At 38.1% G+C, this 53,147-nt stretch overlaps 4 protein-coding genes across 6 annotated transcripts; all 4 read right to left on the reverse strand.

The window, feature by feature from the left end:
• Window positions 1–4,531: 4,531 nt before the first annotated feature.
• On the reverse strand, window positions 4,532–25,153 carry oma1 (OMA1 zinc metallopeptidase). 2 transcript variants are annotated; one of them, XM_088928228.1, is made up of 9 exons: window positions 24,917–25,153; window positions 23,605–24,102; window positions 20,934–21,162; window positions 17,804–17,977; window positions 17,147–17,254; window positions 12,534–12,662; window positions 10,273–10,347; window positions 8,743–8,892; window positions 4,532–5,429 (listed from the first exon to the last, which is right to left on the reverse strand). In XM_088928228.1, the coding sequence occupies exons 2-9, from the start codon at window positions 24,066–24,068 to the stop codon at window positions 5,232–5,234; spliced, it is 1,527 nt and encodes a 508-aa protein (XP_088784354.1). In that variant the 5' UTR covers window positions 24,069–24,102; window positions 24,917–25,153; the 3' UTR covers window positions 4,532–5,231. The 2 variants fall into 2 exon arrangements, with proteins under 2 accessions (XP_088784354.1, XP_088784355.1); XM_088928229.1 differs by lacking the exons at window positions 20,934–21,162; window positions 23,605–24,102; window positions 24,917–25,153 and adding an exon at window positions 22,201–22,880.
• Window positions 25,154–28,053: 2,900 nt separating this feature from the next.
• Window positions 28,054–40,084, reverse strand: mysm1 (Myb-like, SWIRM and MPN domains 1). Of its 2 annotated transcripts, none has more exons than XM_088927752.1 (20): window positions 40,013–40,084; window positions 39,131–39,209; window positions 38,304–38,374; window positions 38,011–38,085; window positions 37,431–37,503; window positions 37,075–37,173; window positions 35,947–36,532; window positions 35,333–35,531; window positions 35,087–35,217; window positions 34,580–34,683; window positions 34,227–34,304; window positions 33,478–33,566; window positions 32,921–32,975; window positions 32,792–32,842; window positions 31,751–31,825; window positions 30,531–30,719; window positions 30,174–30,306; window positions 29,696–29,801; window positions 29,415–29,472; window positions 28,054–29,268 (listed from the first exon to the last, which is right to left on the reverse strand). In XM_088927752.1, exons 1-20 carry the CDS (start codon window positions 40,069–40,071, stop codon window positions 29,095–29,097), a joined length of 2,484 nt encoding a protein of 827 aa, XP_088783878.1. In that variant the 5' UTR covers window positions 40,072–40,084; the 3' UTR covers window positions 28,054–29,094. The 2 variants fall into 2 exon arrangements, 1 of the variants encoding a protein (XP_088783878.1); XR_016093760.1 differs by having other exon boundaries at window positions 29,238–29,268; window positions 29,671–29,801; window positions 40,013–40,079.
• A 471-nt stretch (window positions 40,085–40,555) lies between these two features.
• On the reverse strand, window positions 40,556–45,245 carry LOC148823657 (uncharacterized). The gene is made up of 5 exons (XM_088927036.1): window positions 45,157–45,245; window positions 44,662–44,702; window positions 44,494–44,568; window positions 43,160–43,358; window positions 40,556–42,364 (listed from the first exon to the last, which is right to left on the reverse strand). Exons 1-5 carry the CDS (start codon window positions 45,221–45,223, stop codon window positions 41,919–41,921), a joined length of 828 nt encoding a protein of 275 aa, XP_088783162.1. The 5' UTR covers window positions 45,224–45,245; the 3' UTR covers window positions 40,556–41,918.
• Window positions 45,246–46,064: 819 nt separating this feature from the next.
• Window positions 46,065–48,341, reverse strand: caiap (CARD- and ANK-containing Inflammasome Adaptor Protein). The gene has a single exon (XM_088928332.1). It carries the CDS (start codon window positions 48,339–48,341, stop codon window positions 46,065–46,067), a length of 2,277 nt encoding a protein of 758 aa, XP_088784458.1.
• Between the last annotated feature and the right edge of the window lie 4,806 nt (window positions 48,342–53,147).

Below are 53,147 nucleotides of genomic sequence, written 5' to 3' on the forward strand. Positions count from 1 at the left end.
CTTAGTGTCCATAGAGATTAGATTCCTCAACTAAACAAGAAGACAAATACATCAAATTAAATGAAGTCAAGAAGTTAACTAAGATCCTGTTGTTACAGAAGTTTCAAGTATAGTACCATATTCTATGACATGCTTTACCTTATTACATGTGAAAATTAAAAAACAACTCTATCCCCAATTTTTGTTATACACCAGTATTATGGTAGACCTATCTGCGACAATAAAATTTTGCCCTCTTGTGGATAGCGTGAGAACACATCTGTAAAACGTGAGAGGTGTATTATTTGGGAATGTACCTGCATTCACCTTTCTAAATCATTGTTTATATTAACGTGACCAGACATTAGCCCGATGGTCACATGCCAGCACAGCTACTGAAACAATTTCAAAAGGTGAACTTGTCATGTGTGACTTGGTATTTTAGTATTGTTACTCGACTGAGAGTGTTAGTTGTGTATTGCTAATATGAAACAATTAACTTTTGTCACTAAATTTGATGTTATGTATTTAACATTGCATTTAAAAATTCAAAAGACTTATCCCACACTTAACCAACAAACAGTTGAAGAAAAGAGTTTCAGGTAGGCGGATATTATTTTTTTGATGGCTACAGTATCTGTCCTATCCCTGTATATACTTCTATGGGTGCAGATATAGCTAGTTATCTCATTATGTCCATGAGGAATAGTCATGAACACAATGTTAGGCATTAAAACATTCACACTTAGACTCAGATGTGTCTTGTCTTATTAACAGCCATTTGTTTTGGTAAAAAAAATTATTGCATCTTGGTTTAAGCTTTTGCTTTGCTTTCCTTGGTAAGGCAAGGAATAAGAACCCTCCAACTCTGCAAATAAATTAAGATAATATGTCAACACTCATCAATTTCCCTACGGGATCAATAAAGTTTTTTCTATCTTATCTATCAAACATGAAATAGTAATACAATTATGCTGAAAAACTCCAAATATATTCATTACATGTATCAAAGGATTTGTAATGAATTACTGTTCTTAATTATACATCTTCTCCACATTTAATATCAAGCCATTTGATATTTGGCCAGATCGGAAAGAAAAAACAAATTATCTTGGAACTTAGGAGTGATTTAGATGGATTGGTCTAGCTCCATACATTAGATATACCTGATTTCATATGCCATGCTTCAAAGAGCAGAAGCTTGTCTATGACACCTTGAGCTATAAAAAAGAACCTTCTGTGCAAGAGGGACTAAGTGGACTATTTTTACTAACTGGGTCACCATGCTGCCCCGGGGGCTATAGGCAACATATTTAATTGCCCAGGTAACACAAACAGATGTTCAAAACAATTTCTCTTCTGTTGTCTTACAATACAGTCCTCAGGTTGATACAGTAGCAAATTGGATTAAAATAAATGAGAAATAATGCTTCTGCTGAAGATCTGTCTTACATTTCTTCAAATAATGGGACTTGTCATGACTAGAGTGGAGCTAAATCTCCCTTTTCTTGTTTCACAAGAGTGCCTAAAGTAGGTTTCTAGGTTTGGCTGGCAATGTTGAAACAGACAATAACTCTGCATTTGTCCCCTCTAAGGATGGTGGAGGGTGTTGGCATTTCTCTCCCTCTCCGCCTCCATCTTTCTCCATCATTAATTTCAGATTCCTTTCTCCCTTTTCACGATTGTCCTGTCAGGACCAAGCAGGGTTCAGCCCAGACCACGCTTGATTGCTGTTTTATTGTCTTTGTGTGTTACTGCTCTTCTTAATCAGATCAATAGCCACAAAACCTTTTTCCTCTTTACTCTTGAGGTGCATAGGAAAGCCTTTTGACAGCTTAACACATGTTCATACAGAACCAGCCACCAGCACAAATATATTTACTTATCTGTGGTGGAGTTTTTTAAAGCCCATTGTGTGTTCACACCATGAAGAGAAAGCAATGAAACTGCATCTACAGAATGTAATGAGCATTGATTACTAATCTACAGAGGCTAAAAGGCAGCAAAACAGAGCAGTTTTACAATTTCAATGTTTTAGCATCTTTGTATTTATTATACTGTTTTGCATAGCATTTCATTCTGTATGTAATATATATAAATTGACACAAGAACAAGATGTAGGGTTTTGTTAAATCTGTGTCCCAGATTTCATATTCCATGACCTTCCTATACAGTATTTCAAGAAGCAGAGACATATCTGCAGAGTTTTGCTGATGAGGTCTTGCTTTGCAGAGAAATAAGGGCTTGTTTTGAGAAAATCAGCTTGCTACTTACAGTACACACTGACTGACATATTTTGTATTGCAGCCAGGTTCTATTCACTATAACACGGTCTGTTAAATTAAACTGCATCTTATTTTCCAATAGAAATCCTGCTGTTTGTGATTCCACTAGCCACTGCACAGCTTGGTGCCTTGTATTTTGTCTACCTCTGGAGTTTGTGGGAGGGTGTTTTCTACAAATACAAATGCTGTCTGCTCTTCTGCTAGGAAAAACTCCAAATAACAGAACTGTGGGGGTAGCAAATCTGTCTTCCTTCTGCTCTTATCCTGATTTGGGTTGTAATTAAATGTTATGGAGACCATGGAATTATTTTGGCAAATTGTTTTAATTTCATTCACTGCCATCATACTGTATACAGGTCTAATAAAAGACCTCTATTACAAATGTATTGTAATTTGTTAGATAATAAAAAAAGATTCTTTCAAATAAAAATAAGATTCTTCAGGATCTTCTCAGATTTTCTAATGAATACCACACTTGATGGCGTTTTATGGGACGCTAGTAGGGTGATTCCATTTCTTCCAAAACATGTATCAATAACATTAAAGGTGACTCTCTGGCTGTTAGTAGGAATAATGGGGTAATGAAGGCAAGCTGTAAATAACTTTAAAGAAAAACAAACTGCAGTGGAAAAACGGGAAAAAAATGTGATCATGAACAGAGAATGTGGGGTTTACAGGATTTGATCAGCCCTGATGGAGACCATTGGATGAGACATCTCTGTGACTCACCCAGTAGCACCACATAAGCTTCTGTCAACATTCTGCCACACCTCTCCCCGGGCTGCCACAGACCCATGCCATGGAAAGAGGCCAATCTGTTTCTACTCATTGAACCGAGGAAGGATGCAGTGATTACATTCAACTGACCTGAAAAAAATCATTTTTAGTCCAGTTAGACTTTATTGGGGGAAATCAAATTTTTATGGCTCGAAATAAATGTCCTCTTCTTTTTCACGGTGACTGACTTTACTTGAAGGCAAATTCATCGTTTCTGTCCTGGGCCTGCCTTCTTCACTGCGGCATAAGGCCAATGGGTTAGGGAAAAGTATGCTATCCAGGCCAAGTGTCAGAGAAGCTGTTTGCATTTGTAAAGAAGTGCCTGTGAGTTAAAAGTATAAGACAGTTCAGTCCCGTTTTTTTTTTTTGTCAGTGCTCACGATTGAAGAAGCAAAAGTGTACATTCCAATATGGATCAAAGCAGATGGAGAAAGGTGGGAATTATTTTTCTCAAGATTCATCACACTAGGTGTAGCTGTACTAAATATGAGTCTGCTATGCTGCTAACATGTTTACTCTTGCTCTCCCTACTTAAAAGGCTTGAAATACTGTAATAGTTTTTACAAATTCAAAGACAATTTAAAATACACATAGAGACATGCAACTACATAGATTTTTTCTAAATGGGGGCCTCTGGAATCTTTAACACCAATGGAAGAAGTGCATTAATGTTGAACGGGGGACTGTGATGAGAGGAAACACATTATGCACATGAAATTTGAAGAAACCATTTCTCTTCTGTCAGGCTTAACATTTAATGAAAATTCCTTGCAAACCACAGTGCAGCTTCACTGGAAATGTCAAATGTAAAACATGATCTTCACAAGCTTTGTCATCATGCTTCCCCTCAGCAGAATGTGATCATTAACTAGAAACCATTATCATTTTCTTTACATAACACCTTTTTGCTTGAAGTCTGTTTGTGTTGTTTTGTTTGCTTTTGCACAGCTTCTTTAATTAGTCTTGAAAAAAGGAATTGCATTATAAATATTTTTATAGTCTTCTGGTTTGTATTTAGCTTCTTTATAGGTTTCCCCGGGTGTTGCACAGAGCAGAGATCAGCCAAATTTTAAAGCAATAAAAAACTGAATATTTTTAGCTCCAAGACTACTCCAACTACATAGGCAACAGAACGAACAACAAAATAATGACTCATAATAATAAAATGCAGGATTTATGGCAAGGTTAGGTAACATATTGCATAGCCAAGAGTGAAAATTTAGGGCTTTAAGTCTTGAATACCTAGGGATCATTGATTGCTTTTACTCAGAGCTCTCTTTATTGACAAGAAGAATCACTGTTAGCACTGCTACAAACTCTACTGCATATTCACAAGGCATTATTTTGCTTATTTTTTATTTAAGGAGGCATGATCCGTTGAGAGTTGGCTCTCTCGTAAAGTGGAAACCTGACAAAGATAGATTGAGGTGTTCTGGGTTTTGAAGTGCATGTGTATTCAATGGGGTCAACCACTAGTAAGAAACAGAACCTTTAGGTAAACCACACTTTATTGGTACTTTTGGACAAGGCCAAGACAGAGGGATAGCATCCTTGCTCTTAACAAAAATCCTGCTCAGATCTTTCAAAACATAGAACAAGATCCTGTCCTGTTATTTATCCAGTGTCTTCAGGGACAATGTGTGGATATGAGTCTTTGTTTTTTGTGAAGGAGAGAGGGGTACAGAAATTGATAAGAAACTTTGAAAAGATTTCGCAGAATTAATCTCAAATTATATAAACACCTCTATTCCACATTTTCTATAGTGGGTCATTTCTTGTTAATCCCACTATGGAATTTCTGAGACTTACAGTCCTTTGAAATCACACCAAAACAAACACAAAAAACAAACAAATGGCTTCCTAAAAAAACAAATCAATAAAGATCCTTTTTCTAAATAGGCCTCACGCTGCAGAGAGAGTAATAGTGCAGCGCTAAACACTAAAAGATATATATGGCCAACTGAACTAGCAGAGCCAAATGGCCTCATCTAGGCTGACAATCTAGTCTGAAACTTTTCTTGTGTTTTTTGAGTCGTTTATAGCCACGTGATTAGAGGACTGAGTTAACACAGAAATACAAGGTGTTATAACTGTACTTTTCACTGAGAAGAGGGAGCTGTTCATTTCTGGGTGGCATTCAGGGATTCTGTAAGCTGTGCTTTTGCTGCAAAGACCCTAGGGTGCTTCTGCTCATTCTCTGGGTGTGGTGGCATGGGCAGAGGCTGGGCTCTGGGTTGGCGCTGGCTCCAAGATGCTTCCACCGTGGGAGGGGCTGTCTGCTTTCTCTCTCACACTCTCCAGTAGCACCTGCATGCTCTTCCTGAACACAGTGCGGGGGTCTCTGGTGGGCAAAGTGGGGCAGTCACACCTCTCCCTTAGTTCCAGTGCCTGGAGATTAACAACACAAAACCCCTAGTCATCAAATGTTATCAACAGACTTACTTCACATCTTTTCTTACCATTAACAATATACAATATTTAGGATGTGTGGCATCTCAATAACCTTTTAGTATTGCTTGTTTTGCACTTTGTATGTTTCTTTTTGGGTATGTTAAGCCCTACAGTTCAGGTTATACAACTGGACCACTTCAACATTCCTTGATTTAAATTCTACACTTTTAATTCGATATTTCTGTTCACCATTTGTATTGCTTCCCTACACTTTCCATATAGCAAAAATATGTCCAAATAAGCAATTAAGTCTTTATCCCATCTTATATTTATACTGTATATTTGTGCTACAGTACCTACATGTTACACCCTGCACTTACCTGCATTAAACTGCCAGGTGTTGAATTTAGTCTTAAATCTTTCTGAACTTGCTCGACAGCTTCTACAGTCTTTGCTGATTCTACTACTTTGGTATCATCTGCAAACTTCACTTGTGTATTTGTTACCAGACTCTACTCCACTGATATAAATTAAGAGCAGTGGTCATAAGATGTGGTACTTCACTAATTACGCTATACTAATTTGGCTATTCATGCCTTATCTGTACTCTGTTTTCTATCCATTGACCAGTTCTCACAAGACATGTATTATCTTGAATGCCTACAACCTTGAATTTAAGAATTTATTTGTCATTATGAGATTTTATTAAAATGCTCTAAAAATGTGAATTTCACGGCATATGCTGTTTATAACAATCACTGTCGACTGGTCGTTCAATGTGCTCCTGTCACCCATTTCATGGATGGGTACTACATTAGCAATTTTCCAGTCAATGGGTATTATTTTGTCCTGAATAACTGTTGAAAGTGTTTTGTTAATGGTCTATGAATAACATCACTTGCTTCCTTAAGTATAATTGGTAGAAGACCATCGGGCCCTAGAGATTTGTCTTAACTGCTTCTTATATCTAAAATGCTTCTGCCTTATTTGGATAAGTATTGAATACAAAACTTTTCTTTGTTTTTCCTTAAGAATGCTTCTTCTTCTTCTTAAAACACCTGAGTGGATAATCATTTAGTATATTTGACATTTCGATTTCATTGTTTAAACATTTCCCATGACTATCACTGACATATTCTTAGAGGAATACTAATGTTTTTTAAATTAATGGCAGATTGTGAGAAAAATGGAGGTGGTACTGTACTGTGTCACATAACTAAAAAGAGAGCACAATGACCTCTTTGTGTGAATTGATGTTTTATATTGTAAATTTATTTTGAATTTTTTCTGCATTAAAAAGCAGCATAAACATACAGAAAAGAAGAGAGAGGGGTCAGAGCAAGAATATTTCTGTCTAGGAAAATATTATCAGTGTTTAATATACAAAATGCTTAAAACAGATAGAGTTAAATTCAAACATTTCAATGCGTTTATATAACGTAGTTTTATTTTATATAGTCCACGTATGTATGAATTAAAGAGAATATGTATGAGTTTATATTGAATAAAACTATGCTTAAAATACGTGTTTGTGTAGGCTTGGGAAAATGTGTTCACTTTCTTCTCCTCTATATGACTCATTAACTTGAATCCCTGTCTCTCTCCAACAATTTTCCAATACAACAAAGAATATTTTCTTAATCATATGTCAAAATAGAGGCTGTTTGATTTGCAAATGGGCCATTGCATTTGTTGTTTCTGTAGAATTCCTTTCAGCCTTGATCCCCCTTTCTGCTGCTTAAAAATGCAAAGTGTAAAAAAAAATCTATTCTTGAAGGTAAACTGTTGCTAATAGTAAGGCTGTGGTCATTAAACCCCTTATAACCTTCTAGTTTCTATTTAGAGAAAGCACATCACAATCATCGAGAAAACACACAGCTGGTAACTTGTCACGCAACATTCCCTTTTCCTGTCACTAATTGGTCCTCAGACACTGTTTACAACGGCTGTGGTACAGTTCATTTATCCTATAGCAGCAGTATAGACTTGAGTATGAACACTTCAGTTTCTTTGTACTTTGTGTGCCATGCAACAGAGGTGCACGTGACCTCCTCAAATGCTGGCAGCAGACATTCAGCATGTCAGGCTTATCCACATGCTGGACTAATCTAATTAAAAGAATGGACATTTACTTTAAATGTACAGAGCTGGGAAAAGATAAATGAGTTTAACCTTTGTCCAACTGAAGACATCAACAGTTATCAGACTTAAAAAAGTGCTGAGGTTTCCAAAGCCTTTCATTTTTTCCCTAACAGCAAGTAAGCTTTCAGTTGCAATAGACGAACATCTCAAATACACATCAAATGAGGATCTATAAATAATGTATGTCACACACAGTACTCAAACAAGGTAAATCGCACTTTGTTATTTTATTGTATTTATCTATTCTATGCAATAGGGAAATACAAACACAACATTCATTTTTTAAATATTTTTTCTCGGAATTTCACTCAGTCCCCAGTTTTATGAGCCTAATTACAGTACACTGCAAACAAACATCATGAAACTAGTTCAGGTGGGTAGCTGCGTCAGCATGCGTAGGCTGCAAAGGAAAAAGTAATAGGTTTATTCCATGCTGAAAAAAAAGAAGAAAGAAAACACAACGTTTCAGCCGTGGAGCCTTCTTCAGGTGTGATGTTGTACCACAATGCCTTAAGGAAACGTATGTTATTAAGTATAACACAGCTCTTTTAAAGCCAGAGACAGTATGATTTGCAATCATTTAGCATTTCTTTTATAGCAAGCTTTATTTCCATATTGTTGTTGTAAGTGCAAGACATTTGGCACATCTAATCAAAGTTACTCAGTCTTGTGTACTACATTATGTTATGTGTTCAGTAAAATGTTAAAATAAATGCAATTGAGGATTGTGAATTTCTCCATTTTCTTTCTGTCTTTGACACAACACTGCGAAAAATGCTCAGTTCTTTTTCTATGATTAATCAGCATTGCTGGAAGGTAAGTCCTAAATCTGTATCTGATTGTATCTAATCTGGGGGGGGGGGGGTGTCACCATGCTCACTATTCCATTTAACGCTACAGAAACTGGGATGAGCTCTGAACCAATGAGCCACTGTGGCCCTAGTTTGGACTTTACCTTTTTTTCTGTGATTAATGAAAATGTTAATACATTTAAACCAAAATGCGGCCAACAGTATTGTGTTGAAAGAAGAAAAGGAATATGTTGCTAAGTTAAATGACAGATTGATAGTGTTGCTGCTTTGCCTGGCATGCATTTCCAGTCCCACTGCTGACAGGAGCCAGCAGGACCCACTGATAGGTATCACACTTGGGACTGATTGCAGCCTACCTGTGGGACAAGGCGGTCAAGCTGGGTGGCACGGTTCCTGTGGGATGGGTGGGTGGAGAGCCATTCGGGCATGCTGGGCTCCCCCTCCAGCCGATCCAAGATCTCCATCTGCTGCCAGAACACTGGCCCAGCCCGAACATCTGCACATGCCTGAGAGAGAGGACAGCACTGTTTTAATGCACCTCCTCCAGTTAAGCATTGTTGTTAGTAACAACATAAGCTCTATTACAGATGTGGTTTTCTATTTATATAAGCTGAACCACAGAGATCAAGGTACTGCTGACTATTACTTTCAGTGCTCTTTCCTCCTACATTTTCCTATCATGCTGAAAATCAAAGGATACCAGTCCTCAGCACTATAAAAGCTCCCACTGGAAAAAAAATGCCTGCAAAAATATAATAGCGGCTAAGGAAATACAGAACAGTTTAAGAGCATGTGTTTGAGTATGTTTCAAAAACTGGATGCGTAATGCAGTGATATATTTTCTCACTCTTGAAATGGCTACAATGACACACACCATTCCCTTTACCTAACACGCCATCTAGTGTCTGTTGTGCACAAAATATTTCATAGAGAATATCCCAAACAATCTAGAAAAACACTTTGCATTTATGTCTCTCTGATTTTTTAAAATGTTTTCTCTATTAGTGTGCACTGTTTTACTATAGAGAGTGCAGGGTTAGCTCAGCTAACTAGATCATTAAATGTGTTTTCACACAAACTGCTATAATACTGTTATAATACTGCAATCCTACATTCTACATCTGGTTTTCTGGCTGTACTTAATTGGCACTCATGCATTAGTTCTTTTTTCTGGCACTGAGATCATCGTATATTGGGGGATGAACTAAGCAGTCTGAATTCACATTGGAATGACTCTCTACTTCAGGGCTGGCAGCCCTGCCTCTTCCACTCTGTTGGAGTGAACAGGGTTTCTTTAACTAGTTCTTAATTATGCAACATATCTTCAGAACAAAGTTCAATTATGTAATTAAAGTACTTGACTGAATCCCTGCAGTTTCAGCCTGGAAAAGCCAATGATGCCTATTCCAACACAAAATCAAGAGGCTTAGTTTGAACCAGAACAGAGGACCTCTGTGAAAGGGAACTGTGGCCTTTCTCTGTTCAGTGGAGCACAGAGCTTACTGTGCCCCTGTACAGTCTGTATAGTATGTTTGAGACTGACATTTGTTTCCATACAGGAATTATAAAAGAGCAACCAGACAAGCTCCTGGTCTAAAACAGGGACATCACAATATTAACACTGATACCAGAATCCAATAACATTAGTGGAAGTATTGGAATATTCAGTACAAAAAACAAAAAAAAGACACTCTCTTATAGACAGAATCCTGGAGGTCTGGAACAAGCCGGTGTCCCTAGCCATGACACTGAAACTGTTCCCATGGGATCTTTAAGAAATGGTTTGATGGATGTCTTTGATCATTCACCTACCAAAAATCCAAGACACAAAATGGCCTCTCATTTGTAACCTTTATTATGACATGTGCAAGAAAGGGATGATGTACCTTAGCAGCCAGCTGAAGTCCTACTTTGTCAGCCTCTGCCTCCAACTTCCTACTGTAGGGCCGCTCAAACATGAACTGCAGGGAGAGAGATAAGGGACAGAATGAGGGGGGGAGTACAGTAAATACTGCTAGCTACATGAATGACCCAGTGTCTATAACATTTATATTCTTATTCTACTCCTTGGAGACACTGGAAGCTTTCATTTGTTTGCAAGCTGTTTTTGCATATCAAAGATTTTCTTGGTTAGCGGAGGCAACACAGAATAATCAATAAACCAAAAACATACACATGATTACTGACATAGTTCAAGTAGGTAGCTGCGTCAGCATGCGTAGACTGCAAAGGAACAAGTAAAGGTTTATTCCATGCTGAAAAGAGAAGAAAAGAAACACAACATTTCGGCTGTGGAGCACAGCTGAAATGTTGTGTTTTTCTTCTCTTTTCAGCATGGAATAAACCTTTACTTGTTCCTTTGATGACTGACACGCTGCCTTCAATGTGAGACACCTGATCTTATCAATGGGATATAGGCGTTATTAAAAATAATCGGCAACAGCACACACTTCTTCTACAGCAGATTCAATATAACGTATATGAGCTGTTACATTTATATATCAGAAGTGTTAGTGTTTGGTAATGTTTTGTAGAAAGATTGTACTTAGGTTGCCTCCTTGTTGGCATAAAATACAGTTACAGTGAAAGAATTATGGAATGACACAATTGCTTCACTGGGGGGAGGTCTTTTTCAATCACCCGCCGTTTAGATAGTTACAGCCCGTGAAAGAAAACAAAGAAATAAAAATAAACTGTAATTAGGACAGAAGCTTTTTTAGAACGAAGGAGCAGGGACCTCAAGGCTTCTCTGTGGCTCACAGCGGTTGCTATCCGAGCTGCATCTTGATTTTCCACGCTAAAGGCCATTCTCATTATAAAATACAGAACACCCACTGCTTGGAAATTTTTGCAGTGTTTAATGTTCACCAGCTTAGAGAATGTGGAGCTGAGTCACAAGCTGCATAAATAAACGGGGTCTGTAAAGTGAAGTGAAATCAAGCAGGAAAACTATGATTGAAACAGCAATAACTTGAGACAAGTTTCAAGACGTAACCAGCAAATTAAAGTGTCTTACACACACAGATCAACACCATCCCCTTGAAAGCTGGCAACACTGTTGCTGCCGAAATTATGTTGCTATGAATTTTCCTTGAACACAGCATTCTGGTCAGAGCCAAGGACAGATTCCATTTCTCACAGCAGAGTGGAACCAGAATGGCACACAGTCTGCCTTGACACAGTATGACCTTTGATTGAAATATAATACACCCACAGGTTGACTATATAATACAGACAGGTTGACTATATAAGAATAAAACACAAAAAATAAATCAAATATGGGAAAAGAAATGCAAAAAAAATATTGAAAAAACATATGGTACTGGGAATACAAATAAGCTTTCCAACACTATGTAACTATGTAATAGCTTTTCAGCAGGAATTCTCTGACATAGAGATAATCATCTCCCCCCTCTCTGTGTTCACAGTAATGTCCCCTTTTCATCTATTTTGCCCCCCTTAAGCACACTAGGGGGTGACCAATTTAAATGTCAATTCAACATCTGAAGCTTGCTTCTTCAGTTGTAGCCTCCCAACTTCATCCAAAATTAAAGTCACTGCAGCATCTGGGGGAGCTACAATACTGGGCAGAGTTCATCCAAATCTTGAAGTTCTGCTACTTGTTTAGTTTAGATAATATACTATCTCAGTATGGGGCCTTTGAGGTGAGGGGGTGAGGGAGAGGATACAGTATGTACAGCCTGACTGAGCTGAGGCGACAGCGTCTGTCTCAGCCTCAAGCTCCTGAAGTTGCTGCTCAATGAGGAGGCAGGTGGATGATGAAGTGATGAAAGGAGCAGATGATTCATCTTGAGGCAGGGCACGCACTAAGCCTGACAGCGAACTAGCACAAGATAGATTGGAAGGGTGCTGATTAAATGGCAGAGAAGATTGAGTGAACACTGAGACACCGAGGTGGAAGAGCCATCCTAAAAGTCAGCTAGCAGTCTAAACACCTATGGACAAGTAGTAGGGCCAGACTTCTGTACATTTAACTGATAGGAACTATTGCAGGTGGCACAGTGCTACAAGGTGATATAAAATTAAAATAACAGAGATAAAAATCATTTGTGTTCAGTGGGCGAGGCCTCCAGAACTCCAGAGTTTCACTGCAAGGGTGTTCTGTTCTATATTTTTATTGTCTTACCTGGACTAATTTGCCTTGAATCCACTGTCCCAAGACAGCCAGGCTATCCCGAGGACAAATGGCCCAGATTGCTGTGAGGAGGATGACTGAGAAGAAATCCACAATATGAGACATGCTGGCCTGTTCTGCCTTCAGACAAAAAGAGAGCATGAGAGAGGAAAAGAAGGGAGGCAGCAGGTCATTCCATACAGTTTCTCACTCCCTCTACTCTTGCAGAACTTCTGTAACGTCTAGACCAGACAATATGTTCAGAAGATAATGAAATTAAAAGCAAAATGTTACAAACAAGTGCAGTCCATTCATCACAACATGCTTGTGTAGTTGTAGTGTACAAGACAGGAGTCCCTTTCAATCATATGATACAGTTGCAAGAAAAGGTTTGTGAACCCTTTGGAATTACCTCGATTTCTGCATTAATTACTCAAATGTGGTCTGATCTTCAGCTAAGTCACAATAATAGACAAACACAATGTGCGTTAACTAATAATACACAAACAATTATACTTCTTCTTGTCAGGACTAAACACACTGTTTAAACATTCACAGTCTAGGTTGGAAAAAGTATGTGAACCTCTAGGCTAATGACTTCTCCAAAAGCTAATTGGAGTCAGGTGTTCCAATCATTGAGATGAGATTGGAGGTGTTGGTTGGAGGTGCTCTGCCCTATAAAAAAGACACACAAAGGCTGGTTACTGACAGAGTCTGCTCTTCTCAAGGAAGAGCTGTTCATGTGAACCATGCCCTGATCAAAAGAAATATCAGAGGACCTTAGAAGTAGAATTGTTGAGATGCATAAAGATGGAAAAGGCTACAAAGCATTTCTAAAGGCCTGGGTGTTCATCAATCCACAGTAAGACAAATTGTCTACAAATGGAGGAAATTCAGTTCTGTTGCTATTCTCCCTAGGAGTGGGCGACCTGCAAAGATCACAGCAAGAGCGCAGCGTGTAATGCTGAAGGAGGTGAAAAAGAACCCTAGGGTAACAGCAAAGGACCAGCAGAAATCTCCTGAACTTGTTAAAGTCTTTGTTTATGTGTCCACTATAAGAAAAACACTGAACAAGAATGGTGTTAATTGAAGGACACCACGGAGGAAACCACTGCTCTCCAGAAAAAAACATTGCTGCACGTCTCAAGTTTGTAAAAGACCACCTGGATGTTCCACAATGCTTCTGGGACAATGTTCTGTGGACGGATGAGACAAAAGTTGAACTCTTTGGCAGAAACGCACAACACTGTTTGTAGGAAAAAAAGAACTGCATACCAACACCAAAACCTCATCCCAACCGTGAAGCATGGTGGAGGGAGCATCATGGCTTGGAGCTGCTTTGCTGCCTAAGGGCCTGGACAGCTTGCTATCATAGAGTGAACTATGAATTCAAAATTGTATCAAGAAATTTTATAGTAGAATGTCAGGGTAGAGGTCCGTCACCTAAGGCTTAATAGAAGTTGCAACACGGCAATGACCCGAAACACAGGAGTAAATCAACAACAGAATGGGTTAAAGAGAAGAAAATTTGTGTTCTGGAATGACCAAGTCAGGGTCCAGACCTCAACCCAGATGACCTGCAGAGAGTTGTTCATGTAAGGAATCCCAGAAATACCAGAAATATCAATGAACTGAAACAGTTTTGTAAGGAGGAAAAATGCAATCCGCAGCTACAGGAAACTTATGTTTGAGGTTATAGCTGCTAAAGGAGGTTCTACCAGTTACTAGATATAAGGGTTAACATACTTTTTCCAGCCTGGACTGTGAATGTTTAAACTATGTGTTCAATATTGACAAGAAGAAGTACAATTGTTTTTGCATTATTAGTTTAAGCAGATTGTATTTGTCTATTATTGTGACTTAGTTGAATATCAGACCACATTTTTATGAGTAATTAATGCAGAAATCCAGGTAATTCCAAAGGGTTCACTAACTTTTTCTTGCAACTGTTTTTTGTTTAACACGTGGTGGTGCTTAATTGGTTCAGTGAACCACTGAAAACAACTAAGAGCACAGATGAAACAAGCAGCGTATTTTTCAGCCTTCAAGAACTGAATCTAACCAGCATGGCTGTGGCTCACGTAATTACCCACTCAAAAGTGCAAAACCATAATAAAACATAATCACTAATTTATAAATAATCATCCATTGTGCCCAAACTTTTAACTTCCTGTTAATTTAATTTGGGCATTTAAACAAAACCATTCCCACTCTCATTTACAATACACACAATAAAAGCCCTTTCTTCCAAAACTGAGATATACATAAAACTTCCTGTGCAGTACCATGACGCATTGCATAATACACAACAATCACCCTTTCAGTCAGTACCGAGATGTACAGCACAATAAAACTGACTTATTAAATACTGAGTGTGCAGTAGTTTACAGACACAGATCACATCATCAAGCTGTCATTTAATAGAGGGACACACAAAGCACATAACAATCTCTCAAATTCATATCATTCATAGAAAGATATATCAGATTGAATTCTTTTTAGTTAATATACAGTAGAAAAGTATAGAATGAACTGCACAGTTCATACTATATGGACACAACTGGAACTCCACAACTCTTTCATTCAATCACAGAAACACAAACGTTATCAGCATCTTAGTACATTTGATATCCTGAAAAAAGATTTAGAAACATAAACAGTTACAAATATAGTATTGCAACACTGAATAACCCCCCCCCATATAATAAAAATATATCTTACTCCTTAGATCTGAGTTTCATTTGTTTATACATCTTATTCTGTTCCTATCCTTTAATTCATTTTCACTGAATGTGAATGATGTACAAATATGCAAAGTGTTTCTAAAAATATCACAACCACCACGTCTTATGAAAGTAGAAACACTTGTGTTGTGCACATGACATCAGGCCATTTGACCAAATTCCAGTGTAGACTCTCTTTATAGGCCAGGATATGAGGCTAATGTGCACATATGACCAACAAGTGGCAAACATAATACAAAATAACCATACTACATACATAATTATTATATAAATAAGCATGTATTAAGATGAACACATAGGATACATAGGGTGGGGGACCACTCATTAAAATAAAGTCTGGCCAAAATGTCACACAACATGACATCTGTCATGTAAAGATCCAGACCACACTTTGGGTGTTTGTATCAGTGGGATTCAAATTGCAAGCAATCATTAAAAAATAACTTTTACTTCTGCATGTAAAACCGCAGGATTCTTTATTCAATTTCAGATTAATTGATTGATGTGTTTAAAACAGACCTTTTTCACTGAAGATCTGTACATATAGGTGGGGATACTTGAGAAACAACTGTCCATAGGATCGCCATGAGTCGATACCGACTCGACGGCACTCAACCACCACTTGAAACACAGCCACTCCTATTTCTTGAAGAACCAGCTGAGATTTTTAGGACAAATGAACCACATATACTGTATCTACTATATCTACATATATCAGCAGCCATATCACCCTGCAACTCACAACTGGCAACCCACTGAAGTTAAGCAGATGTGAGCCTGGTCAGTACCTGGATGGGAGACCTCCTGGGACAAATAAGGTTTGCTTTTGGAAGACCAGCAGGGGTCGCTTCTGGGAAAAACTAAGGTTGCTGCTGGAAGTGGTATTAGTGGGACCAGCAGGGGGCACTCACCGTGCAGTCTATGTGGGTCCTAATGCCCCAGTATAGTGACGGGGACACTATACTGTAAAAAGGCACTGTCCTATGGATGAGACATAAAACTGAGGTCCTGACTCTCTGTGATAATTAAAAATGCCAGGGTGCTTCTCGAAAAAGAGTAGGGGTATAAACCCAGCATACTGGCCAAATTTCCCATTTGGCCCTTACCAATCATGGCTTCCTAATAATCCCCATCTATGAATTGGCTTCATTACTCTGTTCTCCTCCCCACTGAGAGCTGGTGTGTGAGGAATGTACTGGTGCACTTTGGCTGCCACTGCATCATCCAGGTGGATGCTGCACATTGGTGGTGGTAGAGGGGAGTCCCCATGGAGTGAAGTGTCCAGAAAAGTGCTATATACAGTAAGTGTAAGCAATTATTATTATTATTACTACTCATTAAGGCATATATCTATTCATTAAGGCAGTCTATCTTGTATTATGTAACAATGAAGTGAGCTGAGGAAGCACTTTGGATCATGTATCTAAACATCATTAGACCCCAGCATTGCACACTGAGATACAGACACAGCCAATGGCTTCATTTCTAAAGCTATTTCTTAGATACTGGCTTAAAACTTACTTAAATTACATTATGCAACATTAATATTTAAACACCAGAAATGATACAAGCACTAAGATGGGGGATGCAAATTCCCTCTGAGATCAAATCACAGACAGTGAAGGCACAAGTAACACAAGGGGTTTGAAAACTAACTGATATGTTAAAATGTAAATTACTTTACTCATAAGGGTCACTGGCTTTTTAAACAGGCCCTACAAGTGATCCCAGGGGAGTAACAGTATATGAAGATCAGCCTTTTTTTGCTCACTTAACCTTAGAAACACACAGGCCTACCATATGTGAGCATGCATAGACCACACAGATACACACCCACATGGTTAGTCAAGCAGCACAATGAACTTGACTAGTTGTACTTACAGAGTGTCCGATCATTGCGTGTGCCATTTCATGCCCAAGAATGAATGTCAGCTGATGAATGTCAGCAACAGCCTCCAGCATTCCGGTGAAGATAAAGACCCGTCCGTTCTGTCAAAAGCCAGAGCATGCTGTGGTGTGTCAGAACATTCAGGTGCCACATTTAGTCTTTGCTGTACCATAACCAATTGTATTTCTGCATGGCCTTAGGACTATACATCATGGTTTTTCATAGTCTGTAAATAAATGTAATCAGCACTCATCTTTTTTGAACATGTAAAACAAGATGAAAATGGTAAAAAATAAAATATGACTCTTGTGGAACTACTACAATTTTTGGAGGAAGGTGTTTTCTGCATTTTAGTTCTTTTTTAACTAGTCAACTTTATGTTGCAGCAGAACCTGGGTTTGGCACTCACTGTTCTGCAAAAAAGCAGATGTTTTTGAGACATTTTCACCACAGACAAAGCATCAGCAGGAAAAAGTCACTGTTACGTTTTCTTTTTCACCTGCAATTGGCAATTGAACAAAAATAAAAAAAACAATTGCAATTCTGTATTCTTATCGTCCACCAAAGCCACTGATATCTCCTGCCACAGTAAGACATGCCCATGAGTGGGATCTGTGAACCTGCCTTATTTCAATTTCACTATGACTTACCGGAAGAACAAAGGCATTGACTGTGGGGTCTTCCACCACTTGGACAGTCCAGGGGAGAGCAGACATCTCAGGAAGGTCCCGGTTTCTCTGCACCAAGTGACTGACAACAGTCTCCACCACCTTGTGCCGGGGATCATCTCGGGACACCAGAGTATCCTTGAATTCCTCCATGTACTGTAAATAAAATTTGGGAGCTGAGTGTACTAAGCTAGGGTCAACTTACTGACCAAGTTTACCACTTTTACACACAGATCTAAGCAGTCTCCATCAGCGCCATTTTCCTCAACTCCTCCTATAGCTTCCAAAAAGCTCATATACTGTATCTTTAAAAGTGTTAGCTGTATATAATTATTCACTAAGGAAATGCTTTTTATCTAAAGCAATATAGCCATTAGAATATCCAGCAGCCATATCACCCTGCAACTCACAACTGGCAACCCACTAAAGCTAAGCAGGTGTGTGCCTGGTCAGTGTGGGTCCTAATGCGGTCTATGTGGGTCCTAATGCCCCAGTATAGTGACGGGGACACTATACTGTAAACAGGCGCCGTCCTTCAGATGAGATGTAAAACTGAGGTCCTGACTCTCTGTGGTCATTAAAAATCCCAGGGCGTTTCTCGAAAAGAGTAGGGGTGTAACCCTGGCATCCTGGCCAAATTTCCCATTGGCCCTTACCAATCATGGCCTTCTAATAATCCCCATCTATGAATTGGCTTCATTACTCTGCTCTCCTCCCCAGTAATAGCTGATGTGTGGTGAGCATTCTGGCGCACTATGGCTGCCGTCGCATCATCCAGGTGGATGCTGCACATTGGTGGTGGTGGAGGGGAGTCCCCATTACCTGTAAAGCGCTTTGAGTGGAGTGTCCAGAAAAGCGCTATATAAGTATAAGCAATTATAATTATTAATTATTACTATTAGGACCTTGTTTTCATCTCAGCTAAAGACACCTCAAGTTAAATTTCCTTTTACTTTTCTGCTTTAAGTGTTCCTTGAGTTCAAGGGTGTTGTACAAAACAACTTCACCCATTCATGCAAATTGCACTGTTAAGGGAAAGTGTACTCTTATTTAATACATTGAAGACTTAAGTTGTTTGATCAAAACAGGGACTTAGATGGGACTTGAAATGCGATTTTCCAATATCAAGGGTTCAGGTTTCAAACTAACACAACCTCCAGTCAATCCTGAATGTGTTCATTGTTAAAACAAGATCCTTCATAAAGTTGTTTAAGTATTACTTGACACTCCAATAAACATTTCATTACATCTAACGACAACTCGTCAATGGTCACTTTAGCTAATTGCATTAATGAAGTAAAGTCTTGGATGTGTGAAAACGTTTTTTCACTCAACTCTGATAAAAGTGAGATTCTGTTGTTTGGAGGCAACAGTGTGGATAGGACTGCTATAACCTCAGCACTCAACTCTGAGGGTTTAAAATTTTGACTTAAAGATTTGGCATGTAACTTAGGCATCATCTTAGACACAACGCTCTCATTTAACTCTCATGTTAATGCAATATTGAAGGCATGCTTCCTACAGTTAAGAAACATTGCAAAACTAAGGTATTTTCTTTCCACTCAAGACACAGAGAAACTAATAAATGCTTTTGTATACAGCAGATTAGATTACTGTAATGCTCTACTATCAGGGAGCGCCTATCGCACCTTTAACAACTTACAGTGAATTATTACAGCTAGAATTATTACCAGGAGTAGAAAGTATGACCACATAACACCTATACTTATCTCTCTCCATTGGCTTCCTGTTAGGTACAGGGCAGACTTCAAAATTATTTTACTTACTTATAAGGCTTTCAGAGGTCAGACTCCTGTCTATTTAATGGAGCCGATTACTGTATACAATCCAAGTAGCTCACTTAGATCACAGAATGTCCTTCTTCTTCTTCTTATTCCACATATTAATAAAAAAACAGCTGGCGGTAAAGCCTTTAGCTACAGGTCCCCTAGTTTATGGAATAGTCTGCCAGCCTACGTATGGGATGCGGAGTCAATCTCAGGATTTAAATCCTGACTGAAAACATATTACTTCAGCCTAGCCTACTCACACCTTACATCATAGCTCATTGCTGCTGGTGCTGCTGTACATGCCATTGTGTGTCTCGGTGTTGGCCTTCCAGGTAGATACATCTGTTCTGACCAAACTATCCTATTCTCTTCCCCACATGTCCAGATGGGGCCCGAGCTGGGCAACATCTGAGTTGGATGCTGCATCACTGCCATGGATCCAAGAGGGACATTGCGAATACAGCTATCGTTTAGGAGGATTTGCTGGTCTACAGAGATCTGCATGGAGTACTGGCACACAGAAGGACATGATGGAAGACCTAATACTCCACATTTAGTACTTTTTTTTAGAATTCTATAATCTTAGCATGCCCAAAGGGGTTGGGCAGTCAGTTGATGGAATACTTCATACCAACGTGTATCACACAGTAAAATATTTTAATAGCTTTTATTTTGGTTATGAAAAATAAAAATGTTTCCCCAGAGACATTTTTAAGCTTAATTGCATGAACAGTGCACTACTTCAATTTGCCACCTCTGTCTTTCCATTTGCTAATGTTTTTTGTGTGAACGGTATATTCAGATGACCAAAAGTATCAATATAGGGGTATTCTTAATAAGGTGATAAAAAATCAGCTTTACTCAAAAATCACTTAGTATCCCAGTAGTAACCTGGGAATAATATGGGAATAACACATATTTGAGTTACTGCTATCCAGTTCACTTTGACAGGTTCTCAGAATTTAAATGATAATGCTCACTCATTCTGGGGATATAAATTAATAATGGAAAATATTATCTGTGTACAACTCTAAAGTAAAAAAAAGACAAGAAAAAGTAATAACCTGTGTGATCAACTCTCCAGGATTAGGAATGGGAAACAAAACCAGTGAATCCAAAATTATGTTCTGAAGACCCCTGGAGTCCTTATACACTCTCAAGTGAGGTCCCCAAAAAAGCTTGAAAGTAATTCACCCCCAGAAATGCTAATAAAAGAGTCTGGAATACATTTACTGAGAATCTTTTACCCTCCAGTACTGCTGTCAACAGTTTACTGAAGTGGCCTATTTAATTCCCCCCAAGCCAGCCCATTCCCCTCTCACCCCCTCAGCAGTCAGCTCAGCCAGTTCAATGAACTTGTCTCTGTTGAAGACCAGGAGACGCATCCGACTGGTGATGGGCGACTCATCCAAGTGCGTGAGGAGGAAGAGTGCCAGAACTACCACGAGCGCTGCTACGCCGGCCATAACATGCCAGCGCTTCCTCCACAGGGCCTGGCGCAACATCTCCTGCCGGTTCTGGGGCAGCCCGGCCCACCACTTTCGGATACTCCTGTGGACAACCCCAAAGGCACAGGTCTGCATTGCCACAAGTGCATGGTGACTGACATTACCAGCAACCAAGAGCTCACAGAGATAGTGTGTTAACTGGCCATAATTTTAATTTTAAAGCTTCACCCTCAAAGAAATTAATGCAATCTCAAAAAATATTAAATCCACCAGCCACTTCATGGGGTTTTCACTAACTCCATGATAAAGAATAACACTTGTCCAAGTCCTTAAGTTATTAAATGCAACCTCAATTAAAATGGAATTTCTCAGTCATAAAACTGACAGCCATAGCCTACAGAGAAACCTGGCTCTTCCTTAGTCTTTATCTACTGCTATTTTGTTGTAATGAGAGATGTTTACACATTGTTAGGAGACACATGCTTCGCTGTCGTTATACAGTATAGTCCATTAGACAGGTGTGTAGCACTATGGACTTCAAGTCTTTGCAATGCAAAAACATATTTTTAATTAATAAACCTGACTGACCTGATGGAAACTGTAACAGACATACAGTATGACTCATACATGCCTTCAGGTCAATTCATTCTAGATTTTGCTTCCATTAACAAAACAACGTACAGTAATTCTATTATATACAGTGGGTATAGAAAGTCACCACCCCTTTTCAAAATGCTCGCCTTTTGTTGCCCTAAAGCCCGAAAAGAAGACAAATTAAATCAGACTTTTTCCATATTTATTTACACACTGTACCTTGCAACATCCAAGTGAAAAAAGAAAGCAAAATTTCTAAACAAAAAAAATAAAATAAAAAAGTAGAATAACTGGGTTGGATAAGAGAACACCCTCCTGAGTTAATACTCGGTAGAAGCACCTTTTGCTTGAATTACAGCCGTGAGTCTGTTTGGATACATCTCTACCAACTTTGCACAACCAGAGGGAGGAATATTTGCCCATTCCTCCTTACAGAATTGTTCAAGCTCAGTCAAACTGCATGACGACCGTTGATGGACTGCCCTCTTCACGGCATTCCAAAGAGTTTCAATGGGATTTAGGTTGGGGCTCTGACTACGCCACTTACCTTCCTGTATTTCAGCCACTGTACGGTGGCTTTGGCGGTGTGCTTTGTGTCACTGTCATGTTGAAAGGTGAACCATCTTCCCATTTTCAACTTCCTGGCTGAGGGCTGCAGGTTTTCTTCAAGACCTTGTCTGTATTCTGCACCATCCATCTTCCCTTCTATCCTGACAAGTGCCCCAGTCCCAGCTGAAGAGAAATACCCCCACAACAGGATGCTGGACCACCATGCTTTACTGTAGGAATGGTGTTCTTCGAATGGTAAGATGTATTGGGTTTTCACCAGATGTATCGTTTTGTATTCTGGCTAAAAAGTTCGATTTTGGTCTCATCTGACCACAGCACCTTTTGCCACTTGGCCACAGAATCTTGAAGGTGCTTTTTAGCAAAACATAAACAAGACTTGATGTTGCTTTTTTTAAGGAGTCGCTTTTTTCTTGCCGCCATCTTGCCATACAGGCAAGATTTGTGTTGTTACATACACACAATGACCAGTCTTTGCCATAAAGGCCTGTAGTTTGTTCAAAGTTGCCATTGGCCTCTTGGTAGGCTCTCTGATCAGTCTCCTTCTTGCTCGGTCATCCGGTTTGGATGAACAGCTTGATCTAGGCAAGGTCGGGGTGGTGCCATACGCCTTCCACTTCTTAACGATGGCCTTCAGCTGCTTTCATTCTGAACTAATCACTACAATTGATCAATTGATTAGTTTGTTGTGTGATCTGTAAGGTGATTGGTTATAAATGAGCAAGTTTACAAATGCAATTGTAAGGTGTTCACTTATCCAAATAAGGTATTTAACTGTTGATATACTAATTAATTTTCAGAATGTTTTAGAATTTTATTTTCACTTGGCTAATGTGGGTTACAGTGTGTAAATAAAAATGGAACAAGCCTAACTTAATTTGGTTTTATTTTCAGAGTGTCATACAACAAAAGGTACACATTTTGAATGGAGGTGGTGAGTTCCTATACCCACTGTACTGCACTCTGTGGCTCACTGGATTTGACACTCCCCCATATAGGGATGCTGCCTGCATAGTGTCAATAAAAGATAGAAGGCATGTAATAACTTCTGTACCCCATCTGTTTAGAATTTGCCTTCTGTTATGAAGATGTAAATCCCTCAAAGACACACCATGATTTTCAGTAATTAAGCCGAATAGTGTAAACTGGAAAACATGAAAACAGGCAGAAATTCCCAGTTTATCTCTATACTCTGCAACTGTCATAAAAAAGATGAAGCTAATAAAGTTAGATAAATCATGCGTATTTTTCCTGTTAACAGCAGTGTTATGTTATTGTTTGTTTGGGCAAAAACATAATATGACAGTATGATCTCATACTAACTGTGCATGTGACTTTGCGTACTGTTGAAAAACTGTGTAGAAACACTGAAACACCTTGTTACCTGCCCAGTATGATAGCCAAAAGCTTCTGAAGCGGTTTGATGACCATCCATACGAGTGGAACAGGCAGGGCTCTGTATGACGCCGAGGTGTGGAACTGCTGACAGCAAGGCAGGCCGACCTGCAGGGTGATACTGCAAACTGATGGGATGCTTGTGTACCAGGTTCTCTGATGGCCAACACTGACACTGAGAAGTCTGGGTTTGATGCTTTTGCAGAGAGCCAAGCGAATTGCACACAGCGTCCCCAGGTCCTCACTGCCTGCTAATCCTGCCTGTTCCTGCAGCCACGGCTGCACATTATCGTCTCTGAAAATATCTGCACGTCTGCCTTGGACGGACAGGGAGAGAGTGCATTGCTTCTGTTTGGAAAGACATGTTCTATACCCCTTCTGCCAATTGTTTCTACAAGCCAGTAGACAGCAGAGTCTTTTACTTCTTAAAAGTCTGATGCAGAAAAAAGCCATCTTCTGTTTCACAGGCACACTGACATCTCGAAACCTGCAAGTAAAAAGAGGACAAAATGTAGTGGATTGGTGGCAACAGCCTCATAAGAACAGGAGAAGAAAAACTGTAGAACACTCACAAGAAGTGAAAGCTCAAAAAAGCTAACAATAAGCCTTTGTCAACAAACTTTGTGCTTTAAAATGCTAGTTTGAGTGAGTATATGACTTAGAGCATAAGTTTACTAATAAATTAATATAGGCATGCGAGGTTCAAAATATTTCATGTAAGAAACATTCTAAAGATTTATCAGCATACAAAAACAACCAGAGATTAGCATAACATATTAAACTAGGTAATCTACGGATCTTTTCACATTAAGGGTGTAATCCACGGTATAATGCATATACATAAAGATCTATATAACTATTGATGTGCCTCAGAAATGTTCTAAGCGAACTGACAACGAATAGACAGAACACATACAGATGTTGTACAGTATTAAAAATAAAGACTGAAAAATGAAAACAGACGTTGCTTAGCGCTTTGTTTATCATAAACAAGAGCTGATCGACGACAATAGGGATCCTAATACCTTGTCTGCAGCAAAATAGTGTTTGTTCACTAATATGCCCTTTTTTGTCAAATATCATAAAAAGTATAATTTATGTTTTCCTGTTCGATTTCGGGACGATCAAGGGTTTGTTGCGTTCTTCTTAAATAGTGTAATGTTTTTTATTAACTTTATTTAGTTTTTCATTCTATATCATACCTTTGAAAAAATCAAACCTTTGAATGCGCTTATATAAATGGAGGTAATTATACATGTTAAAATGATTAGAACGTACAAGTAATTTCAATGTCAACTCACCTTAATAGTTTAATTACTTTCTCAAGTACTATCAGAAGAGTGTGCAAGACCTGACCGACAGATGAGGTCGTTACTCGAGTTGATCTTAAAACTCTCGTTTAATCTTTTCTGTAGGATACACCGATTTATTATCATTGTGCAAAAATATTTTCACTTTCCCGAACAATTTTTACTTGAATCATGTTGGCATGTTGTATTTCTTTCTAGCATGTTCACAGTACTTCCGGCTCCTACACTAGTTCAGGAAGATAAATCAGAGAGCATGTGTAACACAGAACTCTGTCCCCCCTGCTGACGAAAAAAATGCTGGACTTTGCAACACAGATGTTATAGACACAGATACACAGATTTATTAGACCGTATTACCTGATTAAAATGCGTACATTTAAATTACATTTTAGGTATTAGAAATAATATAAAACACTGTTTAAAGTTCGCAACAAATAGCCTTATCTGTCACGCAGGATTCATGACTCAAGTAAACTACTTATGTCACAGACATTACTAGGGCTCTGTATTTAAAATATTTCGGCACTAAAATTCATTTTAGTTTTATGAATTTTAAAATTTGATACAGCCTAAGGGCTTCATTCACAAATGACAGGTAATGTTTCCGTGTCTAGTGCACATGCTGCACTGCAGGCTGAATACATCTTCATTATGCAATACAGCAAGTACAATACCAGTAGCCTAAGACGTGACACGCAGCTTGCGGAATGATTACCACTGGCTTCCTTAGCAGGTGAGAAAGACTGAGGAATACTAGAACCTGGTGGTTTTCATGGTAGTGTTTGGTAAAAGATGGAAGTACATCTTCCCTTGTATGTTTTCTTTCAGTTTTCCTCTTGGTGTGTCCAGCGGTTATATGAAACATTTTTTCATATTAAAAAAAGCAGACGAACAAAGAATTGGAGGTGTGATTTAGAAAATTATATTTTGGTCCAGGAATACATCATGGTCTCCATAATGTACATAGGATGGGGCCAATAGCACATCGAGCACAGAGTGAGCATTGACGTGTTTTGATTTTTAAAGAGTTTGATGCTTCTCAAAATGTAAATAGTGATGTAATGTTATTGAAAGAGTATTACAAATGAGAAGAGAGTAACAAATGTTAAAAGTTTATATTTTTATATATTAGAACTTATTCAATATTTAAAATAATAGTTCCATCGACAGCTACTTTCTGTTTTGTGCTGCAAGCGAAGCAATGTGCTTTTTTTCTTTGGTGGAGATACTGGTATATGTATTACAGAAACACAATGCACAACTCCTTTACATATGGAAAAGCAACATGAATTTACATAAGCTAACTTCAGTATCATGGACACATTTGTCTAAGTTACTTTTCAAATCATTCAGTATTTATACTTGTTTAGGGTTTTGTAGGTAACATAGTATGTGTTGTCCAGCTTGAAATTGTTAACAAAACAATTATTGTTCTACATACAGTACCTGCCATCAAATGTCCATCAAAGCCTCAATTCACTGTTCAAAAGGACTTGGCTTCACTGCAGGTGAGTCCCTCTGAGGTGTCGCTCCAATACGGTAGCATTAAGCCATTGTTCTCTTTGTAATAATTGCTTACAATTATATAGTGCTTTTCTGGACACTCCGCTCAAAGCACTTTACAGGTATTAGGGACTCCACTCCATCACCACCAATGTGCAGCATCCACCTGGATGATGCGACAACAGCCATGGTGCCCCAGAACACTCACCTCACATCAACTATCAGTGGGGAGGAGAACATAGTTCATAGATGGGGATTATTAGGAGGCCATGATTGTTAAAATCCAATGGGGAATTTGGCCAGGACACCAGGGTTACACCCCTACTCATTTTCAAAAAACACCCTGGGATTTTTTAATGACCACAAAAAGTCAGGACCTCAGATTTATGTCTCATCCAAAGGACAGCACCTTTTTATTGTATAGTATCCCCGTCACTATACTGGAGCATTAGGACCCACACAGGCTGCAGAGTGAGTACCCCCTGCTGGTCTTCCAACAGCAACGTTATTTGTACCAGGAGGTCTGCCATCCAGGTACTGACCAGGCTCACATCTGCTTAGCTTCAGTGGGTTGCCAGTTGTGAGTTGCAGGGTGATATGGCTGCTGGCATAATAGGCATATTGCTTCCATTCTTTTTTTCTTTGATTTCCTTTTTTCTCACTAATAAGATGATTTATTGCTTATGCAAATTATAGCCACTAAAATACATCAAGTGTCATCATGATTGATAAATCAAAATGAAGACCAAAACATTTATCCAAAATACTTTTTCTAAAACTGTGCATGCAGAGGATTAAGTTTCTTTTGATACCCCTTCTTTCTTTTGTGAAAAATATAGAAAAATTATAAAGAAAAGTAACATTTTTAAATAGCTATTTTTCTCTCTACTATTATTATACCGTCTACAGACGCCATGCTGTTTAATCATGAGGGAGATGTATGCAAAGTACTCACCTGCCACATGTTAATTACACATATCATTAGCTGAAAGAATGCAAGAGAAATTACTTGATTTTTGTTTGTGGCTTTCCCCTACCAGGTGTTGATAATTGCAAAGTACAGTCTTTAGTGAATGAGGCTCTAAGTGTACAGGGCCCCTATGTTTAAGCTTTCTAGAATTTTGTGAATAGTTCTTCAGATTTCAATATAAAAACCTAATATACATTTGATTTGAAAATTAATTCAAAAGAACAAGAGCATATTATTATAAATGGCAGTACTGTTGTGAATTGCATAACAACATTTCAGCATGCTTTCTTCTGCTCGTAATGTAATTGATTTCAAGGGAACACACATTAGGGTCACTATTTTCACCTCCGTTCAGCTGATTCAGAGTCACGTAAATGATTCATCAATCTGGATACTTAATAAGAAATTAGCAAGCTGACCAAGTATTTTTTATGTCTATTTTTTAATTTTTTGCTGCCATCAAACTTGCTGCTCATTTAATATCTGCTCAACTGCCCACTTAATCAATCTCTATTTTAAAACCGTTTAATTCCCTTCAGACTGGAAGTACTCCTTTGTTCAGCCTCTATTCAAAGAGGCAGTAAGTCCAACCCTAAAAGAACCCATATCCATTTTGGTTAGCCTTTGTAAGAGCACGGAAAAAATTGAAATGCACGTTTTTCAAATATTTTATTAATTTGTATTAACAGATATTTGGCTCTGATAATACAGAACTTAAATATACAAAATACAAAAGAAATAGTGCATGTCCCCCCACTTGTAAATACTGGTATTTGTCTTGTAAACCACAGATAGCAAACTGAGAATTTTCACCATGCATGATAACCTACCCCAAGCTTCTCTCCCTGTCTGTGTGTCTCATGGAGAGCAAGTTGGGGTATGCAAAAAGACACATTCCTAATACAAGAAATTGTATATGGCCAATAAAGTGATCTTATCTTAACCTACATAATGCTTTTCTTAAAAGGTATTAATACTGGAAAGAAAATATTTAATATAATGAACATATTCTTATATATAAACAGTACCAAATGATTTATTTGTTGCACCCTAGTTCCCTGGTGATTACTATATGTAATCTGGACATTGTCCTCTGCCAAACACATGTATTTAAGTAACCTAGTCAGATGCTCTGGTTGAACCCTTTTCCACTATCTGAAAAACTGGGCCAACACGGTTGCTCAGCAAAATTCTTTAATTCAGTGTTGCAATGAAACCAGATGAAATCTTACAAACTAATGGGAAAAGTGTATCCACATCATCACGTAAGCAAAGTGTATAGTTCAAGAACAATGATGGAGGTGAAAACTGAACCAGAGGCAACAATGGGCAGGCCTGCCTGCAGCTCTGTGGTGTCTCGCTGGGCTGGCTAAATTAAGGTGATAAAAGCCAGCAAATACTTGCATGTTTGTTTGTATCTACTGCATAATATCAAAAGTGCTGTGTATTTTTATTAACTATTTAAAATGTAAAATGGTCAGCAAATATGGTTGCCTTTATCTTCACAGTTATACTGTTCATAATATTCCCCTACGAACATTAAACTAAAGAACAGGACAAATGGGGGAAGACCGTGAAAGTCCAAGTTAGATAAGTTAAGTGATGGCTGGGTTAGTAGGAAAAATCCACAAATTTATAAATACGGAGGGAGGGCCAGAAGTGGAACATATTTTCACAAATATTAACAATACTACACCTACTCAGTGCTAGGTGTCTGTACATTATAACTTGTGGGTTCTATTTCTTGTGTTTCTGTGCTCTTGCTTTCAGCTGCAAACTGTGAGAGGAACAGAGTCTCAATCTGGGACAGGAAACTGGTCAAGGTGGTGTCCTGAAGAAACTCCAGAGATTTTCGCATTGAAGCCAACATCTTGGTAAAAAAAATCACAGAACAAAAATAATGCAGAATGCAAAATGCTTAGAAAGTCTGGGTTTCTTTATAAAATGCATTATGTGACACTATTTCATCATATAACAGAGCTTGTATACAAAGCAGCCAAAGTTTCAGTTACTTACTTTCTCTAAACAGGTAAGATCAGAATCCCTATGGAAAAGCCTGTCCATTGGTACACTTCTGCAAATAAAATAAAATGTTACTGTCCTACATCTTCTCTTTTGAATTAAGTCATTAATGCATGATGTGCATTTAGTACCCCTTTCTATTTATATATTAAAACAGAATTAAAGCAATATCCCATGGGAAACACAATAAAATATATTGTTAGCAACCAACACTAGTATCTGAAAGATTTATTTTGCAAATATGGCTCACCGTACATAGTGGAGGTTTATCTTACCCATGTGACAGTCTGTACTTCTCAATGATCCACTCTGCCTTGTTCAACACCAGAGACCAATCTGGCTCCTCTGAAGAATGTTGAATTTCAAATTTAAAAGGAAGCTCTGTACCACAACAAAAGAAATATCCTGAATGAATCTACCTCCAGATGAATGTTACACATACACCAAAGAAATAAAAAGGTACTGCTTGACATGGCACATAAACTGCCAACTGCTAAACAATGTTTTAGGGAAATTATTCAGTATTTTGTCTAAAGTGTGGGAGAAAATATTGAAAAACGACCATATAATGTTTTCTCTTGCCCTGTTGTCAGTCGTTGTCTGTAAACTGTGTTCCAACTCTGCATTCAAAAATTTCAATAATGCTGGGTAAAGGTCCTCATACTCTTTGGAGTGTAAGCCTAGATATGCACACTGAAACAGACACACATGAAGTGCTCAGTGAAGAGGCTTCCAGGCACTGGAAGAACGTACTGTGTAAGCCGATGGGGCTGAGCTCCTCACTCACAACGAGACAAGTGACCTGGGAATGTGGAGAAGTGTTGGTGGAATTATAGGGACTGATGATCATTCCTATAAACTGAGCACCTCCTCTGAAGAAGTAACTCTGAAAGAAGAAAACAAAGGCAACTCAGAAGGGGATACATGTACCACAGAAAGATATGTCTTGAAAACATTATTCCAAACTTACCTGTATTTTACCCTCAATTAACCTCGCTATCAAGGCAGAAACACAGTCTTTCTAAACTGCGATTACTGTCTAAATATTGTACATTAAACATAAATCTGTATTTAAAAATCCCAATTATACCATAAAGAATAAACTCTCACCTGAAATTTGGCCTGTGTATCAATGTCTCTGAGGGAGGGGTTGGGGTCGAAGGCAGGGTGAGAGTGGTACCAGCCCACAACGTTGTACCCTCTCCCTGCTAGCGCCTCAGAGGCCTGGGTCTGAGAGACTGGATCCATCTCACACTGCAGCCCGGTGCTTAGGCTGTTACAAGGCTCTGCCGCACATACCTACAGAACAGTGCACAGCAACACACTCAGATACATACAAAGGATAATCAAATTTAAAGTTTGATTTGCTTGACTGTAGCAGTTTTAATATAATTTTCCCAATTATTTTCTTTCCCAAATGCCTTAAATTCTTTGCAATTTTTATTTTTCCTTCCAGTTAAAATGACCTGGTTTTGGAGCAGTGTTTCCCAATCTGTGGTCCCTATTTAAACTTCAGGTGGTTTTTAGCTGTAAAAATCTAGTTAAACTTTTTAATTACAATGTTCTACACATAAGTCATTCCATTACTAAATTTTAGTAAGAACCACAAATAACTTGAACATAGTATCATAACATGAACGCACTGTATTTTTGTAGGTTTTCCAATATATCTACTGGGTTTATGTCAACAACATACATGTGTAATCCAGGAATTATACCTGGATTTTCTGTGATGCACAGCTTTCAAAGCCAACACTGAAACAGCTCCAATTCACATACATTTATATATATATATCATACAAATTTAAAGGTGTCATCAAAACTTTTTATTTTTATTACACATTTTTAAAAGCAATTTAAAGACAACACTTTTCTAAATACATCGCCTTCTACTGTGCATGGAAAAAAACAGCTAACAGCACGAACAATTTTTAAAATATTTACAGAAGAAAACCACAGTATGAGCAATGCATTGGAGAGAAAATAAGATAGAGAACTTAGGTTAAGAACACTTGCACATTAAAGCATACGTCTAATAATAAAGTCCACTCCTCCACACTCATGAACATCTTCCAGGACAACAGCTAATTCTCTTTTTGCTAATGTCTCTTTTATTTATTACGATCAATGTAATATCCATCACAAAACAGTTTCAGCATGTCCATCCTGACTACCAAAACAATGGGCACTCTAAAAAAGGCAAGCAGTTTGCAAGAGGTCTACTAGGAAAATGCTAGGAACCAGTTATGTGGCTAGCAACAAAGACAGGCAACCACATTTTGATTGATATTTCAACATACATATAGCTTAGTGAAATCCTGACTCCTCACCTTTAGAACCCTTGTGCTTTCAGTGTATCCTCCTCCAAGCAGCCCAATGACCTCACCCATGGACACATGAGCGTGCTGTACATGCAAAGTAGTCACACACAGGGTCAGTACTCATCTGATCAATACACTCTTATCTCACAGCCTCCTGACACAGTTAGTGCTAAACCCTGTGTCATTTGACAAAGTATTTTTCTCTTATCGTAAAAGGTTAGACTTTAGAGGACACAAGACTAAAACAAAGCATTCTGGTTAAAACCTCCATCACTGAAGGTTCTAAATTTAAAACTCATATGCTGCTTCTTTTTAGACAAAGCTTTGAAGTGACTATTGTGACCTAATATGGGACAGAATGAACTTCCCACCATTTTCTTCTGAGGCACCTGTCCAGCAATGTAATTGAGGACAAAGGCTATGTGGGGAAGTTAAAGAATTCCCTTTATAACCTTTAATGCTGAATTAGTGAACTCATTGATAACCTCACTCCTAGATACCTCTGCCACAGTTTCAGCCATCCTCTACCCAACACACTGTCAAGCTTTCTTCTTCCTTTTCCCAGTACTGGGAGTTCAGTATTAGTTCCCACAATTATGGGATGAAGAAAGAGAAACCTAGTGTTTTGATAGTACACCGATCAAGATGAACAGTACACAAGATTTTTTGCTTCTTCAAATATTTAGATTTTTCTTTTCATATACCCATGTGGCTTACAAGCTACCCAACAACTATTATCTTGTGTTGAGACTTAGGTATCAAGAGGATAAGATATTTGTTTATTTTATGCAGGTCTAGCAGTCAAAAAGGGAAACCTAACCTTTGTTTTCTCTAAACTGTGTTACACTGTTACACTTTTGGTCCACTAGGTGAATCCCGACAAATATTTCATCACTAGCATTCATAAGTAGTCTGGCTTGTGGTCTGTCCTAGTTCGGCAATGGTAAAATTATGCAACAACCCTAGTCCTGTGCTACACATTCATGGTCCAATAATATAGACATACATCATAAAATCACTATATGTACTTATTAGTAATATATGACGTACCATATCCATAACAATGAGTGCTTCTGCAGACACCACCACCTGGAAAGGCTCCTGAAAATAATTTAGTTGGTAAGCACACAAAATTTGTGGAAAAATAAATGTTCCATTTTCAAACTAAATAAAAGTTACCTGCTTTTCCTCTCCAAAAGACTGACAGGGAATTAGTTGGAAAGGGTCAAAGGTACTGAAAGAAAAAAATACAACATTAGAGTACTGTCAAGAGTGCCTGGCCAGTGAGAGATACAGTTGCCAAGCTCTAGCTAGCTTGGAACTCTTTGAAAGACTAAATGGACTGAAACCACAGTCTCTGTGCATAAAGCATTATTGTACAAACAGAAGAAAATGTAGATCTTCCTGCGTAACTACTTACATTTGAAACTAGAGGTTTTCAATACAAATCAAGACTTGTGTTAAAAAGCGCATTTAATATGGCTTCCAGTAATTCAAACTAAGCAAGTTAATTTCAAACTAAGCAAGTCACCTTGACTAGTTTCTTTAAAGTCATTCGATTTTTCATTTTTAAACAAATTAAATAGAACATCTAAAGTATTTTCTTTATCTCACATAGCCAAAAAACAAAATGCATTATGTTCAACTCATTGAGGACCTCAGTTTGGTCCCTGAAACTTGAAAATGTGCTGCAAGCCTGCATGACAGTGAGTCTTTGCAAGAGAGGTCTAACATACCCTTTGGTTTGTCGTGGAACTTTACTGGGCTTGGGGAGTCTTCTCTTGTTCTCCTCTCTCCTCCTGGCAAGTTCCTCAGCACTCAGGTGCTGGTAAACAGAAACAGAACCTATAAAACTGGCAAGCTAAGTTCACAGAACCTTGTGACTAAACTACACCAGTCAGCAAGCAGCTAAATATTCTAACTTACTGCTAATAATTGAGAGGAAAAAACCTGACAAGGCAAGACTTTACAAAGTGATTATTAAACAGATCACAGTACTGATTAATTAATTATTTACATTTTATAATTAATGATTCCTTATATTTATATAATGCTTTTCACCCACAAGGATCCTAAAGTGATTTAGATACAGGAGTGAACCCACTTCATCTGCCAATGAAACTGCAGTCAACTGGGTGATGTGTGGCAGCCATTCTAGACTGGCAGCTTCACTGCATAACAGATCATGTAAAATGAGAAATTATTTCATCAGCTGAATTAAAGAGGCACTATTTGTAAGCTACATAATACAAGTCCGAGATGGAATCTATCCAGATACAGTTCTAATGTTGTAAAAAGATGTTAATAGATCCTTGCAACATAATTATTATAATTGTTATTTTAACAGGAACAAGCTCAAACTTATCAATCAGAAAATGGCTGAACCAACTCTTCTTCTTTTCCATGGGAACAAACAGAAAATAAAATGTTATATTACCACAACTGATTTTAAAAGTACTTTAAGAACATTCCAGAACTTAAATACCTCAAATGTCTGTCCTTCTAGGTCCCTGGCATCACACCAGTTACCCCACATGTCTCGTACACGACGTTTTCTCGTTCGCTTTAGGAGGACAAAAAAGGTAATTCAAAATGATAAACTGAAAACTAATAACCTTATGGATATATTAAAGCTAACTGGGTCTCATATAGGGCAATATTCTGTATTAAGTGTACAGGAACCAGCAAAATAGAAAGACTATAAAAAGGTACAACACCTAAAAAATATTTAAAATATATAGTTTAATGGAGTTTTATTTATTTTTTCAGTTTGCTCATATTCTTTAAGCAAAAATAGTGGCATTCTATCATTAGCAGGACAGAAAAGATCACCCTTACCATAGACTGCAGTCTTTGAGCCAGCTGGTAAGCCTCTAGAGCATCCCTTCCTTCTTTTAGACGTGACTTATCCACTGTTCTTGGTCTGTTATAGATCGCCTGTTCTGATACAACAGAGAAACACAATCAATTCGTAGACAGATAAGACTCAAAAAGTTGAAAGAACTGTTAATGTCAATAGCTGTGCACTTGCCGTTTTAAGTTGTACAGTTTTGGTCTCTTTACTACACAGAATGCAAGAACAAACAATTTTGACCAAGGAACAAATCAGGATGTTGTAACTGGTGCAAAAAGCACAGACTTTCATCAGATGTCTCCACATTATAATGATAAATATAAACAAACAAGCAGATGTGAAGCACTGCTGACTGCAGTTGAGCTTTAGGCTACTGTACTGTAATAAAATAGTTACAAATGGTTATTAAACTAACACACTTATAATCTATGAACATTACTGAAAAAAAGTCCAGACATCACAAAACTGTTATTCTCATTTGCAAGTAATACCACAGTTGAAGTTAATGGCTCCTATAAGCTCCAAATAGGTGTGGATCCTTCCAATACAGTTCACATCACCACAGTTCTTCAGGCCAGGCCGCACTGAGGTCTTGTTCAGGTATTTGGGTTTACTTTTCACCCTTAAGAAAAACAGAAAAGGTCTACTCAAACACAAATGGACAAAGTAAATACAGCCACAGTAGAAACATCTGTCTTCAGAATGTTAAAGTCTTTAGAACCAGGTTCTTGTCTCACCACTGCTCTAGGATGTAGTTCCTAATTTTGAGGTAGCGCTCAGGCGTCTTAGAAGGCCGACCTTCAAAGAACTCTGCAATGGCATGTTTCTCCTCGTCTGTAATGATGTTTGGGTCCAACTCCACTTCTTGTTCGGGGGCTTTTAACTCTTCTTCTTCATCTAGGCCTTCCTCCGACCCTGCAAGCTGTTGTGGTGGATCTTCAGAGAAAAACATTCAGGAGTTTACATACTTTGTCAGCTAAGTCTATGTCACATTACAATATAATTATGCAAGCTAATGGGATAAAAGTGTTGATAAAAACAGCTTTTTAGCAGTGTTCTTCAGCTATAGGCAAAAAAGAATATTACTGATGAACTTTTAACTCAGAAATAAATAACATAGATCATTTGTAAACTCTAATTATAAGAACATTTGAAATTAATTTCTTAAGGACAAACTTTGCAGTTTATCACTCAATACTATCATACTTCTGAAAGGTATGTTACCATTGTATCTCTTTTACCTTCCAAATGGACAACTTATTAATCTACATAGACGGATTATATATTGACCCAGAGAACTAAGGAACAAATTAAAACCAGTAGTTAAAAAATTAAGCTTTCTTCACTCTACCTGCAACTTCAGCAAATTCGCTTTCAAGCAGTGACTGTCCCAAACCTTCTACAATCCCATTCTCCTTCTGTAACCCTGGGCTGCCTGCCCTTAACTCCAGTTCCTCAGTCTCTTCTCCAGTTTCTTTTTCTGACTCTGTGTCATACTGAAACAGATCTGAATTCCTAAGCTGTTTTGCTGTAGGTCTGTGCTCTGAACTGCGAAGGACATGTGTTGTAGAGAAAAGGTGGTGAGTATAGTATTGGTCTGAGGAGCAGCTGGGAGTCTCTGGTTGACATGTGGAAGTTGATCCGGGGCTCCTCTTTGCCTCCTCATGGCTTGTGCTGTCTAGGTCCTCCAGGCATCCCTGCTCCAGATGATGGGATTCGGTCTTGCAGGCTGGCAAACTTGTGTCCTCATCTGTGTCATCAGTGATATCCACATCTTCATCATCTGACAATCTCTCAATTCTGACTGCATTAGGCAGGGCAACTATTTGGTTCTCCACAGCCCTCAAGGAGTTGGGCTTATTGCCTACCACATCGCCATTTGATGAATCCTGAATAGAAGCGCCTGAACTCTGTTTGAGGGAATTTTCAGTCTTTGTCTGTGAAGATATTGAAAAGACGATGAGCCCTCTGCATTTTCCTTTAAGTTATATAATTTCTTAGGCTCATTTCCCTGTCCTAAAGATGCACGGACAAAAATGGTACATAACTAGTTCTAGAATCATGATACTGTAATAATCTAGCATATCTTAATAAAATAATTACAATTTATTGCATTTATGAAATACTTTCCAAGATCTGTATCTTCTAGATTTTAAAGGATCCAGAAGCATTTCACACATAGGAAAGTATCCCACTTCATCAAAAATGAAGGCCAATATTTTAATTACCAAATAGGCAGGTTCAGGATGCGAAGAGTACCAACTACTGGTGACCAAAATGTTCTCCCTGACCAGTCCAAGCCTTGTTTAACTTCTGAGATCTGACAACAGCAAAAACTCTGTAATTCCTGCTTGTCCTAAGCGTGCTTATAATTGCTCATTACCTCAACAATGAAAGTACAGCAAATGTTGAAAAGATAAGTTATAAATGTTCTTCACTGTGATAAGGTTCTATTTTATTCTTTACACTCAGGACATACCATCTTTTTAAAGTACTGCCTTGCATAGCTCTTAACCTGCAAAACACTGCGACTGCCAATCATTTTTGCTATCTTGGTCCATCTTCGACCAAACTGTGTCTGAAACATCAAAAAGACAGGAGGGAAATATCTTTAATGCTGTTCAACATCTATTACACTTATAGTTCAAATTACAGAATATTAGGATTTGTTTCCACACTTTAAGCTGTACTAGCTACAAAACTATCTTTGGTGATAATGTTATAAAAACATAAATCTTTATAGAAACAGAAACAAATAAAAAATGATAACATTAAAAAATCCAGATGTTATACACAGTGCAAAGCCAGTATAATTTGTCAAAGTAAATTTATTACCAGTCCTTTTTCAAAAAGATCCTTTTCCTGCTGTGCCCAGCGAACAGGTTGAGTACCCGATTTAATTGGAGACCTATAAGGATTTTTTCAAAAGAATTTAAAAAAGAAGAATACCAAAAATAATTAAAACAAACTCTATTGACTTTATCTATAGCCAACAGTATAGATCCATTCAAAACAAAAAAGAAGCATCTTTCAGTACAAACATTTATTTATAAGAAATGTTTTTACAGAAAAAATAGGTATTAAGAACTTGTGTTTATATATAAAATTTGTATCATATCACATATATGGATCATATCATATTAAAAGCAGGATTACTGCAAATGTATATTAGGGACTGCAAAAGAATGTCTATTTATAAAGATAAATACGTTTAGAATTTATCATATTTAGTGTCATAAATTTTGACGTAAATGAAAGGAATTGTCAGTCCTGTACATCTAGAGAACTGCAAAATTCAAAGGTAGTCTTAATTTACCAAATAATTCAGCATTAAAACAGCTGACCTGACTTCCTATCTAAATAATAACATTAAGAAATTATTATCAGAGTTATAAAAACATGTTGATGAACTCACTTCTTTACTTTTTCGGTCATTTGCTTGTCACCAGTCCAGGTGTTCTTGGGAAGCTCCTTACCTGTTAGATAATATCTTAAACCTTTTTAAGAAAAACTGTCAGATCACTGCAATGAAGATGACTGCCTTTGATTAACAGCATTTCTCAACTGTGTTATAATGCTATAATAAAATCAAGGAGAGGTGAAAACAAATATATATATACACACTTCTCAACTCTGTCTATGCTGCACTGATTCTTCCTGCTAGAAGAGTTCACATTTTAAGTCAGTCCAGAAACACAAAAAGGATACTCCTCTTCAAGCAGCATGTTCTCAATAGCTGCTCTATTCTCGGCACTGATGGAGCTGTCCAAGGCCCAGGGCTGAAGGAGTTAGAAGCAGAACCAAATGTTAAATGTGAAACCTAATGTGTAAATAAAGACTTCTACTCACATAACACCAAGCAGGCAAAAAAGCAGCTTCCTCAAAGCTGCAGACCAAGAACTGAGTATGAATGCTGTCATATCAATCTCTCCCACCTTGCTTATCCAACTGATACAACCTAAGTGAAGATCATTTGGGTTCCAGAAACTTTAAACCAAAATGAAAGCAAACTGAACTGAAAAGTCCCAAGTATTGGAAGTTATTGAGCAAGAGACATCATTCGGTTGTAACTGCCTCTTGTGGAGAGATTGAAAGACCATACCATACTCCATGATGTATTCTGCTTTACTGCTGTAAAGTGTGGACGTTACTAGATAATTCTGTGCCAAATTAAAAATTTGTGAAATGTCACCAGGCATGTCACATAAGCATGACAATAGGAACAATGTTAGCAATTTGTGTAATTGATTATATAACCATAAATCTATCTATGTATGATGGGTACTAGGTTTGCAGTCTGCCTGCAGTTTTTGAAAAATGTATTGTTTCAGAAATTAAGAGGAGTATGTCATCCATAGTGTGGTCATATTTCAAGAACTGTTAGGAACTATACACTCAATTTTAATTTTTCCAAAACATCAATTACTAAAATGCTCATTTTAATCTAAATCTGTTGTGTCTAGTGACAAGTTCAGTCAAGTAGGAAGGTTTGAATTGCAAATGCAAATTACTACATTGTAAATGCATCCACTTACTATCAACCCACTGTTTGTCCTCCATGATGACTGTAAATACTGGTCTTGCAAGAATCTAGCAGCTCCAGCATCAGAGTCTCTGAAATACATTTCAGGTTATCACAGAAAGATTTCAAATAGTATCCATGTCAAAACATGGCTGTTAAACACCATCCAAACTGCACTAAGTACGGTATTATAATATTAAAGTTTATGTCGAAGGTTAAAGACAACAGGTCAGATCTCTGAGACTACTCATGGGAATAGGCTTAAAGGGGCATCAAAAATATTTTTTGAAAAGGTCTTCATGTTCTTCAAATTTTAGATAACTTGAGTTAGGTCTAGATGGTCTCCTCTCGTTTGTAACTTTTCGTTCATTAGATGCTAAGCGTTGACTGAGAAGACGCAAGCCTCCTGACAAAGGGGCAGGATAGCACGGTTAGCTCTCCAACACAACTTGCTCGTACATCTGAAAAGGTCTGTTATACCCGAGGTCTTCTTTTTTTATACTTTTACATCGATATTACTAATACAGATGTAGCGATATCGACTCTACAGACACAAGTTTAAGAATGTTTTTAGGAGAAACATTCTGACACTCTAAAGGTTCTATTTCTATATAGCTGAAGATCTGAAAGGAAAAAGTGAGTCCACAAGCTATGTGAAAAAATATATAGAAAACAACATAAATATGTTTATTCAAATTAACATAAATCCATAATATCTGTCTTATCTAACACACTCACATTACGGATTTTACTCTCGACATTTCGCCATTCATTTCAATATGTAAAGCACTGAGACCTTTAAAAAAAACAGAAACTTCGTAAAAGTACTCCTGTCAAACTCTGAATCAACTGACACTGTGTAAGACATTACAGACACACTGTTCCATCACATTACCTCAAATTCAACTCAGATTCATCACCCTCAATATCAACAACATCCAGCTCCTCCGCCATGTTCTCTAAAACCCAGTACAAGCAACAAAGAGAAGCGACAGGTTGCTTTCAGGGCGACGTTTTTCTCTGTAGCGACATCTGCTGAGTGGAAGACCTCCAGTTAGATAGATAGATACTTTATTGATCCCGTGAGGGAAATTGCAGTGCAACAGCAGCTTAACACACACAACACAGCCACAGTGTAACGAATTATATAATAATAGTACAATACATACAATACAATACAAGAGTTACTCACAGTCCGGACGCACAAGAACAAACTAGAACAGAACAGTACACAGAAAATCGTATCACACTCATATCACACATATGAATATAAATATAGATGTAACTATAGATATAAATAAAAATGTATTGCACAGGTCCCTGGCATATATTGCACAAAAAGTGGTTGTAAACGGGAAAAAGAAAAAGAAAAAGAAAGAGAACAGATGTAGCAGTAGATGTGTAGATGCGTTTAGTCCAGAAACAGGTCACAGGTCACAGGTTAATGTCGTTATTTATGTTTGATTTATTTCATTTTTAAAACATTTATCTAAATAATGTTATGAAAGTATAAAAATATTTTTTTTGATCGAGCTTATACTGAATATTAAAGTTCCCGATTTGTGTGATTCCATAACCCCATTCTTTTCACAAATCTGTTGACAACTGTCTAAAACTCTAAAACGATGCACTTTTGAATGCGACAAGTTTTATGCACAATTGTTTGACAACTTGTAAGAAAAACATGATTACATTTTGTGTAGTCAAATTCAGTTTTATATCAAACTTAATTTAAACCACTTAATTTTTCGGGTCCAAAAATAATAATTACGTTGCTAATCCAGGATAACACTGAAAGAACTCTTAGTTTTATAAAAAAAAAAATTACACATGGAGAACACATATAAATTTACTGGTTACTGGTGCTATAGTAGATACCTGTTATTAATAGCCATCACCAGGTGTTTCCACATTTAGTCTAGCAAAAGCGAAATTAAGGAACTGGAGTTTTGCTTTTCATTTTCATTAATCAGCTCTAATTTTTGTATGCTATTTCAATTTTGCTTTGCAACTCCTTAATCAATTTATGAAATATGAAGTCATTTTAAAAGAAAATAATCACTCTGGTCCCATTACAACATCTAGGGTGATGTATTGATAAAAAAGGCATCTTTTGAAGCATAATACCCTGGCTTCTATTAAAAAAGTGTCTGGATGAGACCTTTGGGATAATTAGCTACTAGCAATCAAACACGTTTTTTTATTAAAGTTACTACCAATTACTGACATAAACAATTCATAAACACTTGAATGAGATAAGAGTATGAAACAATAATACACATACACAATACATATATTATTTACAAAATGTTTTTATATTCAGTTTTAAACAATTCAATGAAAATTGTCATAGTACAAATATTCCAAAATTATCTCTTTTAAATCCTGCCTTAATTTCACATTTCCTAATCCATTACAGAAACTTTGAAGTCTGGAAGAAGTCTAAAAATAACTTTCTTAAGTCTATAATTTGCCAGTTAAATTTACACCAGCTAATTTTCAGTGAAGCCTTAAAGAAGTCCTGATGGGTAATTTTAAACTCCTTAAATTACCTGCTTTTCTGTATAGGTGGATCACATTTTTGGTTTAAAAGCTAAAAGAGAAACAGTTTACTCTATGAAGGCAGAAATACAGAGCTTGTGAATAACTCCCTTTGGAGAAATACTCCACTACCAGAGTCACATGAGACAAATATGAACAGATTTCTCTGCTACTTCCCCAACCTGTCGGATATTTCCAACAACGAGGTCACTTTTGTGTGGGGCCATCAGCTGAACTCCCTTCTGTGTTCCAGTAATACCCTATATGTCCTCTTCTGAGGAGGAGTAGCAGTCAAGACCCAAAACATGTGGCTTCTGTTCGGCAGGCAGGTGGGATGTACTGAGCTCCAATGCCTCTGAATTTTTGGGAAGACAGTTCTGGGCTGCAGAATTCTGTGCCATGGAGCAGCTGTGAAGGTTCGGAAGCCCTGTAAACAGAACCCTTGCCAGACTGTCTAAGTTCTGATCATCTAGTGTGGCACGGTGCCCAGAAACCTTCACAGCCATCTTGCTGTGGTTGAAGCAGAGAGGCTGGTCTTGGCTGGGTAGGTCTGCCACAGGGGAAGTGAGTTCAAGACTACAACTCTTCTCTTTCTCTGGAGCTTGTGTCACCTTGCTCTCCTCTTCATCATCACTGTCTGACTCATCACTCTGGCGTCCTGGTTCTGACAGCACAGGAGTGCATAACCTTTTTAAGCCCCCAGACTCTGAGAAAAAATAATTATTTTTAATTTTTATTTAATGTATACACACTACTTAGTAAAAGGTAATAGCTTCCTAAAGTAACTGCGGATTAAAATCTAACAGTTTTCAGTGCTACATGTAAGAGCTGATACTTCAAAATAACCCCATGTTTGAAAGAAATGTGCTGGTACTTCATGTTTGAAAGCAATATATTAATAAAATACTGCATGATTTCTTCGTACATAAATGAGTCATTTGTCAACTGAAAATGACATACAATCTCAGACGAACCACATCCAAACGGTATGAAGTTTAATAACTATTGATGGTAAAACTAGTAGTCCAAAGTAGTCCAAAGTGATACCTCTTCTAAATTTATGAACAGTTACAATTTATAGTAAATTAATATAATACAAAGGGTGGTAGTACTTCTTTTTGCAACTCTTTGCAAGTCAAGACCCACTGCATTTTTCTAATTCACTAGAGGCTTTAATTACCACTTACGAAGATGAATGACTGTTCACAAAACATGGGTTTATACAGTCAAATAAGTCATCTTTATTAATGATGTATTTATTTATAAATATGTTATTCTTTATTCAAATAATTATTACATTATTTATAAATCAGTAAAAGGGATTACTGGAGATGGAGGATGTCAAAACTTACAGCAGTGATAGTTTATCCATCACAAAAACAGACATGATTTTGAAATAACTTCAGAAATCATTAAGGATACACATCTGCTGGAGACTTTAAAAATGTGAAATGCAAGCAAACGTACTTCAATGCATTCACAGGAGGACAGACAGATCTACCTGCTTGGCTAGGACATGGTACCCCATCCTGTGTCCGTTTCCTTTTAGTGTAGCCTCGGGGATTCCAGGGCTGGTGCTTGCAGGACGGATCTAGGACACGGAGCTTGTGGAGGTAACTCTTATATTCCTTCTGCAGCTTCTCTATCTGCTGCTGAAACTCTGCAATCTTCCTCTCAGGGTAGTGAGAGAGCTGGGACTGCTGCAAGGCAAAGATCAGTTCTATTATAAAAGAACACATGAAATGTTACAAAGAAATAAAGGCCATTTCCCCCCTCATGCCTGTTTGGCTTCTAGTACATTCCCAATCTCCCTGCTTCAACAGCACTGCAGTGCAATTTGTTCCAAAGAATTGCCATTCTTTGTGTAAAGAAGCACCTCCTGTTTCCAACTCTGTGGCCTCAATTCATTTTTCCACAGCCTCCACTTGTGGTCTCCAGCCTTTGTGTCTTTTCTGTTCAAGACTTTAATCATTGTCATAACAAGACCTCACTGTATTACCAATACTATTAGTCATCTCAAATATTCAACACTGAAGTGTATCAGTAATCTGCATAACACATGGAAACCATAGGACCAAATACATAGCAAGTCAGGAAAAGAAGTAAGTTCAACAGCTGAGTTAAGAGGGATGTCTATTATGCAATGAAAGAGTGAAATTTATCAGGACACTAGGATTAGTACCTTTGAAAAAATGATAGTGGCTTGTGGAAGAACGAAACAGGATCTTTAAAGACCAGGTATTCAGGACTTAGGTTCAGCACCTCATCGGATGGATGGCACCTCCAACATTCACTATAATGCAGCACTTGTTTGAAAATTTTGGTCCAGAGGGAGAGTGACATCTGCATGTCCACCATCACCACTTACACTTACAGGGCCAACCTGGTATTTTCCTTGAAGTTCTCCCAGTGAAGCACTGATCAGACCACTTGTATTCTGAATGTATAAGGTGACTGTGTAATAAATGCTCTAAAATATTTCTGCCTTCCACTGGTACAAGGAGAGTATTGTATTGATGTATTTACACCAAAACATTCACAGGGAAACAACCAAAATGTTGCTGTTTTTCAGATTCTTAGTTGTGAACTGCAATTTGATATGACATGTTTGGATTATTTTGAACTTGCATTTCCACTTTTAGAAAAATGCAGTCTCAACAGCAGGGGGCATTGTCATAAGTGCAAAGAGGGAACTGTTAATGAACACAATGATTTCTTCACACATAGACAGCAATTTCATTGTATCAGTAATAAAAAAAATGTTGTTGCCATAACAGAAGTCTACATTAGTCCCTCTTTGACAGTCTGATTGAACAAAACACCACACCAGAATACCTGCAAATAATATTCTATTTCATTCGTGATGCTTGGAATCCATTTCTTCACGGCTGCAGCTGAATTCAAGGAAGACTGGAAGACAAAATTGGGTCGGGCCACGTCAGGAACATTTTAATAAAATAAAGTAGGAGTTTTATTTTATAGTTTATTTTGGGTTACACTCACCAGTCTGGGTCTTGATTCACCTATGTCCTTTAAGCGACCCTCTGCGGAAGACGAAAACATTAAAACGATCGCAGATTTCTGAGAGATTTACCTCTCATTGTGTATTTTCATTGTGTATAGCTGTAAAGCGCGTTGAGAAGCCACCTTTAAAGGCGCTATATAAAAAAGTTTTTATTATTAATTTCGACCCTTAATTCTTTCGAAACGGAAAGAGACCTAACTTCATAACGATTTAGATAACTGCTAAAATAACTGTATCGGTTTATAAACCTACGAACTCGAGACTCTGAGTTGGATTTGCAACTCTTAACTAGATCAAAGGAAAATGAACAGTACAAGTATTAATATCAGGAATAAATAAATATCCATTTATTTTTTACAGTTCATTTCATAGCCTGCTGAGTTCGTTACTGATATGATTTGAAACAATTCATCTTCATACTGTTAGATAGTTCTAGGACACAGAGCTTAGCGAAGCAGTTTTCGTTCACGTACCGTCTCGCTGCCTCTGAAGCCACAGCCGGTTTAGTTTCCCCAGCTGTTTCTCCTCATTCCTGGCCATGTTGGAGTCGCCGCAACTGTCAACAACCGGTCACGTGCCCAGTCGCCGGAAAACAGCCACCAGTCTCATGTGATCTGTGAAATAGCTCCTCTCCTTGGCATCTCTCACTGATGCCACTGCTTTAGATATTACGCCTTTACTTTATTATTTAAATAATCAATTAAAAGTTGATTTAAATATGCATATCTAAAGGACAGCCTTCAAATAAAGATAATTAAGCACAACATAATAAATCATTAGTTTTACCATTTCAGCCTATTATTATTATTGCATAAACGTTTACTACGTATTATTTAAAAAAAAAACAATGGTAAAAAGCCTAACGTTTAACATTTCCAATACAAGTTACTGTGTGTGAAGCAAAAACATTTTTTCTAAAATGACCACCAGAGGTCGGTATGTGTGAACTGTGGTATCTCTGAAATTTCATTTCAGTGATCTGTTGATTTCTTAATGTACAGAAATATACAGATAGCCATTTACAAACATATGTTTTATAAGGAATATACTCTATACTCTGCTGTGAAAGGTATTTGGAATTCTACATTGTTTAACTCTTTCTCTAAATTTCTTCTTCCAAATACGGAAAGTATGTAAATTATGTAGCCATTTTGTTTTAACATGATAATCCTGACAGATTAACACCACACCAACATCTGACGTCATGTTAGTGTCCATGATATAAGTGAAAATCTGATTAATTCATTCTTCCAGAATAATGAAATCCTGCTGCACTAGCATTCAGACACTGATATTGACTCCAACGTGGGACATACAGTATCTTCTAGGGTGTCAGAGTCCTATGAAAATCATATGATGTCCATTTTTAGACAGTTATGTATTATTTGATAAGAAACATTTTCTTCTTCAGTAGTGTGGCAACTTGCTGGTGTTTTTCTGTGTCCCCAGTCTGCGCCACCTGCAGTGGGGTTTTCTTCACACTGTTAGTGGCCTGCAGGTTGACCTTTTCACCCTGTGTCCAGTTCACTAGTCTGTGAACAGTCCCAAGGTGCCCGGCTCGACTGGCAATGTGCAGAGGGGTGTCTTTATTGATGTCCATAGCATTGATCTTTGCACCACTGGACAGCAGGAAGTCTACCAGAGAGTCATGCCCATGCTCTGCCGCAATGTGCAAGGAAGTCTTCCGCCACACATTTCTATCATCAACATTCTTGTTTTTTCCAAAGGCCAAAAGAACTTTCATGAGGCTCAGATGGCCTTTTGCTGTGGTGTAGTGCAGGGGCGTGCAGCCATCCATGTCCTTGGCTCTGATCATTGCCTTGCCTGACAGCATGGCTGAGGCAGCCTCAGAATTTCCTTTCAGCGCTGCCATGTGTAAAGGTGACTTTTTTTCCTTGTCCACGGCATTGGGATCAGCACCATTTTTGAGCAGCAGCTGCACCACAGATGCCCCACCTTGAGCTGGAGCAAGATGCAGAGGTGTCCTCGACTGTTTGTCTTTTGCGTTAATATCTGCCTTAAATTGGATCAGCTTCTCCACAACCTCCTGGTGTCCCTGCTGACTTGCAATGTGCAAGGGTGTAAGTACCTCTTTGGTGACAGCATTCACCTGGGCCCCATGTCTGATCAGTACCTCCACTACATCAGGTTTGTTGTGGAAGGCGGCCAGGTGCAAAGGAGTCTGGTCTACAAGGCCTGGCATGTTAACGTCCATTCCTTTCTCTAACAGCAATTTTAAAACTGGCAGATTCCCACTCTGAGCAGCCAGATGCAGAGCTGAGTTATGGTTTGGCAATTTCGCATCCAGACTAGCCTTTTTGGCAACCAAAATCTTGACAGCTTCCAAATTCCCCAGCTCTGCAGCGAGAAGCAAGGGTGTGTACTGCATCCCATTACGTGCATTTATGTCAGTACCTCTGTCTATCAAAGCAGCTATAACTCCTTGCAGGTTCTTCTGAACTGCTTTAAAAAGTGCTGACACCATGGTATCAGGAGATAGCCCTTTAGCATGCTGAAGAAGTAGGCTATACATGGACTGGCTGTTAAGATTAAATGCAGCTTCAATGATACTGGAATCTAGCTTGGCTCCAGCTTCAAGAAGAACTCTAGCTGTTTTCTCAAAACCACTGTGAACAGCATGGAACAGTGCAGTCTTCTTCTGATTGTCCTTTGCATCTACTGGGGCACCTTTCTGAAGGAGGATTTGGACTAGATGGGAGTTATCTTTGAGGGCTGCCATATGTAGAAATGTCCTCTGATTATGGCAAATCCTGATTTCCTCTTCCACTAGAACTTTGACTGAACTGAGATGCTTGTTTTTGGCTGCCAAATGAAGTGGAGTTTTAGATTCCTTTTCCATGGCATAGATATTAGCCCCTGCCTGCACAAGGGATTTTACTGCCATGCTATGACCATTTTCAGCAGCTCTGTGCAAAGCTGTCCTTCCTTTACTGTCTCTCAAATCCATTTTGACCCCTTTACTCAGAAGGAATTCTATAACTGGGACCTGGCCATTCAAGGCAGCTATGTGCAAGAGACTCTCATTCAAAGAATTCACTGCATTGATGTCACAATCGCTTAAAAGCTTCTCCAGACAAGATACATCCCCCTTTGCAGCTGAATCGAAAAGACCCCCAGGTTTACGATGCACCACTTCCGTTTCTTCTGGTGTCTTAAGTGACGGGATAGTTGAGACAGGTTTACTGTCTTGGATCTTTACTCTTTTTCGTGGAACTGCCATATTAGTGGTCTTCTCAGGGATTTTGTGCTGTGTATTTTTAGGGGGATTACTGTGGTCCCTTTCTAAAAGATACCCTATAAGCTGTCTTCTGCCATCCCCGATACTTTCATTCACATCTCCCACGTACACTTTGATACTGTTGTACAAGTCAGGCTCTATGAGTTTCAGACATGGATAGAAGAACAACCTGCAAGCTCTCTCACCTTGGGAGACCAGAAAGTCCAGGACTCGTGAATTCTTCTCCTCCCGAGATCTGCAGCTAAGCACAAGGAGTCTCTTCTCAGCTGGTAAGACTTCCTTGTCAATCAGAAGATTCAGCAAATGCTCAGTTTTAGATATGCCTTCAATCAAGTCCCTCTTTTTTGTCTGGAGAACTTCGATTGCATACGGATTGGTAAACAGTCTAGTGGAATGCATGGCTATATAACTCACAGGAACAGTTAAAAAAAAGAAAACAGTATATCCGATCTACTGTACATTGCAGGTTACAACGGCATTTCATACAACACTGTAATTGTTACTTAAAGAAAACACTCACTTTCTTGGCAGGCACGAAAGGACTCCTTAAATTTTTCTAATCCAATATTCCCTTAGCAACCAGGTAACTATTGATAGCAAAAAGACAAAAAATATTTTTCTACATAAACCAACGAAGTAAAATTATTTGAAGAACTTTTAAAATGAAAATAAAAAGATTAATATATTAAATTTGTGATCATTATTTTAACAAGATCCTGTAAAGCTTTGAAAGGTAAATACAGCCACGCTACCAAGCATTCTTTAACTTTTAATTGCAGTTCACACAATCTGTCAGAGGTGACTAAGGAAGTAATTTGCAGCCAGGATACCGTTTCCATGATCACATTTTGGCCTTTGGGTGTGTTTGCAGTTCACTCAGTCCAACAATAAACAAACCCTGCACAAGCTCTCTGACTGAGACCACACAGACCTACATTGATCGGACTAGAGCACTCCCTGAAAGACCACTGAGGAAATACAATGGACAGCTTTAACAATCTTTCCACAATAGATTATCCATATATGAACATGGTAGTTTGTTTTGTTAAAATAAAAAAAATCTCTTTAAGTTAATTCTCAATCTTACATCTTGGTTTGTCAAACATAACTGGATTAGACTGTAATTGTGTACATTATAAGGTAAAGATAAAAAAGATAAAATTGTGTTTACACTCCTTAAAACACTTCTTAGAGATTATCAGTGAAATGTGAAAATTAATATTTAGATTTAATCTTGGAAGGCATTCAACTTCGCAGAGTGGAATTAACTTTTAACTTTTACAGTTTTTACAGGCCTTCTAGATATTTTTTAAGTCAGCTAAATGACATCAAAGATGGACATTAAATATTCAGTTTTTCAACACAATTACCTGTCTGTTTGTTATAGAGCTAAATGTTTTATTGAATATTCAAGTTGTAGCTGAGAATATAATATTTACCAAAATGAATGAACTGTCCATAGTACATAGTACATGTACTGTAAATTAATGGAGCATCTTGTAAGACAAAGCATACGCTATGATCATGGGATTCATAATTATTTTTCACTCCAAACTCCTTACAGCTTGTCATATCTCAGTTAAAAACACTAGGGACCTGTTAACAAACTGCAAATTGAACAATGACAATCCCAGGTTTGGCCAATATTGTGCACTATAATAACCCGTTGTAAGTGGGAAATGCATATGATTAAATTTGCACTATTGTTTATAATAATTTCTCCACCAAGCATAAAATTAAAAGTGAATATTTGAAACACAAGGGCAAGAGTCAGTGGTTGCAGGTGTGTCTTGTTTGTTTATTTTTCTAAAGCGTTAGTGAAAAGTATGTGATTTTTTATTTTTAAAATATACTTTGACACTCTCCTACTCAAGAAAGATCACACTTCCAAAACAAAAACTGTTGTCCAGTTTAATGCAGCAACAACATGGAGCACCCTGCAAAATCTCATTGTGAAAAGTAGTCTGTTGCCAGACAGAAAGCTACAGAACTAAGCTTGTTATTAATATTTTCAAAACAACTTATTGAAAAAGAAAATCAAAATTAGTAATTGTTTTTGTTAATCCCTGCTGTTTTTTTCCAACTAATATTTTTATACAAGAACTAAACTAAAAATTAACTTCACTAAAGTATATAGAGTTTTACTAAAATGCCGAATATCTTAAATCTTACGTCACACCCCCAGAGAACTCACCATCCTTAATCAACTCCTTCACATTCCAGTGCAGTTTCCAATTAACTAATCAGACACACCTTCTCCCACCGGCCTACTTAAACCAACCTGACACACCTCTCCTTGCTCAGTATTGGGTTTTTATCTAGTTAGAGCTGCATTGTTTCTTGTTTTGCAAGATTCCTAGGTTTGTCTCTGACTTTGTTTTCTGGGTCTTGACTTGGTTATTGTGGATTTAGTAGTTTTCTGACCCTGGCTTGAACTCCTGACCCACATTTTTGGATAAACTCCTGCTGATACTTTTGAGTTCAGAGGATTCTGCTTAGGGTACTTCTTCTTCACTGTAATGTTACACTTGATAAGATTAAATATTAATTTGATATCCATACAATAATGCAATGCCTGTATAGGCAGGCACAAACAAAAACAAATGTTCCTTTATTCACACCAAGTTTTCATTCAGGTCCAATTACCCAGAATACAGGAACACGGTATATAATCAGATGAATGAAGGTCCAGTGAGCTTGATGTAACTTAACTCACACTTCTAAGGTTGGACTTGTTCTGTATTACAGGGATCTACAATGGAATTGAGGTATTTTTAAAAATGATTGATTAAAAAAGCTAAAGGCTTCTACTACTACTGGCCAGTGGCCATATCACTCTGCAACTCACAACTGGCAACCCACTGAAGCTAAGCAGGTGTGAGCCTGGTTAGTACCTGGATGGGAGATCTCCAGGAGATCAGTAGAAAACAAGGAAGGGCTGGAGCGTCTTAGACGAGCGTGACACAGATAGGTATTGAACACAGGGCCCCAGTGCTGTGACGCAATACTTACAACTCTGCCACCATGGAAAATCTCTTATACTGTATACTGTAGCTCAGTTAACCTTTGCATCTTGGTTGGTTACCAGCGGCCATATCACTCTGCAACTCACAACTGGCAACCCACTGAAGCTAAGCAGGCGTGAGCCTGGTTAGTACCTGGATGGGAGACCTCCTGGGAAAAACAAAGGTTGCTGCTTGAAGAGGTGTTAGTGGGGCCAGCAGGGGGTGCTCACCCTGCGGTCTATGTGGGTCCTAATGCCCCAGTATAGTGACGAGGACACTATACTGTAAACAGGCGCTGTCCTTCGGATGAGACATAAAACTGAGGTCCTGGCTCTCTGCGGTCATTAAAAATCCCAGGGCTTTTCTCGAAAAGAGTAGGTGTGTAACCCCAGCGTCCTGGCCAAATTTCCAATTGGTCCTTACCAATCATGGCCTCCTAATAATCTCCATCTATGAATTGGCTTCATTACTCTGCTGTCCTCCCCACTGATAGCTGATGTGTGGTGAGCGTTCTGGCTCACTATGGCTGCTGTCGCATCATCCAGGTGGATGCTGCACATTGGTGGTGGTGGAGGGAAGTTCCCATTACCTGTAAAGCGCTTTGAGTGGAGTGTCCAGAAAACCCCTATATACTGTAGGTGTAAGCATTTATTTTTATTTTATTTTTTTTACTTTTCCAGAAAATCTCTCTTAAAGTGCCTAAGGCTGTAAATGAACTCTTATTGCCAGACTGAATTGTGTGAATTTACTACAGAATTCACTACTGTTTAACCTACAGTAAACTGTACAGTTTTCTTCACACGTGAACAAATGTCAAAAGATTCAACATTCTTTTTCTTTTCTTTTCTTTTCAGCATTGAATTAACTTTCATTGGTCCTCTGCAGCCGAAGGAAGTGACTCAACACTCTAGTTGAACATCTACAGTAAACTTGTTAGATAGGATGTCCAAACACTTACTTTAAAATGGTGATCTAATCTGTATACATTGACAAGGATAAGCAGTCCTTTGGGTGTATTTTTTGTAAATTATACAGCAATGTCTTGTCAGAAAGACTAAGATTACTGATATGTAGTTAGGTTTTCGACATGGGTAAGAAAGGGGTTATATGTGGTCTTATTCCCACTTGTATTCTTCCTAGCAAGATACTTTTCCTAACTGGCCTACTTATGTTTTAGAGGAGGCTTAATATGGTATTAGACAGACAGCTCAGGAAAATCTCTGATTTTTTTATGCCAAGTGTTTCTGTATATTTCCAGCAATCAGAATCTGTCCCACATCCAAGCTCCAATCATGCTTCTGGCATGGGCCTCCCCATCTCATCCTACTGAACAAACACACATACACCAGCGTGACTAGCCATCTTGAAGTAATCCAGTAATCTTCTAAATAAATCTGATTATAGGATCATTCTGGGAGAAATTTATATTGTTTCAATTAAAACCATTCAAGTCATCATATATTTGTGTAGCATGTATGATAAACTAGCAGGTTAATGATCACCCTCCCAATCAATCCATTAATCAATGAATATCTTAATTATGGAACATTTAATATAATAATATTTGTATATTCATGTAAACCATTTTTACACAATATTTGATGTAGGACACAATACTGACCATTGCTAACTGCAGCTGAAGACTCTAATAATTATGGAGTAAAAGTTTTAATTCCAGCGGCCTGGCTAAATTCCACTACACCCTTGCACACTTTGACATTCTAAATTTCTCTCTATTTAACTGGCAAAGCAATGTCACATCTGTTCTGTTGTGTAGTGGGATCACTGGCACATACTGGCTGTCACTAGATTTGGGGCGGAGCGGTGGCTCTGTGGCTAAGGATCTGCACCTGTGGCTAGAAGGTTGTTGGTTCAAATCCTGCAGCTGGCAGAGGAATCCTACTCTGTTGGGCTCCTGAGCAAACCCCAACTGCTCTGGGGGTGCCGTACAATGGCAGACCCTGCGCTCTGACCCCAGGCTCTATCCCTATCTGTGTGTCTCATGGAGAGCAAGCTGGGATATGTGGGTATGTAATTGGGGTATGGGGTATGTAATTTCTTACAATGCAAGAAATTGTAAAGGGTTAATAAAGTGATGTTATAGATTGGTGCTGCACTTCTGTGGTGAATGAAGTGGATCATCCTCTATATAAGGCAACCTGGGATCCTTCCAAATGAAAAGAGTCATAGAAATGTAAGG

The sequence above is a fragment of the Atractosteus spatula genome, chromosome 11 (genome assembly GCF_055471065.1).
Source record: "Atractosteus spatula isolate fAtrSpa1 chromosome 11, fAtrSpa1.hap1, whole genome shotgun sequence".
Taxonomy (NCBI): domain Eukaryota; kingdom Metazoa; phylum Chordata; class Actinopteri; order Semionotiformes; family Lepisosteidae; genus Atractosteus; species Atractosteus spatula.

Coding starts and splice junctions, on each gene's coding strand:
- LOC148823657 (XM_088927036.1), bottom strand. CDS start 45,223: ATGGCCAGGAATGAGGAGAAACAGCTGGGGAAACTAAACCGGCTGTGG. Junction 44,703..45,156: donor GCTTCAGAGGCAGCGAGACG/GTACGTGAACGA, acceptor CGTCTTCCGCAG/AGGGTCGCTTAAAGGACATA. Junction 44,569..44,661: donor GTGAATCAAGACCCAGACTG/GTGAGTGTAACC, acceptor TTTGTCTTCCAG/TCTTCCTTGAATTCAGCTGC.
- oma1 (XM_088928228.1), bottom strand. CDS start 24,068: ATGGCTTTTTTCTGCATCAGACTTTTAAGAAGTAAAAGACTCTGCTGT. Junction 21,163..23,604: donor TTGGCTATCATACTGGGCAG/GTAACAAGGTGT, acceptor GGTTGTCCACAG/GAGTATCCGAAAGTGGTGGG. Junction 10,348..12,533: donor TTCAAGGCAAATTAGTCCAG/GTAAGACAATAA, acceptor CTCTCCCTGCAG/TTCATGTTTGAGCGGCCCTA.
- mysm1 (XM_088927752.1), bottom strand. CDS start 40,071: ATGGCGGAGGAGCTGGATGTTGTTGATATTGAGGGTGATGAATCTGAG. Junction 37,504..38,010: donor ATGACCGAAAAAGTAAAGAA/GTGAGTTCATCA, acceptor AAATCCTTATAG/GTCTCCAATTAAATCGGGTA. Junction 30,720..31,750: donor AAAGCACAAGGGTTCTAAAG/GTGAGGAGTCAG, acceptor ACTGTTCTGTAG/GTATGTGCGGCAGAGCCTTG.
- caiap (XM_088928332.1), bottom strand. CDS start 48,341: ATGCATTCCACTAGACTGTTTACCAATCCGTATGCAATCGAAGTTCTC.